The 71,471-nt window shown below is 33.2% G+C and overlaps 7 protein-coding genes and 1 long non-coding RNA gene across 10 annotated transcripts; 3 read left to right on the forward strand and 5 right to left on the reverse strand.

Moving 5' to 3' along the window:
- Positions 1-6,732: 6,732 nt before the first annotated feature.
- Positions 6,733-7,822, reverse strand: LOC135134109 (adenine phosphoribosyltransferase-like). Its single transcript, XM_064062715.1, has 4 exons — positions 7,723-7,822; positions 7,393-7,672; positions 7,117-7,354; positions 6,733-7,069 (listed from the first exon to the last, which is right to left on the reverse strand). The coding sequence occupies exons 2-4, from the start codon at positions 7,485-7,487 to the stop codon at positions 6,854-6,856; spliced, it is 549 nt and encodes a 182-aa protein (XP_063918785.1). The 5' UTR covers positions 7,488-7,672; positions 7,723-7,822; the 3' UTR covers positions 6,733-6,853.
- Positions 7,823-11,560: 3,738 nt separating this feature from the next.
- On the reverse strand, positions 11,561-12,251 carry LOC135134110 (cytochrome c oxidase subunit 5B, mitochondrial-like). The gene is made up of 2 exons (XM_064062716.1): positions 12,021-12,251; positions 11,561-11,910 (listed from the first exon to the last, which is right to left on the reverse strand). Exons 1-2 carry the CDS (start codon positions 12,100-12,102, stop codon positions 11,627-11,629), a joined length of 366 nt encoding a protein of 121 aa, XP_063918786.1. The 5' UTR covers positions 12,103-12,251; the 3' UTR covers positions 11,561-11,626.
- A 1,980-nt stretch (positions 12,252-14,231) lies between these two features.
- Positions 14,232-15,686, forward strand: LOC135134731 (small ribosomal subunit protein eS7). Of its 2 annotated transcripts, none has more exons than XM_064063517.1 (4): positions 14,232-14,316; positions 14,718-14,879; positions 15,046-15,378; positions 15,544-15,686. In XM_064063517.1, exons 2-4 carry the CDS (start codon positions 14,718-14,720, stop codon positions 15,619-15,621), a joined length of 573 nt encoding a protein of 190 aa, XP_063919587.1. In that variant the 5' UTR covers positions 14,232-14,316; the 3' UTR covers positions 15,622-15,686. The 2 variants fall into 2 exon arrangements, with proteins under 2 accessions (XP_063919587.1, XP_063919588.1); XM_064063518.1 differs by lacking the exon at positions 14,232-14,316 and adding an exon at positions 14,329-14,412.
- Positions 15,687-16,403: 717 nt separating this feature from the next.
- LOC135134728 (peroxisomal membrane protein PEX13) lies at positions 16,404-24,771 on the reverse strand. The gene is made up of 3 exons (XM_064063515.1): positions 24,446-24,771; positions 22,706-23,278; positions 16,404-17,078 (listed from the first exon to the last, which is right to left on the reverse strand). Exons 1-3 carry the CDS (start codon positions 24,633-24,635, stop codon positions 16,567-16,569), a joined length of 1,275 nt encoding a protein of 424 aa, XP_063919585.1. The 5' UTR covers positions 24,636-24,771; the 3' UTR covers positions 16,404-16,566.
- On the reverse strand, positions 18,510-19,435 carry LOC135134732 (uncharacterized). Its single transcript, XR_010281370.1, has 2 exons — positions 18,751-19,435; positions 18,510-18,696 (listed from the first exon to the last, which is right to left on the reverse strand). It is a non-coding gene; the product is annotated as an uncharacterized LOC135134732 (long non-coding RNA).
- An 84-nt stretch (positions 24,772-24,855) lies between the features above and the next one.
- On the forward strand, positions 24,856-27,819 carry LOC135134730 (sister chromatid cohesion protein DCC1). The gene is made up of 3 exons (XM_064063516.1): positions 24,856-24,945; positions 26,547-27,605; positions 27,657-27,819. The coding sequence occupies exons 1-3, from the start codon at positions 24,929-24,931 to the stop codon at positions 27,760-27,762; spliced, it is 1,182 nt and encodes a 393-aa protein (XP_063919586.1). The 5' UTR covers positions 24,856-24,928; the 3' UTR covers positions 27,763-27,819.
- Positions 27,820-27,887: 68 nt separating this feature from the next.
- Positions 27,888-28,502, forward strand: LOC135134302 (guanine nucleotide exchange factor MSS4). The gene is made up of 2 exons (XM_064062939.1): positions 27,888-28,096; positions 28,146-28,502. Exons 1-2 carry the CDS (start codon positions 27,971-27,973, stop codon positions 28,380-28,382), a joined length of 363 nt encoding a protein of 120 aa, XP_063919009.1. The 5' UTR covers positions 27,888-27,970; the 3' UTR covers positions 28,383-28,502.
- Positions 28,503-29,733: 1,231 nt separating this feature from the next.
- Positions 29,734-49,760, reverse strand: LOC135134183 (uncharacterized). Of its 2 annotated transcripts, none has more exons than XM_064062808.1 (5): positions 49,695-49,760; positions 33,639-33,736; positions 33,468-33,560; positions 32,856-33,032; positions 29,734-31,467 (listed from the first exon to the last, which is right to left on the reverse strand). In XM_064062808.1, the coding sequence occupies exons 2-5, from the start codon at positions 33,733-33,735 to the stop codon at positions 29,873-29,875; spliced, it is 1,962 nt and encodes a 653-aa protein (XP_063918878.1). In that variant the 5' UTR covers position 33,736; positions 49,695-49,760; the 3' UTR covers positions 29,734-29,872. The 2 variants fall into 2 exon arrangements, with proteins under 2 accessions (XP_063918878.1, XP_063918879.1); XM_064062809.1 differs by lacking the exon at positions 49,695-49,760 and adding an exon at positions 49,613-49,687.
- Positions 49,761-71,471: the final 21,711 nt, after the last annotated feature.

Genomic DNA, 71,471 nt, shown 5'->3' on the forward strand with positions numbered 1-71,471 from the left:
TATTTTTACAGCCGCTTCAATGCAACCATAAATTTTTAGACTGAGGAAAGTAAGGACTACTAGTAATGTGATGGAAATCATAATCATAAGCAAATTTTTTAAATTCACTTTGGAATTGTGGACCATTATCTGACCTTACAATTTCAGGAATGCCAAAGCGACTGAATAATGTCTTCAGTTTAGCAATAATGATGTATTCTGTCATTTTATTTAATTTGAATATTCCAAAGAATCTTGAGTAATAATCAGTCACTATTAAGTACCAACTATCAATTTTAAACAAATCTAGTGCAATTTTTTGCCACGGACGTTCGGGAAATGAATCCTTTAAGAAAGGTTCTTTAAGATTAATTTTATGTTCCATACATTGAGGGCAATTTCTAATTAAATTTTCAATCTGTGAAGAAAGACCTAACCACCACACAGACGTTTTCGCTCGTGCGCGACATTTAACAATCCCCTGATGTCCGCGATGTAAAAATTCTAAACACCTCAACTGCAAAGAACTAGGAATAATTATTCTATTATTTCGCAACAATATATCGTGGACAAAAGAAATTTCAAATCGATATTGGTAGTAAGGACGTATATTCTCCTCTAATTTAGTCTTAGCAGGCCACCCAGTTATAGAATAATCCTTTAACGTTTGACATATAGAGTCTTTGGCCTGTTCTTGTTTAATTTCCTCAATAAAGTATGATTTTACTTGAACAGATTGTACTATCAAATTAACATGTGCCTCCGTTTCATGAGCCAACTCGTCATCCTCTGGACTACGCGAATCTCCTGAAAAATTTCTTGATAACGCATCAGCTACTATTAGATTTTTTCCTGGTACATAATAAATTTCATAATCAAATCTCATTAATCTAATTCTGAAACGCTGTAAACGAGGTGTTAAATCATCTATGGGTTTTGTTTGTAAAACTTGAGTTAATGGTTTGTGATCCGTTTCAAAAGTTATTCGTATTCCGGTGATATATTCTCGAAATTTTTCTGCTGCCCAAGTTAATGCAAGTGCTTCGCGTTCAATCTGAGCATATCTTTTTTCAGTAGTTGAGAGTAATCTAGAAGCATAGGCAATAATTTCTTTTACTTCCTCTTGTCTTGTTAAAGCTCGTTTACTGTCGTCTGAACTAACTCGTTAAATTAGCCTTTACACGCACCCTGCCTGTAAAGCGTTACCGTGGCAGCTTTACAGGCACCGTGCCTGTAAAACGTTATCATGACAGCACCGGAATCAAACACACATTCGCTGCGTCGGCCTTTTTCTTAATCTCACTAATACTGTGTGCTAATACTAACGTTAAAATCACCTTCAAACTCTTCATCTTCATCGAATTCCACAATTAACAGAGCTCAGAAACAAAATTAAACTATTTAAATTATTAATCGAATTTACAAATTGACAGTCCCGTTATTTTCAAACAATTCAATTTTCCATAGTTACCGGAGCAAACTATGAAAAATAACTACAATTTCTACGACTGTAATTTCAAGTAAAATTTCTAGAGATGCCAAAGTTGTTCATTTTCAGGATTTTCAGCAAGAGGAAGTAAAACGTTGTACGCGGCTCGCTTGCAACTAGCCTTTACTGGGGCTCACCGGATTACAGAGCTCGCTCCTACGTCGCTCGCCCTGCAAACATTCCGGCTCGCCCGTAAAGGCTAATTTACTAAGCTTGCCACGTAAATAACTATTTTGTTTTCATTACATTGCATGAGACATGCACCCAAACCATACGACGAAGCATCTGCAGAAATAAAAATCTTCTTAGAAGGATCAAAATACGCTAAACAAGGACTAATTTGTAATAAGTGTTTAACTGTCTCAAACGATTCTTTTTGAGAAACACCCCACATAAAAGTTACATTTTTTTTTAACAACGAAGTTAGTGGCTCTAAAATCTCTGAACGATTAGAAATAAAGCGACTAGAAAAATTAATAATTCCCAAAAATTGTAACAATTCTTTTTTGTTTGTGGGTTCTGGATACTTATTGATTGAAGAAATTCTGTCTGGATCAATAGAAATACCTTTGTCAGAAATTTGATGACCTAAAAACTGCAAGGATTTAACTCTAAATACACATTTATCTTTATTTAATGTAATCTCTTCAGCAGCTATTCGAGAAAGAACTTCGTTTAATATTTTATCATGTTCTTCAATAGTCGCAGCAAAAATCAAAATATCATCAATATGACTAATTACACCTTCTATTCCAATTAGAATTTTAGTTAACAAGATCGAAAAATATTCTGGGGCACAAGAAATCCCAAACGGAAGTCTCTTAAATAAAAATCGACCAAAAGGGGTTATAAAAGTGGTTAAAACTTGACAATTTTTACTTAATTTGATTTGATGGAAGCCTGATGTAGTGTCCAGCTTACTAAAATAAACTGCCCCTTTTAACCTAGCTAAGATTAATTCTACCTTATTGTTTATTGGGAAATAAGAACGCAGAACAGCTGTATTTAAACGGGTGTAATCCACACACAATCTAATTTTTTCACCTTTCTTCACAACTACAATTGGACTGACCCAAGGAGTATAATAATCAACAGGTTCTATTATATTTAATTTTTGTAATCGTTCTAATTCCAATTTTAGTGAATCTAATAAGGCGAGGGGTACTATACGCGGTACAGATTGTACATAAGGTTGAACACCTTCTTTTACTTTTATCTCCATTTCAGTTTTAAACGTTCCGATATTACTAAAGATTCCTGGAAACTTTTCCGAAACAATTTCTTTTAATGAGCTATTATTAACTACAGTATTTAAATTTAATAAGCCATGATTATTTTTAAACTGAATAATATTTAAATTAATAATCCCAGTCCTCCCTAGAATAGGTTTTGTCAAATTTTTAATAATAAACAACACTGTCTTAAACAGTTTGTCCCCTTGGATCAAATTAACAGGCATAGTACCGACAGCCCCCAGCTTAATCCCAGACGGGCCAGAAATAATTTTATTTGACTTACGTACTTTATACAATAGATTCTCGGGCACATAATGAAATGGTAGGCAAGAAACGTCAGCACCAGTATCTACCATAAACTCAATAACTATGTTTAACCCTGAAACAAATAAGGAGGCGATCCATTCTTGAGTATTAATTTGGTTTAAATAAATCGTCCCTACAAGATCTACGTCTTCCTCTTCAGAAAGTAACTCCAAAGATTTAATCCTAACACTCCTACATACTCTAGCAAAATGTCCCTTTTTCTTGCATTTTCGACAAACTACTCCATTAGCAGGACACTTATCTCTGGAATGAGGTTGCAGACCACAAAAAGGACAGCGCTTATCACACTGATACTTCAAAGACTTATTCTGAAACGAGTTTTGTTTCTTCATATCACCCGTACTGCTACCACTGTTAGCATTTCTTGTCTCAACTGACAGTTTTGCAACTTGACGCTGACGCATGTCATTTTGAAGTTCTCTGTTCTGCTCAGCCTGAATTTCAGCTTGTTTTGCAGCCAATACGCAATCAGATAAAGTTAAATTTGTTTGCAATTGTAAACGCTCACTAGTCCGGGAGTCCAGCATTCCAACCACTATGCGATCTCTTATCAATTCTTCCTTTAGTGCTCCGTAGTCACAACTTTCAGGCAGAGAATGAAGACTAGTAATGAAACTCTCCACTGACTCCCCCGGTTTCTGAACTTTGGAATTAAGTTTGTAACGCTCAAAAATTATATTTCTTCTTGGAACAAAATGATTTTCAAAACACTGTAATGTCTCAGCATAACTCTTAGGTGTAACTGCAGCTTGCAATAAAATATCTTCAGATTCTTCTCTCATGATATACACCAATAAATTTATTTTCTCCTCTTCCAGCTTATCATTCTGTCCCGATATGGACATATATCGCTCAAACCGCTTTCTCCATTGGGGCCATGTATTAGGCATAGAAAATGTAAATTTTTCTGGTGGACTAACATGAGCTTGCATACCCATCGCCGGACTATGCGTTACCTTTACCGGATTAGGTGTTCTTTCCGGTCCAGTCATGATCTATGTAATTTCAAATTACTATTTATATCTTCTCTGCTATTTCTTCGTATGATTTTAACGAATATACGATCTTTTTACCGCTGCCACCATGTTTTATCAGTAAAAGATCTTGTTAATAGGAAAAGTGTATTTATTGACAACTCTCACAATTCGTCTTGTTATTCTATTCACTTATTTTTCCCCCCAGCCTGCTAACACAACACTAGTGACTGCTGATTTTCTCATGAACAAGTGTTCGCGCCCGACGTATTTAGCGCGTTAATTACTTGCTCTCTTTTAGAATGTTTTTAATTTTATAATTAGCGTAAATTTAGGCGCATGTTTTATTAATACGGTTAGTTGTAGTTTTAATTATTTTGTTTTTCATTTTTAGTAGCAATTATAGCTAGCCTATAAATATCCTTAATAGTGTATTTCAGAACTCCGTTCGTCTAAGCCATAAACCGTTCCAAAGATTGACAAATTCCAGGGTTTCTCAACCGTCGGTCGGTTGAGAGATGATAATTCTCCAAAATTACTGCTACAATCGAGCAAACGATTCGTTTTGTTTCATTAATTGTAAATGGTAAAGAAATAGGTTTCTTTTAAAAAAATTGCTATCTCGATTCCTCTTGTACATGTAAATACAGTACTTCAACAATTTTAACGTCACTACGTTAACCGCTAAGTGAATCGCTATATCATACAACCATGCTGAAAGTGCGCTATAGTTTTCTTGCTTCAACTCGTTTACCCTATACTAAAAGATAAGGACACCCTTAGATTCAACGCTTACCTACCTGCGAAAAAAAGGGAACAGCTTGTTCTTTAACAAAAGAAGCGCGGTAAAGCCTACTTACTGGGTGATAATTGTTGATTTACAATCACCCCGGTTTATGGCTTAGGCGAACGGAGTTCTGAAATACACTATAGCAGTTTATTAAATAGCGAAGTGCAGTGCTCGAATTCACGTTGTGTAGTTAGTGAATTTTTAGAATTAGTTTTATTAGGTTTCATGGGTTATTATTTCCTGAGGGTAAGCTAAGGAAGTATAAATAATCGAGTCCATCGAACGAACGGCTACTTTTATGTTTTCTCGACGTTTCATGACCCCTACAGTACGAAAAAGTAATATCCCGTTTTTGTCTGTCTGTCTGGCGTCTGTATCCAGTTTTATTAGACACGTATTTTCCGAAACTGTTGGATTGTTGTCAAATTTTGTATATATGTTAGAAATATTATGTAAATGATTAAACGCTAACCCTAATTTGGCTAATCAATTTAAAATGATTTGAATGTTATACAACAATATATTGTAGTCCTATACTTACTTGGAGTGTACGAATCCGCTTTCAGTTTGTTCGTTAAACGTTCAGATTTTCGCAAAAACATTTGCAATTGACCCATGCGAAAGGAGTAATGGACAACATTTTGAACATCTTCTTAACTGATTTGTTCATTTTTATGTTCTGTTCTTTATTAAAGCAACTTTTCCGTTAGAATTTCACTTATTTGAGTTTTTATAATGTTAATGTCAAAACTGACAAACTTTATATAGGTGCTATGTGTACATATTTATTAAAAGTAGAATTTTAAATCCACGTAAGCTGCGGAATGTAATATTGATTGCATTTTAAATTTTTTCAAGCTCATTATTACTCATGCATCACCCTGTATATAACGACATAAAACCATTGAGCTGTTATATGTATTACAGCTCATGCTTAATGGATAAAACACGTGGACGTATGAATAATTTTATCATTTATGAAAAGCATAAATATATAATAAGTATTTATATTGTTCCCTCCCCGGACATAACTTATTGAAGATATATGTAATTATGGAATATCAAACTCCGTACTAGTGGAATAAATGGAGTCTTCTCGTCTTTTGAGTACAGTTGCAAATCATGGGCGCTCCAATAACAAAAATTCTCAAATTTGACATTTTGTTTGTTCAAAAATGCTGCGCCACTGGTAAATAGCCAGACATACATTAATTTAAAAATTTTAAAAATTCCATGACAACGAAAAATCGTGCACTTTTGGGAGACCGCAACTGTACATGTTTTTATTTATTCGAGATGATGTCATAATTTTCATAATAAATAAATAGTCTCGAAATATCAGGTCAAAATGTCATTTTGGAATTAATGCCACAATTAATGGTGTAGGTAAGCGAAGAAAAATGTTGTTACCTCGGTGGGAATTGAGCTCACGCCTCTCGCTTTCCGGGCAAGCATCCAGACCACTAGATCACGAGGCGACGTGTTATTGTGCCGCCACAGTACTCCCTCCCCCCAGCGACACAGCGCGCGGAGGTGCTGGGGTGCGAAGGAGATAGATGCTGGCGTTGCCTCTGCTACTCTTACGTTCGTTGTTCGAACCTTGGCGATACTGCGGACCCTGAAAACAGGGAGCACAGGGCGGTGGCAGAAGGATGTTGCGTGCGTACGTGCTCTGTCGGGGGTCACCAATGTAGGTAAGTGAAGAAAAATGTTGTTATCTCGGTGGGAACCTACGCCTCTCGCTTTCCGGGCAAGCATGCAGACCACTAGACCACGAGGTGACTTATCTGTCTTCGCTTACGGACGTGTTATTGTGCCGCTATAAATTGTACAAATTGTTGTGCAATCACAACCAACTTAAATCAAAATTTTTTAACAGTACTTTTCTGCTGTGAATGTACTCGTTTATCTTAGAACTTAAATTAAAAAAGGCGCAGAATGAGTCGTGCACATTTAATGTATAAATTATGTATAACAATATCTTATTTATAAAAATACACAAATCCTTGGGAATGTTTTCATGGAATTTGCACCAAAATCTTAGATGTGCTATTTATCCTCAGTACTTGATTATCGAAATCACATTTGTTGGAACATTCAGCCTCCCCTTTAGTTCTGTAAGCTCCATCAGAACCAAACAGGCCTCAACCACCCCTCCTAACTTCTTAACTAACGTACAAGCAGCCCCCAGACTCCCACCTGTTGCCAATAAATCATCAACAATCAAAACCCTCTGTCCCTCCTTTATGCTACTTTCTTGAATTTCCATGTTCGCCTTAAAGCACAAAATAAACACGTTGTCCCTATCGCATCACACCATACCTCTCCATATTCCAGAGCATACGAAACCAAAGCCACTTTCCCTGGCAGTTTACCCTTTTTACGAACAGGCACGAAAGGCACTTCTAATTCCAAAGCAATGAACGGTGCCAGCAGGAAACCCCGGGCGTCTATGCCAACGACACATTCGACAGGCGGTTGGATTTGCGTAGCGAATGCGATGAGAACTTCCCGGAGCATCGCTACGAGTTCTGCGTTTTGGAACACTGAGAATACGTCTCTAAACTACGTGTAGTAGTAGATCTGGGGGTTGCTTACCTGAAGAGGACGCCAGGTTTGGGGAAATCGGGGTACTCGTTCACGTGGTCCCTGATTTTTCGGATCTTTTTCTCGAGGTCGAGGGGGTTCGACATGATGAAGGAGAGTGGTTGTAAAGTGATTTAATGGTAATTAGAAGATGGAAGAGCGAGTTCTAACAGGGTAATTGGTCCCTTCTTTGTATGACGTGTAAACGTTAAAAATAATGCGTAACATGACCTGTCAAAGTCATGAGTAGATGTTCAACTGCTGTGCTGATAATGATAAGTTGTAAAACGTTCTAAAAATGTTGGGTTAGGGAACAGCAACAAAATTTTAGGTTATATTTACGTCAATGTCAATACTTTTATTATTTACTGTAAATTGGCAGCGTAAACACCGCAGAGTAGTGGGAAGCAAATTTACGTAATATTGTCATTACAGGTCACATGTCATGTACTTCTGAAATTAATTAATTGTCAACAAAAGGTGGAATAGGATGTAAGATAGGCAACACAGTATACACTAGTCAAGAGTGTCGAAAGTTCGAAACAGTAACGCAGAAGCATGAAGCACAGTATAGCATGAAGTAACTAATAAGAAATAAACATTAATTCTTATTTGGCAGATTATATTCTATTTTTTTTTGTATGTTTTAGAAGAAAAGAAATAAAAGTTCATGTCAAAATAAAAATAAATAATTGACAACGAGAGCACAGACGTGAGTAACAACTTATGTAAATACTATTTTATTCAGAAAATATTAGACACTGTCATTCTATCATTTATGACAAATTATATGTGATTCAAGCTTTACTGTCATTTTGACACTTTTCAAAAATCTATTTTGTCAAACGATGCCTTTGATATTATTATTAATATCCGACACATATGACACTACTGCCAGTAAATTAGTGTTATCTAAATAAAGCACATTTTACAAGTTATGACATTAGTAAAATAAATGACAACTGCCCAATATTTTTTGAATAAAACTGTAATTATTAAAATAAGTATGTGAGACTTCAAGAAAAAACATCTATAAATGTCTTGTTAAAAGCGACATAAATATGCTTGGAGGAGTTTTAAAACCTGATCGTGTGTTCAGTGTTCACACACCCAAATTGTATTTTTATAGTATAATTTCCCAGCAGAGGAAGTTAAACAGAAATAAATAGAAAATAGTTATATACAGTTAAATCCATAAGCTTGTAACCACTCGTTAAATTGTAAGGTTGGCATTACAGCCAATGGTGTTTTTTACATGAACAGATTGGTAACGGCGCATGTGTCAAAATTTGACAATCACGAGCGAGCGAGTTTTATTTAAATATCTCATAGTTTGTTATTAAACCATATCATTGAAAAATGGTACCAACACGGCATATTGTGATAAATAAGCAGATGAAAATGGCACTTGCCAAATGCCACAATGAATTGAAACTTGCTTATCCGCAAGCATCCTCCCGAGAACTTGAATTCAAGCTTGCAAAAATCTTTTCAGTATGTGGTTATTTTTATCCCATGGACAGAGAGTACTATACTATGAGAGTAACGTATCGACATTCGGACCTTTTTTCATGTTATTACAACATGGTGGTCTGTCGAAAGACTTTTAGTTTTAACTACCTCAAGTTGAAAGTGTATATCTCGCTTTTTAGTATAACATTGTCTTTTCAAGTTTTATACCCACTCTTTATATCCTACACAATACAACTAAATGTCCGTCATTAAATTCAAACACTGCATAAACTTTACCTGTAAACTTATTACTTCCTATCCTTTCCATAATGTTTAAGTCCACAAAATTATAACCCAACACCAATCTGGAGAACCTTTACAAGAAGCAAAGTGGAAACCAAAACAAAAATCGCAGTGGTATTCAAATTTGGAATTTAAAGAAGATCTAACCTATCGTATATTTGACAAAAACAAAAAAAGTTTTTTACTATTCGGGATTTATTTATTTTTGCGAAAGAACATCTGGGATATACAGCAAGTTTAAATACTTTACATCGAGTATTAAATTCCATGGGATTCAGATTTAAGAAAGTTAATAACAGAAAAATGTTTGCTTTTTGGTTATTTGGTCTGTGTTCCCAATGTTTCTAACCACTCCTGTAACAGTAAGTTTAAATAAGCTGTCAAATTATTTTCAACATACCTATTATTTTAGCCTCTGAATTTTGTGAAGTTACATTTTGTTCATTATTACCACTGAAATCCTCAGGATGGAGGAGTATAGCCAGGCCTATCACCTTCAACCAAATTCTTTGTATACTTTGTAAATAATTAGTAGTACCAAATTAGAGTTATTAAACATAACATTAAAGACTTCTTGGTGTCTCATTTTTTTGATGAAAAATTGGTCATTTGTTGCGACTAATTAAGGTGAACAGTTATCTACCCATTATAGACAATTTTGGTGTTGCTCGCGAGATTGATTATTTCAGTTGGGAGAGCTGGTCCTTCGAGTCAAATCATATCATGGTTAGCCACACATATATCACGTACACTCATGTACAATAATTTAAACAAATTCTGATGTAGGTATTCAGTTATTCCCCATCTGTAAAGCGATTTTTATGAAGCAGCAACAATAAATAAATCAATTCACCTTGTTTTTTTACCAGCCCAATATCTGATTTCATTCGTGACCACAATATTTTTGGGTTCGTTTATCGTCATTCGTAAACGTATAGACTGCAAGTCTAAATTACAGCAGGTGGCATTCTTCTTTCTGCAGATGAAAGATAAAACACGTCTCTATTTATCGTTGCTCTTGTATTATAATTACCATGAAGACTCAGGTTATCGTGCTTTTATTGAAAATTGTTTATCAATTTTTACAATATTGCGACAAGTTACAATGATAATTATGAAATAACTTGTGCAGGACTGCAATAATTGCAATGAAATCGAACGTGATAACGAGCGCGAATACATGAATGAACTGACATTATATTGACAGGTCACCAGGCATGTCACTAGGTTACTAAAGACAGATTTACACTGAATAATTTTTTAAAATTTACACTAGGGAGTGGTTACAACCTTATGGATTTGAGTTTATGTACATATATACTTACATACATACTACACAAAGAACAAAGAGGGTCAAATAAAGACATTTAGAAGACATCCTTGGCACCTAATCAATTTAATAATTTTTGGGGGTGATGTCATCACTTATTTCAAAGATGAAAAAAAAAAAACAATAGAAAATAGGTAACAAAGATAAAATAGGTACCTAAAGGTCGTACACATTCAGGCCGAATCACAAGAAGCGTGCTCCTCTGCATGTTAATTTATTACAAATAGTAAAAAGTCAAAAAGTAAAGTGTGCACTTTTTTGAGCATTATATATTAAAATTATTTTTAACTACAAACGTTCTATAACGCACAATGTACTCTGTTTTTATGGACCAACCTATACTTTGCATAAAATGATTGGTCTTTTATTAGGTTTTATAACAATTGTTTATTTCAGCACTACAGGAGCAAGGTGTTAGGTATTAATTTTAGGGAATTTAGGAACCCCATATGCGACGTAATGAATGGCACCAAGTTATCTTTAACTTATTATTATGAATGTATGTGTCCATATTGTAGAAATTTCGAAATTAATTTTAGAAGTTTAATAAAACTCTTCCATCTTTATGACTTGCAAAAAACATTTTTTTTTTAATTATTTAACTTCAACAGAAATGTTCGTTCTTTTAATTTTGAATTTTGTTCCCAGAGTTTTTTCTTTGGGAAGTTTTTGTTTCATATTATTATTTTTGAAAAATACTTAATATTCATTTTTGTAAAGTCTGTTACAAGTTTTGTACCATTCTGTTCATTATTTTCAGTGTGCATATTAATTAAAACTTTATAGATTTTCCTCACTGAGAAAGGTACACTGACATCTAAAAAAAAAAAAAAATAAATAAATAAATAAAAAACCATATTTTATAAAACCACAACATATACATTATTAATGCATCTGCTATTTCCAATCACCATTGCACAACCATAACCTCTGTTTACAAAGAAGCCTTTATTTTTAGAAATGACGACAAACAACAAACACCGTTTCTGCGTTGGCACCTGAAACCTCAAACAGTAAACCCATCAAAAACACACGACTTCTATCTCTTCACAATTTAATGGAACTGAACTATTTACAAGAAATGATGCGAACCCATAAAAGAACATAAATTTATTACATAAACTTGTCTATCATTACTCTAGTGGGAACTAGCTTTACAGATTATACAGGAGCCTTGTGAACCAAGTTGAACCAGTGTCCGCATTCGCATCTTCTGGCCTGGCCCTTATGCAGCCACATCCAGTTAACACTAGTGGACTCCTCCTCGCAGATGCACCCCACAAGACGAGCCTCAAAAGCCGAGGGAATCTCGTTGGGCTTATCTTTGGTGCCGGGACCCCTCTTGATTACTTTGAGGTCGAAAGGGTTCTCGTTACCGGCTACTTTTGCCAAAAGCTCGCGCTTTTCCAGCCCAGTGGCGTGCTCAAGGGGGTCACCCATGGTCACTGTGACGAGATGCGGCTTTATTTTGGGGGGCTATGTTGTTACGTAATGGGAGATTGAGAGAATGGGAGGAGGACACACGAAGGTGAGTGGGACGCTCGGAGGGACTTACCCTTGGTGGCGAATCTGTAGCTGGTGCACAGCACATTTTTTCTAGCGCTGGAGACGGCAATTCGGGTGCAAAGTGAAGCCATTTTGGGAACTTTTCCCAAAAACTGACAGCTGATAAGTACTTCCGTTCGTTCGGTCGATTTTTTACTGCACGTAGAGGGCGCTGCGGCACCAGGTTCGAAACCGAAAAAAATTAAAACAATGGTTAGTTTAAAAACAATAAGAGGCGCTTTATGGTGTCTAGTGTGGAATTTGGATCAACGGAGGGACGTATTATTTGTTACACTCGAGATTTTGATTTTTAATTTGATAGTTTGGGAAATCGTAGCGCGATTGGTAGCACTGAACGTTCACTCAGACAGTGACGGCGCTATTTAGAAATAGTGCGATGACTGGCGGGGGCTTTGTTTAAATAAATTCATCATTTATTATATCAAAATAATGCATTAAGAAAAACTATAAGTGCAATATGTTTTAACGTAAATGACAAATATGTTTACCTCAGAGGCCAATTAAGATCTATTCACATTTTCAAAGGTTTGAAGACAAAAGTTCTTTACTGTGGCAGACTGTGGTACAGTTTCGGCCAGAAAACCTTGGGCAGTATTTTTCTGTCATTAAAAAAAAATACCATGTAGTCTATGCTTTATTGTCATAATGATTGACACTTTTAAAAAATAAATTTTGACATACGTCATCATCCATATTCCAGTCTACGTCAAAATGACAAACATGGCAAATTTGAGGTTATAAGTACGTAAAGCCTGTTTTAGAGCTTATGTCACAGGAATGACAGAACTGCCCAAGATTTTGTGGCCGAAACTGTAGATTATTTATGGATTACTTGATCCGTTACCTGATTTACAATCGCGGCCAGAAAATCTTCGACATCATTCTCATTCCACTGTCACAAAGTTTTGTCATTATTGACACTAACCACATGCCAACACTGCACGTGACGTGACAAATTTTTTAAACATCAAAGTCAAAATGCCAATAAAGTCTAGACAACTTTGAAATTTTTGAAATGACAGAAAAATGATGCCCGAAATAATTTGTCCACCACTGTATATTTTTTCTAATCTATTCGTTGTCATCTACAGGTATACTACAAAACAAGTTATTTACAATAGGCAAAACTCATTTCGCCTTTGAGATACAGTCGGTGGACATATAAAATTGGTACAAAACTGTCAAAAGAACATACAAAATTTGTTTTTTTACACCAAGGTTATATACCACGACAGATGGATAACACATGACTCGCATGAGCAAAATAAACGTTAAGAGACTATGGAACGAGTGGACGATTTTCATCCTCTGTGGTAATTTTTGTTTTTTTGGTATCTGGTTTCCGTATTATGGGCCCAAAATTTTCAGTTTTACTCTTCGCTGATAAAACTGTACTTTTACTGACCTGTAATTCATCAACAATAGCTTTTAGAGACACTCCCTCGTCAATTAAAGGCATTTTTAGATTTGAGCAAAACTTGAAACTGTCAAGAAGACGATCAAATCCAACTGCCATAAAAATTTTGAAATAACGTCATCAAGTTTTTGAAGATCAACAAACAAATTTTGATTAGCCATCCTTATGACAACCACTTTTGACCCTTCGCAAGATTTTAGAGCAGTCAGCTTTATCGCTTTTAAGTTAAATTGTACAATGTAATTTTACAATTTTGCTTTTTTGCCAAAATTCTAAATGTCTAAAATAAAAATAAGGAGAGAATACTACACTGTAGGTACAGAGACATGGGATTTTACAAAATTTAAGAGGGATTAATTAGTTTGCTAAATTTTCAGATGACGTCATCAGTTGTCCACAACGGATAATCAGACTAATTTTGGATAGCTTGAATAGATCTAAGGCTTACACTCGGGAAGTAAAAATTGAAGCTATTGCAGTAAATGTAAATAATTCAATTTCTTTCTCAAGAAATTTTGCAGGTTAGAATAACCTCTGAGAATAACATTTTATAAACTAATTCCGTTTTTTCTCCTTGAACGCCGGCACTGGCGTAAACAACGGCTCTTGATCTAAAATTAAATTTTTTTTTCTTCTGTTGTTAAAATAAATATTTAAAACCAGTTCAGAATTCAGAACGAAGTATAAAAATTTACTCATAAATTATAATTTGTATGTTAATAATAATTAATTAAACATAAAAATTTTGCTCGAAATTTTGCATTTACCGTTTAGGGAAACTGAGTTGCTCATGTTGGTGAGCCTGAATTTTCTAATCTGGCCATGCGCACAAGAATCACCACTTCCTTTCTCGTAAACGATTGACAAGGTACACGTTTTGTTGGATTTCTACGACCTTCTTTTAATTTTTGGTGACATAAATACATCACATTTGGTAATAATTCGTGCAAAATATAATTCCTGGGTATGTTAGCTGTGTTTAGTTTTTTTCACAAGGGCTGATGGTGTGAGGAATTTGTGATATTCGGTGATTAGAATGAAGACAACCGATGAATTCAAATTCCAAAATAGTAGTGTTTTGGGTTTTTTTGGTCAAAAACAGCACTCGTTATAGCATAACAAGGGTTGATGTATTTATCTTACTCAAAATTAATCTCGGTTATAAATTGTTTTTAGCAAGTTTGTGATTTTGAGGTTAAGTGTATCATATGCTTACAGAGTGGAAGAGTGAAGAAATATTTAATTAATAAGTGTGTTTTATGTTTCTAGATGTCATCGAAGATCGTAAAGTCAGGGGGCGGCGATCCCGATGCGTTTGAAACGCAAGTAGCTCAAGCTCTTCTGGAGCTTGAAATGAACTCGGACTTGAAGGCTCAATTGAGGGAGCTGCATATAACAAAAGCTAAGGAGATTGAGCTAAACAATAAAAAGGTGAGTAACAACACAAAAAATATCATTGTGGTCAAACTTGCATGATGAGTAAACTTAGGACACCTAACGAAATATAATGATTAGAAATGTTTCTCTGATCTATGTTTGAACTCCTCTTTTAAACTATACACCAAGAACGACAACTAATTTGTTCCATTTGTTTTAGTCGGTGATAATCTACGTGCCCATGCCCAAACTCAAACAGTTCCAGAAAATCCAAACTCGCTTGGTACGAGAACTGGAGAAGAAATTCAGTGGCAAGCATGTAGTTTTTGTGGGTGAGCGTAAAATTTTGCCTAAGCCCACTCGTAAGACGCGTACTAAAAACAAGCAGAAGCGTCCAAGGTCGCGCACTCTGACGGCCGTTTATGATGCGATCCTCGAAGATCTTGTATACCCTGCAGAAATTGTGGGGAAGAGGATTCGGGTTAGGTTGGACGGATCACAGCTCATTAAGGTCCACCTTGACAAAAATCAGCAAACTACAATTGAACACAAGGTAAAATTGTGACGCTTTTTTTTTTCATTTTGTTTTTTCATTGTGATGAGTATACTTAGGACACCTAAAGATGTGCCATGATTAGAATTTAATTGGTCTGAAAATGCATTGTCTCTTGTTATGAGGCGATTGTGAGGGAGAGGTTTTAACTTGTTTTCATTTCAGGTGGATACATTCGCTTCCGTTTACAAAAAACTGACAGGGAGGGAAGTCACTTTCGAGTTTCCAGAGCCCTATTTGTAATATGTGGACAGTTATTTAATAAATAATTGAAAAAATGTATTTTTTATTAAATCGAAATTGTTAAAGAGGTGTTTTTTTAGACTTAGCTTTGAAGCGAAACTTGCTAGCAAAAGTATGTTTGAGGTTGACCACGTGATTGTAAACAGATTTAACCTTAAAAGCTTCAAAAATCCATGGCTGCCTCTGATTGTATTTTCATTGCTTTCCATGATGGTAGATGGCGCTTGAAATGGTAGATAAGTAAAGTCACTAGATCTACTATTACTTTTAGAAAGTACGGCAAACTGCCTGTGGTCGGAATTCGACAGAGAGGAACCTAACCTATGTGTTAAACAAAGATAGCGCGAGGCTAGTAATTTTCGCTATCTGTCAACGAAAGTTTGATGTGTTTACGATTTGAGGTTACGACAGACTGTACTAGAATTATTGAGTTAACGGACCGGAAAGAACACTATTCCAGTCCCAAAGTAACTCCAGCCCTATTCAACGAGAAAGTGTCACCGGTAACCAGCAAAAAGTCGTGGAAGACGTGTTACCACCAAGGCAATTGACGGCCAATTGACAGTAACAGGATCGCCATACTGGAAGCAAAAAATACCTGCTGTCGAAAAGACGGAGCATAACAAGAACACAGATATATTTCTATTTCATAAAAGTTACTAATTGCCACACATTTCAAGATCGAGTCACATTATAGATAAGCGTGGTAAACTTTGAAAAAATTCATGTTTCACAATGAACTTCCCCCGTCTCCGCCTACAGGCGCTTTTAACAACACACAGTGGAGCAATAAAAACTTTAATGAAACACATCCCGATACAAAATAAATCACATAATCTAAGTAGACAAGCTTAACTGTATAAAATAAAATACAAAATCAGTACACTCACTTCCGTGATTATGGTACATACAAACTATACAACAAGTAAAATAACAAAGAATCCATCAATTTGTCTCAGAATTTTTGGTTTCCGTCGTCTCTAATACTTCCACAACCTCATCTTCTTTCTTATCTATGACCATCTTCTTCTCTTCTTGGCTTTTAACCCCATTTTTCGTCTCCTTAATCTCTTTCTTTCCAGTCACGTAATCCTCCAGGTCGACGTTTTCAAAAATCTGGTTCTCTCCAAAGCTCACTCGCTTTGTATGCGTTTTGTGGTTTGTGTTATTATTGAAAACTCTCGGTACTGGCATCTGTTCAATCACCGGGCTTTCTCTATTTTTGAGTGACTTATTTATGACAAGGTAATTTAATGGTACAACTCCTGAACGTCCGCTCGATAAAGCAAACGCCCAGCCAGAGTTCTTCAAGTTCATTTCTTCTTGAACGTATGTTGGCGCCAGAGTGACTTCGTCGTTTGTTTGAACGCTCAGCTCGTTAGAACTTCGTGCGATGAAGTCGAAGGCGGCTTTTGCTCTTATTCCGGGGGATTTCCAGTTGGTCGGGTCGCTTTTATCTGAAAAGGAGACGAGTTTGAGAAATCTTTTGTGTCTGATGGTATGTGGTAGATGTGTCGTACATCAAAGAAAAAAATCATGTCACGTTTATATGAAAATCTATAGTTCCAGGCTTTATTAAGCTTATGTCATACACTAAGTACAATTTATGAACATTTTTTGCCCAAATAAGAGTCGTCTCATTTGCAATGAAAATGTGAATTTGACGCATCAATAGATGACCTTTCAGTTAAATCAATGAAGTTTAGGGTTAATTGAAGATTGAGTTATTCAAGGCTGTTTGACTCTTTACTGTTTTATTTGGGTCTGCTTACTAAATGTTGACCATCGTAATACGACCACGTCATGCGGAAGCCAGTCAAAGTTTGTTCGATTATTTCATGAAAAATTAAAACGTATTCTAAACTGTTTCAACCGATAAAATATGAATTGGATTATGTGATACGTATTCAAACAGTAGTAAATATCTTCGATGGAGCAATTTTTTTTTGTAATTCGCCACACATGTTATTCAGATGCCTCTACATTCCCAGAAAGTTGAAGCATGTTTATTATTTTCTCGAAACAAGAGTCTATGGATCTGCATTTTTTCAAGGTTCAGTAGCTAGGGAACGATACAGACAAAATTTTTGCAACCGTTTATACACCTCTCGGAAGATAAACTTCATTTAGCTTATTTCTAGCAGCATAAAGCAACAGCACACACAGGAGGTTTAGCTTATTTGCAACAATTATAATCGAGTTAGAAGCCTGAAGCTTTATCCAGAATTTTCACCATGTTCTTCTGATCTTAAAGATCAAGTAATTAAATAGTTAGTAATTTTGACGAAATACATGAGTGAAATTTTACATTGTTGCTATAATATACATGAAGAAACTTACGTTTCTTAATAGAATGTATTTTTTTTATATACCTATGAATAAAAATAGTGTGTCAACTTACACAAAGAATTTATGATATTATTAGAACATAGGCTAATGTTCGGTTAAAAAAAATGCCCGGTATATTTTTTACCGTCTATGAACAAAATTGTCAGTTTTCAACTTAATGTTCTGCAGTGTATGCAACCAATTAAACACTTAGCAACAACAAATTAGGCAGTTACAAAATTCGAAAGAGGCGGAACAAATTAGTGTCCACTTGGATTTACGGAAGCCTGTCAAATTGAAATTTTGAGCACCAACTCAATAGAGGCCATCTTCTTATTACGTTTATAACGAGTCTTCATGTCAAAATTGACAACTATTGACTGGCATGGTACCACTGCTGCCAATTATTGAGTACTGCCAATACAAAAATTTGATTCAATTATTAATAATTAACCTGTATTATGAATGTTAAATACATCTACGTGATGTTACAGGTCTTGAAATGAGATAGCTTATTCCATTGAATTTAATCTTATAACAACAGCTGAGGTCAACAACTGTACTAAATATTCTTTTATTTGAAGTTAAACTACAGATTACACGTTATATAGCTGTACGCATCTTGGTGTTGCCTTTGTTTGTGGTAATCATGGTATGAAGATGAATTTCCATTGAGGTGGGAAAAAAACATTACACAGTCCCACATTTTTTCAAAAAATCAAACTTCAATCATTCCGGAAAAAGTCGCTGTAAAAGTTTCACAAACTCTGGATATTGCAAACAATTTGAAAACGTTCTTACCATTTTTGCGGCACTATGAGTCTGTGCACAAGGTCAGTCAAAGTTAACAAAGCGCCAAGCACCAATGAATTGTCCTATGGTAATTAGACTTTTACCTCATTACTTCATGTTATTCGCAAAATATATTTTTTTAATAACGAAAAAGACTTATCGGGCGATAAAAATTACGGTTTCTATTTTAAGAACCTGAATCGGCGATTTGATGAATCATTTTAGAAGGTTATATGTTATATTACAACAACACAACATAGATATGGAAAACAATCAAACGAGTATACAGTGATTAATCAACGGCACAGTTTTATACGTCTTCATTAAATAACTTGAAAACGCTTCACAACAAAATGAACACAAGCCTTGTTGTGGGCGGAAACAATAAAATGTTAACAAAAAGAGGACGTACTTGACTATACATTGCCGAAAAGTAGCGAACGTCACTGTTTGTTATCAGAAGGTTAAGTCCAAAACTCAACATACACAAAATTGTTGATGTTAGTCTAGTGAATAAGCTATTTTTCTACTACATATTTAAATTGTAATAATTTTAGAATCGAACGATTTTTTTAAGTGGAAACAACGTCATTGCGTTTAAACTGACTAATGTTAAAATTCATTGTGATATAACAACTGTGAAGATAAAAACTTAAACTGGTTTTCATTAACATACAAGCGCTTTAATGTTAACGAAAATAGGCATTTATTTATTTAATGAGGTCTAATTAAGTTTTTTGAAGCATCCGTCTCTGTTTGGAATTGAATGCTATAACTCTGATGTAAAAATAAAATAAAATATAATAAAATAAGTTAGCCTAATAAAGTCCTTGAAGACACGAACATGTTTAATTTTCAGTTAACATATTTATGCGTATTTTGTGTGTGGTGTTTTATCTTATCATAAGCAATCTTCACAAACATTGAATCTCAGTTTTTTATCTTTGTAGTTAATACAAATAAATGTTCGGATTCTCAAATTTTTTGAATATTTGTAAGCCCTAGTTCAAACATGTTCGAAATGTTTTTAGGGTTTACGATTTTTCGGTAAAATGGGAGTCTGTGCAGAACCAACACTGATTTCAGACAAAACCGTGTGTAATTTATGGTATACAACAAAAAGCCTAATATTCGAAAATCTTAAATTTTGTTGTTTTTGTTGTGTACGAGGTGAAACATACTGAGTGTTGTTAAAAACATTAATATTTTCAAAATATTTTTGTAATCTGCTGTTTGTTTTAGAAACATATCAAATTTTTGGGGTGCTATCGCGCTCAAAAAATTTTAAGACGCCATGTTTCCGTAACTTAATACGTAATATTTTATGTTTCTGATGGGGTTTAAATCGGGATTGCTCGACGTCTAATTTATTGATATGGTGTTCTTTAAAATGGCAAGCATTCATCCAGTAGTCGGCGATATACAAGGGCATTTAATCTTTCTTCTGTCCCGGCAGTAGTAATCTATTGTTGAGGAAGTTAACTTTTACGCAGTGGGGTACTATCATAAAGCAGAATTAAAACTGTTATTTTAAATATTTATTAGATTATTAAAAAATTATACCACGAAGTACATACCGAAACATTGCAAGTTCCCCCTAATGCACCATCACTGATAAAAATTAAGCTACAAGATTTAGGTAGAGAATGGGGATTAGCACGGAGTTTATGAGAAAAAGAATATCTTGACCAAAACGATATTTCGATTTGGATGAGCATTTTCGAAAACAGTCCATGTTTTGGACCTAATCAGAATCGTTAAACTTTTACGTTGTGTCCTCAGATGTTTTGAATAATGCTTCTGACTGAGAATTATATCAAATGGGTAGAGACTTGAACATAAAACATTCTCAAAATATTTCGGACACGATATCGTCTCAACTACAAAATTTTTATTAGTGTTTTAAAAACGGTATTTTAAAAATTATTCCTATAATGGAATTAGCGGAATATACGTAGGTACATACATATAAATAAAAAAATTCTTCCTGCACTAGCTTTAGCGAAATTATTATCTACAGTATATTTAATTTTTATCAGTATACCTGTTTCGGTGGCTGTGACAAGGTCTTCTCAAAATTAAAAATAAAGAAAAAAATTTTAAGTAACACAAAATCCGGCCACAAATTAATTTTTCTAATTTTTTCGATTGAAAATGAAATTTTCGCAAGCACAAATATTTTAACTGGGCACTGCATCAATTTTGCATTTCGAGGTTAAAAAAAAAACATTTTCGCGTACGTAGAAGCGAATTAAGTCAACTGAAAGTCGCGCAATTATACTACAAAACTCAACATCATTATAATAACGTGACAACATGCTAATTCTAAAACGCAGTATGTCGTACTAATGATACTTGATAATTGTTTTTCCTCAATAACACCGCACGCACACACAATACATCATTAACTTTCCGACTTTTTTGATAATGTTAGGAAACCCTATGATGCCGCAGATCCATTTAAACAAAGAACCGCACGCCAATATAAAAAGATGAATAGCATATTGTACAATCCTAGCAAATCCTCTACTCATTATTATCGTTAATCGTAAATTCCACTTATCGATACATCTGCGACCTACAGTAGCTTATATCTTATCACCCGTACTCAATACTGAAAACGATTTAAACAATTCTTTAAATATAAACCACCTTTATGTAACTTTTTTATTTCTATGATAAAAAAGTTATTAAAAAAATTGTCTAGTCAGAATTCAGAAAGTCAGTCAAATAAGTCCAGTTATATTATTATTATTATTATTACTCTCAGGTATGGCCATGGATCTTTACTCTGGATATCGGCATAGTTAATAAATTATCTACTTGTCTAATCACCTTATGTAATCAAGCGAAAAGTTTTGTACAATATCTTATACTAGATTAAGTTGATTGTAAACTTTTATGTCTCTATAGTATAGAGTATAGACTTTTCTAATGGAAAGATGTATAGTGGAGTGGTATGCGAAGGTATCTATCTACTGATCCTAGTTTATACACTCATATCCGCAAAGTGCGGATTCAGAACTGTAGAAAATATATATTACATATTTTTTTTTACAAAGTCAAATTGCAAAAATAATTTAAAAAATTTAAATTTACGCAAAGGTCAAAATTTTAGAAATTGTACTGGATACATTATGGGCTTTTTTTTGTTTGAAATGAGATACACTAAAAAGAAATTTCTAGCAGAAGATTCATTTTTTTGTAACTCATTTCTAACAAGAAAGCTGACAATATATCCGATACGGTTTCTAAGCTGAAAACAGTGTTGAAAACCCCGTTCCAAAATTGACATAAACAATTAGATGCTGATTTTTAGAAGATACGTGATTCAAAAATTTAACTTACAATTTATCTTGAAACTTTTAACATGCGTTGCATATTCCTTTTTTTCAGTTTGTAGATCCTATAAGTTGACAATTATTATTTTAGGCTAGTAAATACGTATTTCTTACATCTACTGACTTGTGAAATTTAAAAATGTTGCAGATTTGCCATTTCTTAGTAATGGTGGACACTTTTAAATTTTTAATTAACACGATTAATATGTCACCTGTCAGAATACTGATGACATTTGAACTTTCGTTGCAATTATAATTACACACTCCAAAAGTGGGGGAACAAATCAGAGGTCACTGGATGTTAGAATCATTATGAAAGCCTTATGTAAATCACCAAAATTTTCTTGATTCCATCATCAACTCTTTAGATATCCATTTATGAGACCATTTTTTTTTAATATTGTGCAATTTAAATATAAACAGTTTTGAGACGGGTGATCGTCGTTGTATAAATTTAATTTTAATAAAAAAAAAATTTTTAAAAATATGAGTTGACTGATAAACCACGTGTAAAAAAAAACCATATTTCACACCTTTTAAACATAAGTAAACTTTTGAATGACGTCATCAAAATTTCGGTGGGGATAGATTCACAAACTTTGCTAAGCCATTCACTCACTCACCTTCGTATTTCGGCAGAAACTTGCTGATGATGTACGGCGCCGACACCAGCACCCCCAAGAAGGCCAGCGTAGGCCAGCTCGAGCCCGGGGCCGCCGCCGAGGGTGGCGCCCCATTCGCCGCCTGCTTCCACGCGATGGAAACATCCGTGCTGGGTACTTTCCTGCCCATCAGCCACATGAGCTTCCGGTATAACCAGCTGAACAACCTGAAGATGTTAATCGAGTACCAGATGTGGCCGAACATCGAGCGCAACCTCCCAAAGTTCTCGGCGACGCTGAGTACGGCCCTAAACGAGCTCGTCATCGCGAAAAACGTGTTGTCCAGCATCATCGAAATGCTGTTGACAGCCCTGACGATGCTCTCGACGCTCGCGAAAGTGTTTCTAGAGCTCTCCTCTGCGTACTGGACGAAGCGCCTTTCGGCGTCGTCGTTGGGGGCGTATGTCGGGTAGCCCCCCATTCCGTACATGTTGTAGTTGTTGTAGCCCCCATACGAACCGTACGAGTTGTACATGGAGCTGCGGTACGGCATGCCGTATGTGCTGTAGCCGCCATAGCCGAGGCTGTTGTACCCTGGAGAGAATGGCAAGGGTTAAAGATGGTTTTGTAATTGTGTAAATCTAGGAAACACTTGAGGTTTTCGCACTCTCGGGTATAAATAAAATGCAACTTTAGCCCCTCAGAAAGAGCGTGAAGTGGCACTTTTGCGCCATAAGGAGCAGTGTACGCCCTCAAAATGTTCTAGTTATCATCTATTGTGTGAACATTTGAGTGAAAATTTAAGGTAATGTTTGATTAGCATGATTTGATCGAAAGTTTGGGAATATTGCACTATCAATAGTTCCATGAAATGAATAATTTCTTTTTCTTTTCTAACTTTCGCGGTGCTTGGTAAATGCGCATAATTACCAAATTTATTTCCAGTAGCATATACATATGCAAGTGCTGATGATAAACTGGCTTATACAGAACCAGTGTTAATTAAAAGTAACCTTGACGCTAAAAAGTGTATCAACTACAAGATTTATAAATAGTGCCAAACAATTTTTTCTAACGTCATTTACAATTAATTGATTACATTTTTATTGTATTTAATTTTAAACAACTGTTCATTAAAAACGTTCAAACAAGTTTCTTAATTGTGCTTGTTTCCAATTATTCATTTCTGCCTTTGTTTTTTTAACATTATTTTCTAAACATTTTCAAAAATAACTTTCCTGTATTTTTCAAATACTGACATAGGTAACATTAATTGAACTTTTTATTTATTTATTCTTCATTAAAAATTAATAAATCGATTGTTTGAAAAACTTAACTTTAATGGACCTTGCATAAAATTTAGTCTTATACACGCGTGGGGTCATAAACTGAATATATATGAGTATATAACAGTCGTTCTGAACTTCTTTCTATTAATATTAATTTAATGTTCCCAAAAATACGAGGCGTTGTAGTAAATCTTTCGGTACTTCATATTAACTAAAAACAAGCAATATTACCAAATTTTACAACCGCAACTTCATAACGTTATTTTAGTTTTTTAATAAGTTCACAAAAAACAAACGTTTCTCTTCAATTTTATTAATACGACTTAACAATGGGCTCCATTGTAAAAAGTTATTGCCAATTTTGCACGGTAATTTTATAAAAATCCACACATTCTTTCAGGGCCTACAGCTTTGTTGAAACTTCCCAGGTTTGACCATTAAGGACAACCGGTTTTCGCGTTTTTTTGCTTACCACTGGAGTATGGAGGGTACGAGCTGTACGTGGAGTTTGTCACCATGGGCGAGTTACGCGGCAACGGGGGCAAGATGGGGGCACTTCGGGTGTTCGTGGGGATGTCGCGCAAGCTGTTGTTTGTGTATTTCCTAATTTGGGTCGAGTTTTGCAGAGAGTTGCTCTCCCAAGGTTTAATTGGCGAAGTCATTGTGTTTGCTTAAGATTTGCTGTATCACATTTTTTCTAAGCTTGTTTCAACACTGTTGCCTCTAAAATATTTACACATAATAACAATACAAAAACTGAGCAGATTCGAAAGTCTTATCACTTATCAGCATGAACTTTGACACTGTCGAATGACATTTGGAATTGACAGTTGTACGTCAGGTCCCCCGCCTAGGGAGTTTGTTGTGAACGCACCAAAAATCACTAAATCAAAAAAGGAAGCGCGGCAAAAGTGATTTCGGGGTGGTGGTTTAAAAGAGGGTTGTTTTTAGAAAAATGGAGGAGGCTAAAACGTAAGTAGGATTACATTTTGATGTGTTGTTATTGTTAGTTGGAAAGGGTTGCGCTTTGTATTTCTTGGTGAGAGTTTTTATTGACGTAAATTTATTTTGTAGGTTATGTTGACCGAGACTAGTAAATAAATATGTATAAAGTTGCGTCTACATAGTGTGTGACTGGTTGCATAATTTACTTAGTAAAAATTGTGGTTTTAAAATAAAAAGTTTGATGTGACTTGTCGTCCAAAATGATTTCTAGCAAAATAAATCGCAAAAAAGTAAATGTAAACATTATTAAGAAGAAAAATTCCAACAAGGCTTAAAAAGTTGCAGACAAAACTTAGTGCCAAAGTGAATTTGTAATAAAACCTACACTTAATTAGTCAAAATTTTGAAATTTGATTTGATTGTGAATTTACAAACAGTGAAGGAGTAATTACAACTAGACGTGTTGATGGACTCGTTTAATTTTAGAACACTTCAGATTGAAAAAATTGTTACTAAACTGATTATACGTTAATTACACTTGAGGGGGGGTCCATGGCGTTTACGCGATTTATTTTTTATGTGTAATAATTATCCTTTAGTAAAATTTAACAAACAAAATTTAACATACCGTTTCGTCACATGGCTATACTGTCACGTTCCTAACAGAAGTGAACGAGGCTGTAGAAAACCTTTCAAGTGGGAGTATTGTTTTGAACTTCTAGAAGAGGCCCTCAAATTCTATCTGCAGTCCTGCACTACATTCCAACCCTATGCTTTACTGACCTAAAGGCAAGAACAACCTAAAGAGGGAATTTTAATATTGCTTTAAACACACGAAAGCATCTATGGTTGCCTATATTATTGAAATGATTTTTGTTTTTCAGAAGCAATTTCCTGACACTTTTTTTAGTACTGAATTTGATTTTCAAATCAGAACACCTCAACATAAGTAACACTATGGTGTTGACTTATACATATTATTTCTACAACTACATTGAATTGACGTGTCTGAGTATAGCTTATAGTTATGTAATATACAAATCTCCTGAAAATTTTGACGCAAGTTATATTTCTCTGTTACGAAGTTTATCTCCGGCTTAATTTAGAGTGAGGCAAATTTGTTATACTGAAAATTTTCTAACTGGAAAGGTTAAACCCTGCTTTGGTCTCATCAGTACCCTACATTTTTATTGTGCCATATTTCAGTGGTTGTTTAGGATTCCAAACTATTTACACTAAGTGCTTTTAATAAACAGGGTAAAGGCATACATATAAGGGATTTCGGTAGTGACCCATTAGGTTACATTTTTGTCGCAAGTCTTTCCCCACTTTAATCGAACTAACCAATGGATGAAAATAGATAAATGTATAAAAAACATATAAACGGACTGGACCTTTCTCTCGTATAGATGATGTGACTGTAGTAACGATAGGCATAATTCAGCGTCCGGCGGGGCTTGCTTTTGTTCCAAAGGTAGCTACTTCCAGCCACTGGTTGGTTCGCTTAAAAAAGTGCGCAAAGGTTTGCGACAAAAGTTTAATCACTACCGAAATCCTTTATATTTTACTAATTTATTAATTTGATATGACGTCATCAGCATCTTAGATGGGATGAATTATTGTTTTAGACGCAGTTTAAACAACATAAACGAAATGCTCCACCTAGCGAAACTCAACGAAAATGACATCCTTCCAACTTCACAGACAATTTATTTCACAAAAAATAACCTTTACAACAATGATTACAAAATCTTGGAGCTTGACCAACACTTACTGGAAGTACTGAAAGAAGGTCAAACGCTATACATCAAAGGCGACGACGACGAAAATGTAGTTCTGTGTACAGATAATCAAACTTACGACGTCACAGGTGCCGAAACTTCAAATAGTTTGCTTGTGGTCAACAATTTAAATTTTTACGATAATTTAAAACTCGAAACAGAGAGAAAATTCAAGACAGTTACGGTTGCGGGAATATTTTATGAGTATTTGGCTGTGACTCCTGGTAAACCTCATATAGGAAAACTGATGGAACTCCTAAACAAGTCGCTGTATAAAGGACCAGAACATGAGTATGAAGTAAAAGAAGATGATTTGTATAGTTTCGACGATCTAAATAATAAAATACAAGCTTCTGAGAAAGAACTGAAAGATATATTAAATAATTTGACGATAGTGACTATCAATAATAAAATCAGGCTTCTAGACGTTGAGTTTCACTTTAGAGCGTTATCTTACATGTTAAAATTAATTGATGAGAACTCATGGGGCTTGGATGAAATCGACTATGAAGAAACTTTAACGTCTCTCAAAGATATCATTCCAGAAGAGATTTTAATCAGTTTGTTTGACAAATACGCCGAAGAATCTCAAATAATCGATGGTTTGCAGCTATATCAGTACAAAGAATCTGATATATGTAAATTTTTCGCGCAAATTCTCTTATACGCCGCTGATAAATTCAATTTGAACGAGTTCCTACAAGCATGGAAGGACTCAGTGCCTGAAGGCATGATACCTCACGAGGATTTGCTATATGGAATTGCGATAATAGACCGTAAGTCAACTCCGAACATCATTTCGGCATTTCCGGAGGACAGTTTACCAGAAGATATTAATGCAAGATTTGGGGTTTTGTTCAGGGTGAAGGATAAGTGGACGGTGCCTGAAATTACTCCGTACATTCAGTGAGTTTTATGTTTTTTTTTGTTTTTCTTTATTTTTATGGGTGATTGTAGGAGACTGGCTACTCCAAAAATGGACGTCAACGCGCTTTTGGCGAAGTTCGCGCGCGCTTCTACTGTAGACGGTGTTAAGTATTATTCTGCGAAACATGCAAAGTGAAGTTACATTTCGTGTATTTTTTAAATTAAGTAAAATAAAAAAGAATTGTAGTAGTAATGTTGGTTGCATACTCATGTACGTGTAGACCTACCTTTACCCTGAAGCTACCCATTGTGAACCAGCCTTTCCGGCGAACGCATGCCCATAGGCGTATCCTGTGGGTGAATGTAGGTGTAAATAATAATTTTTAAATTAGAAAAACACAAAAATGCCTGACTGCAGCGAAAACTACGAGAACGAAATTCTCGACGGCCGCAATTTTCGGAGTGTGAAGTGCAAATTCTGTGATTCAGTGATCTTAAGTCCATCCTCGGCCACATTCACAAGTTTTGAGGTTAGTTTTGCTTTTTTTGTTTATTTATTGAAAAGCTTGTAATTTCCAGTTCCAGTTGCCCCTTATCAGACAAAGCAAACTCAATGAATCAAATCCCGAGACCGAGACCGTGTCGCTATTTTGGAGCGTCAATGATATGTTTGAATTTCAGAATGTAGGTTTTTCGTGTTCGGTGGGAAACAACAAGTATTTAGCTTGTGCTGACTGTGAGGCTGGACCGATAGGGTATCATGATTTGACCAATAAGAAGAGCTATGTTGCATTGAGTAGGGTGCAACATTCTTAGTAGGTACGGGAGGGGTTGGGAGCTTAGTTCGAAGGACATAGGTTTTTTTTTACATAAACTGTACTGATAAGTTTTCTATTTATGTAATATATGAATGTGAAAATATATATTTACATTAGTTGAGCGTTTTTTATTGAGTTAGAGTGTAAAAAAAAAAACAAGGTGTGGTGTTACTGTTGTAGTGATTCAATTGTGTCAAAAAAAGAACTCAATTTTTACCATTGTAAGCCATATTGGAGCTACTTATTTATGATTGTTTATTAATAGTTGGTTTTCTTTCAAATTTTTATGTATACCTACAGGTGTTCCAACATATTGCGCCATGTTGTTTTTCATAACATCTTCAGAGAGTGATCTCCAGTTCTTAGATAACCCCCTAAATTTATAATATTTATTACGGAAACCTACTTTACAAATAATGATTACATGACATTCAGAAACACAATAATTTTTCACCTTACTGTTGTTTCTAAACTTTGTAGCATATGAATGTTGTAAAAAATGTTGATAAGTTTATATTTTGGAGAAATAAAAGATTTTTCTAATCTTGTTATTATGTTATATTACGAACATAATTGGTACCCAAGTATCCCTAAATTTTCGGCTGTTATTTTTTCAAACTGATTTTTTTCATGCTGAATGCTTACATTGATATCTGTAGGATTACGTTTGAAGGCATTGTAAATACCATAATTACGTTTATAATTATATTCAACCCTGATATATTTATATCTTGCCTTAAGTACTAGACGGTGTATCGCCTCGTTAAAATTTCTTCGTAATGTGATAAATTTTAACGTTGATTGCACTGATCTTCTTGGTAAGATATTCATCTTGGTACCTAGAATGTCATCTCGATCTAATCAATGTTTTTATCTTCCAACTCCTCGTCTAAATATCGAAAAACACTCTCCAGTCTATGAAATGTGTCACCAGTATAACTTAGATCCGTATGTCTTTGATATCTTTAGATAACTTTGTCTAGTATTAGTTTCAGTTTTGATATCGCCTTGGCATGCTGAACTCTTATCAAAGAACTCCAGTAATTATAGCTGCAGTATTTCTTCCTTTCTTCATGTTAAGGCGTATTATAGTTGACCTGTAATTGGGCTTTGACCTGTTGGTCAACTTACTACTTAATAATAATAATAATAATAATAATATCTAATAACTTCTTGACTTGTTCTTAAGATTTTTAACTAAGTAAATTATTTAACTGGAATTTTACATTTTACAAAAAAGTACTTTGGCAATATAATTTAATTTGAATCTGAAAGTAAACTTTGGATTACCTGAATTGTTTTAAAAGTCATTTGAGCTATTATAGTGCATTTAGGCAAAGAAACGTCCCTTAAAAAATTACTTATTTTATTAATCAAATATTTACATAAATATTCAGACCCTACATAAAATTACAAAACTTAAATAAAAATACTGCGCTTAAATAACTTAAATCTCTTCGGAACTACATTGGCAGGATTGGTGACACCTTAATTCTTATACGTTAATCTCTGATTCTTCAACCAAAGACAAGCACTAACAATACTACTGGCAGTGAGAAGCGAGATCACAATGACCGAAGACAAAACGAAATTCTGCACGGTCATGCAAACCCCATCCATTTCGTTCATGTTGACGACGGCATAGCCACTCTCGTTCAACTCCTCGGGCAAAATCACCCTCAAGTGTTTGCCCATGGTGACGCCATCACCTATAGTGTTGTTGGAGTAGCTCACGTCTCGCTTTCTGCGTCTACCAGGCTCGATTTGCTGGTTGGATTCTGGACACACCTGGCAGTCGGTCTTGCAGAGCTCTATGTTGCACTGGATCATCAAGTCCATGATGTCTGGGAATTTGAAGGCGTTAAAGAAGGCGTAAGCTATAATGGAAGCCCCACTGCTTCCAGTGTTCCTGGTCTTCTGGAAGGCCCCGAAGAGCTTGGGTTTGAGGATGCAGCCGTTTTCGTCGGTGAGGGGGTAAACCTTATCCCCGGAGGAGTCCGTGGCCTTACAGTCTTTCACTTGGATGTCGAAACCGGGGTCACCGCTGACGGAAATCACCAGGGTCATTTGTTCGCCGATTTTGACCAGGCCGTTCGCTGGAGGAGCGAAGGGACCTCGTCCTAGCTGAATATCGAGTTTAGCCATAGCCGTGTCCCCGCTAAAGGTGACGGTTTCTTGGCTTAACATCCCCACGGTTAATCCCACGCTCAAAGAATCCTTCAAATTTCCCTCCCAAAGGCATCTGACTGCTCGAATCGTGTCCCAGACCTCTTGGATCCCTTGCTCGTTCTGAATCACCAGGACGTTCTCCAGATAAGATTGTCCCTGGGTCTCGAACGCGTTGACAAACTCCGTTCCACAAGAATTCAGACTCACGGTGAAGCGGTACTTCGTCTGCTCGGAGTTCTCGTTCACATACCTACATTCAGGCGTGTCGTAGTACCCCTTGGAGTAAATCACCCCATTGAACTCCCTGTTGAACTCAATACTGATGGTCATCATGTCCTTGGCACATTCTACTTCTATCGCGTGGATATGCGGAGGATGCTTCGAATCATCGTCGCCAGATGGGCCCAAGGTCGGCTCAGTTGTCACTCCAGGACCTTCCGTTGGTGTTACGTCACCGGATGAAATCGTGGTGGTGTCGCCTTCAGTCGTTTGGGAGGTGATGGCAGGGGAGGTGAAGTGTGTAGTGGGGGCGGAAGTGATGGGCGAGCCGGTGGAGGGACTGGGAGTCTGGGGGGCTTCAGTAGTCACGGGAGGACCGTAGGTGGAGGAGGGGTAACCGGTCGAGAATGGGGGCTGGGTGGGATAGCCGGTGGAGAATGGGGGCTGGGTGGGGTAGCCAGTGGAGAACGGGGGTTGGGTGGGGTAGCCGGTCGACACTGGTGGCGAAGTTGGGAAAGTGGGACGCTGACTGGGGTACCCAGTTGGAGGATTGGTGGGGAAGCCGGGGCGTTGGGTGGGGTACCCAGTTGGAGAACTGGTGGGGAAACCGGGACGCTGGGTAGGGTACCCAGTTGGAGGACCGGTGGGGAAACCGGGGCGCTGGGTGGGGAAACCGGGACGTTGAGTGGGGTATCCTGAAAGAAGGTAATAGTTGAGTGAGGGTTGACGTACTTTTTGAACTAAAAGCTACATTTTTTGAAAGAAATGTGTGAATTTTGGGAATTTAGATACTTACTAATGTTGCACAAGGGTTGTGTAACTTTAAGTACAACGTTCTAGTTATAGTCTGTCAGTAACTATACAAGTAACTTGGAGATGAACAAAATGGATTAAAAAAAAATAAACTAAGATAAAAATGTGTTCAAAATGAAATGATGTTAAAAGTTAACGAAAGGTAGAAAGAATTCTTTGTAAAATATAGAAAAACTGTTGATGATTTTTGGAACGTTTTATGATGAATAAAACTGAGATAGATACAGTTATATGAAGAAAAAATGTATACTTACATGTATAAAAAGAAGGAAAAGGATATATGCCTAAGAAACTATGGACATGAATAAGTTAGATTAAGAAAAACAAAAGAAAATAAGATAAAGATGTGTTTAAAATAAATTGTGGCAAAAAAATAAGGAAAAGTTAAAATGAAAAAAAAATAACAATTTGAATTGTACGGAAGAAAATATGTGCCTAATACAAATTTCAGTTGTTTGTAAAGTTAAAAAAATCGACTTTTCGATTGTTTTGATACATGGTGTGATAAATAATATTGAGATAGATATAGTGACATGAAAAAAAATATCTGGAAAAAGCTACATGTAAAAGAAGTGATTTCGCTATGTTGAAAGAAAAAAAAAGGAAGCATATGTTATCAACGTCGGGAAAAACGAGGAGTGAGAATTAAGGCAATAACTGATTAACTGTGAGGATGACTATCAGCTTGTTTATTTAATTTGTGTAGATGTTTTGCTCTTCGTTCTGATGATGAACCTGATTTTTATGGATCAGATCTCAAATTTATAGTTCCAAAACTTGTAAAACGCGTGTAATTTCGAACTTAATAATTTAATGTGAAATTATAACCCATCCGATGAACACATTAGCGTAAAGAATAACGAATCTAGTATACAAAAGATGCATAGATAAGCAGTAAACAAAAAATTAAAGATTCATAAGGAAAAATACAATTATATTTATGACACTGGAGCTAAACACATAACTATTCCCTATCATCGAATTGTGAAACAAATATGAAAGAAGATACTAAAAGTACACCTATAAGAAGTACCGGACCAGAGCACAAATAAAGCAAATGAACACATATCGAAAAAACACTTAAAAACCAAACAGGTGCTGCCACAGTCCCGATTGCTAGAAATCGTAGCTACCTTCAAATCCAGGTCCCTCTGGAAATCCAAATTTTGGAAAATCTACACTTGGAAAATCAATACTTGGAAAACCTGATACTGGGGGAAAACCTACCAATTTATTACAAGAGTTGTACACCACAAAACCTTCCACATACCTGTAAATGGAGGCTGAGAGCTAGGAAATCCCGTATATGGTGGAGTGATATCGTTGTTAGGCGATGGGAATGGAGGTTGAGGGGTGATTCCTGCTGGTGGGTAGCCAACTGGTTCGAAAGGCCTTGGTTTCTGGGTGTTGCTGGGAGGGAGATATTCACGAAGAGTTCCCTGGCGAACTAAACAAAGAAAAATGTTACTTTAATTTTAAGCTGTAAGCCAGTAATAGGAAAAATCGTCTCAAGTGGGAGACTGATTTGCATTTCTACTATTTTTATTGCACATAACTGTATTAATGCTGCTATTAATAGTCAAACGGTGAACGCACGCACCCATGCACTACGTAATTAGTAATTACAATTAGCAATGAATCCCCCATTATGTGTAAATTATACACAAGGATGTGGTTAATGCGACAATTCATTTAGATTAATGTTTCCAGTTTTTCAGCTCCATAACACAATGTAACGACATTCATTCATGAAGCCATTACTGGGTGTAATTAGCCGCGATAATTGCACAAATCTGGCTAATTATGGTAAAGCTGTCTTATCAAGATGTACGTGGGATTTTCATCAGCTTTTGAAACGAGGATTGTTAAAATTTTCACCTACTTTTCCTGGCGTTTTGTGTGTATACCCCTTGCAGCCACTGAAGGATGTTTTGGACCATCTGGTCTGCACTTGTTTGCCTTGTAACGCGTTGGCCTACATTGATGAGAACATAATTATAGGTTTAGGTGTAAGAAATGTAGACAAAAGAATTAAAGGTGATGCATATCATACCTCTTTCTGCAATGTCTTCGGACGGTTGGGTTTCTTCGGCAGTGATGGCGTGAGTCAGAGTCGCCCAGAGGGCGACCAACAGAATGGTCAGTTTCATTCTGCAAGAAAGAAAAAATTTTAAAATAACGAACGAGAAAATATAGGCTTTGTTCATTCCTTAAGAGCAAAAAAAGTTATTGTTATTATTATGTGATTATCGAGAAGAGGTAAAAAACATATTACCTCGACAGATAGAACAAAATACAGCATCTAAAACGATTACTGTTTGTCCCAAGAAACGATTATTTTCGTTGGTGCATTAACAGGAAAAAGGTAGAATTTTTCTTAAAACTGGTTCAGTTCCGAATGAAGTCTGTTCATATCCTGTATTGGTTATTAACTACTTTAATTAATGTCACGGAAATAGACTTTGGACAAATCGCACTATATAAAATGTATATTGCTGGTTTATCATACGATAATTGGTGTTGGTTGTGGTTAGATAATCGGTAAACTATGTATGTTTTTGTGTTAATCAGTAAAATGGATATTTTTATAGTTGGCAACGTTTAAACTGATAAGGTCCATTAACTGCATAAATTGAATATATTATTATGCACAGAAAGTTCCAATGGCCTGATGCAAGACTTTTCTCGTGTTTCACTAATAAGATATTTTTTTATCATAATGTAAGTTCTTATACAAAAAATAAAATTTATTACATTAAAATTTACACATGTGATCATTTAATTTTTTGATTACTCAACACTGAGTAAAATGTATCTATTTAAGTATCCAAAAATAAGTTTTAGTTTACAGCGTAAATTGTAAATTACTATATATTTTTTTACTGAAGGATAATGTTGAGGTGTAAAGTAATGAGAAGAATCTGAAGAAACATGAAACTAGAATGATTCCAAATTTACAATAAAATTTATTCAGTACTCAAATAGCGAATTAGATGTTATATAGAAAATAAGGAAGCAAGGGAATTTAACCTTATAAATACATAGATTCTTTTGAAAATTTGTTTTAAATAACGCTACCATCAGTAAATAGATTTTATTCTTCATTGACAAGCCAAGGTATTCCTAAAAATGATTAAATATAAACACACGTGAAAACTTGGACATATTTTAAAATTAAAACTTAGAAGAAAGACCAGATTTATACTTATGAAATGTTTTATTATTAGTGAAAACTTAAAAAAATTTGAGATTTATACTCGGATAAAAGTTACGTTTGGATCTTGTTTGGTATTATACAACTCCTAGGTTATAACTAGTAGAATACTTTTAATTTTGCCAAGGTGCTATAAAACTGTATCAGTTACGATATCTGGTATGTTTCTATTTATCTGCATTCGTCCAATATATTGCATTTACGTAGGTAAGGGATACCCGCACTTCTTAGCATCTTAGAGGCGGAAAAGTATACCTCTTGCGTAAATTCGGACGAGACAGAAACATTCCGTTTTACAACATCTTGCCAAAATTAAAAGAATTCTACTAAAGCTTGAGATTGTATGCTAAAATGTACTTCAGTAGAGTTGGAACTATTAATTGATTATGAAATAATCATATCTGTTTTTTGAAAAAGAAATTGGAGACATATCTCAATGTAGCAAAAGGAATCTATCCAAAAGCAGATGAGAACACCAAAAGTGTCATTATTGGTGAAATAATTTATATGGGCATTCTCTTTGTCAAAAATTACCACAAAAAACTACTGGGTACGACAACTTCCAAATATTATAGTTACTGTTGCAGTTTTTTGGGTATTTTATCATTAGTTTTTATGGTGTTCAAGGTATTTTTCTAATATCTTTCATATGTACCAAATGCATTGGTCCAAAAATAAAGTAACATTTAGACATCTACTATTAAATAAATAAACTAGATATGGTTAAAGTGATTTTGTTGCAATGTCGAAAAGTAAAAATCACCAAAAAAAGTTTTACTTTATAACATACATATTTAATACCACCTGTGTTACTTCCCGAACCTAAGTTAAGGAAATATTGCAATAGAGTCTATTCGACGAAGAGTATAATACATAGAACATGACAAAGTAGGTCTCACATTTCCATTTATCTGTCACGTCTGTCTGTTTGTCTGTCTGTCTGTCGTCTATGTCAATTTTTATTAGACAAATAATCTCCCAAACTGCTGGGCCAATTTTAAATGTTATTTAAATTTTATAGAGTAACATGCTCCTGCAGTTGTGGTTTATGAATTACACTACACATCCACATTAAAAAAAAACTTTGAATGTATCCGTTTATTCCCTCCCAAAAAATTTATGACATCATCTCAAAATTTTGGCAAATACATCTTATCTAAAATATGTAAAACATTATGAATCTATACTTGTGGTTATAAATACATTCATATTTTTTAGAATTGTTTATACAGGACGACTAAAAAAAAGGCATTCTATTTTATTGATCAAGTCAAGAAGGACCCATCCCGTTTTCTCGAAAATTTGAGTATAGAGTACTGTTGTTATTATATTACACTGCATCTATTCAAATTGATATGCGTCCTTAATAAAGTGTTGATGATGTCATCACAAAATTTTGTTACGGAAAAACTCACTTGAAACATACGCATGGTATTTTATACTCCTTTATCTATATTTTAACAGCCCATCCATATCTTTATTTTAACATATAGGGGTTATAATAAAAAAAAATCGCAATATTAAATTTTATAATTTTTCTAAGAATCTCTACATTTGTTTTGCAAGCATTTCAGGGGTGATGGAAGTTCTGTTTAAATAACCTGAGACCACTTTGTTTTTCTTGTTGTAGAGAATATACATATTTAAGACTAAAAGAATTCGAGTTTGACAAAGACTATAACAACAAATTATCAATTTTCACAAAATAAGCGGGGCATCATGAAGTTGGCTCACAACTTGCAGAAGAAGTTGTGTAAAGAAGAGAACATTTAGCTCCATAAGCAAGAGGAATATGAAAAGGGAGAGGTTGTCATTCTTCAAAAATGAAATTAAAGATAATATTAATCCAAGGAAAGCTGTAGGGTTTGACCTCATAACAGGTCAAATCTTGAAACAACTGACCAGGGTAGGCATAGTCATACTTATATGTTTGATTCAGCATTCATATTAAAATATATCCCAGCTATTTGGAAAATATCTGAAATAATAATCCTACCGAAATCAGGAAAACCTAACAATGTTAACTCTTATCGACCGATTACATGGTTTCTACTAATCTCAAAATTATTCGAGAAGCTCTAAATAAAGAGGTTGAATCCAATTATCGAGTAAAATCAAATGATCCCAAATTACCAGTTTTGGCTTAGACAATAAACCAGGTTGACCGAATTACGAATGCTGTTGGAAGTCCAGTTGAAAAATTAATTTGTTGTACTCTCGTACTTAAACGGCTGATTGTTTAGGGTAAAACAAGAAGGCAAACACTCATACCTGTATGAAATAAATGTAGGGGTGCCCCAAGGTGGCGTCCTTGGCTCGATCTTGTATTTCCTATATACAAACGACATACCACAGTTGGCTGAAACAATGATAGTAACATTCGCGAATGACACTGCACTTCTGGCTTTAGAAAAAGAAATAACAAAATCAGCCGACAGGCTTCAGAACACCAGCAACAAAATTACAGAAAATTGTAGTTTTTGATTTTTTATCATTAGTTTTTAGGGAGTTTTTATTTGTGACACTTCCTTTGACCCAGAAGTAAATTTAGATATCTACCATTAAATAAATAAACATGACATGATTAAAGTTGCAAAGTAAAAATAACCAGAAACCACAAAAATAGAACCCCTAAGACGTTGCAAGAACGAGGTTAAATACGTTTAATTATTTTATGTTTTTTAACATTTCAAATAACATAACAATGAAAGAATGGAATTCGAACCAGTTCTTTATCTCATTGCACCGCCGGATTCCAATAAATCAAATCAAACGCACCCACCGGGTAAAACCCGTCAAACATCCTCTCAATTATTCCCAATTCTGCCAGCACACGAATTCGCTCCGCAACAATTGATCCAGCGATTTCGTAACGAATTAACATTTTAATAATCCCAACAAAAATTCTCATCGCTCATATTAAACCTTGCATAAGAATTCATTACTCCATTTTTCTGTGAGACCAACAGAAGCATCTCGAAACAACGCAAAGAGGTCACAGTTCGTGCCGTACAAATACTTGAATTTATAATTAGCATCGAAATCGAAATCGAACATTCACTCAGTAAGCACCGGAGAAATTGTTCACACATTCTAAAATTCATTGCCAATATCGGTTTCTATTTTTTTCGATAGAGGAAGTGAATTGCGTGAATGACTTTGATCTGCTTCCGGCTGGAGTTTCGGTCCGGTGGCAGCAAAATCGGTATCAAGTTCAAAAAGGACACTTGCATTTGAAAAATAAACGAAGAAACCGAAGAGAAATCCGGTTGGCACCTGTGGTTGTTTGTTTTACGAAGAACAGTTTGAAGATTGTGCAAGAAATTGCACCCACGCGTCTAATAAATCTAGATTAGAATCAAGACAAGTTTGTAATTATAATTATAACATGTGTTGCAATGAGAATATTCGTGTGGTTTTTCTACAGCATCTTTGTTGCAAAACATCCTTTTGAAAAATTCACATATAGCACCTTTCACGGGGGTCATTGGGTTTTTGGGGATTTACATATTTCTCAATTATTGTTTTAATGGACACAAATTTGCTGCTATTAGGCGAAAGTGGGGCAAACGAAGAACACTTACAACATGAAGACTGACCTCCATTGCGCAACTGTATCAGAATAAACAAAAAAGCTGGCTACGACTAGAACCCGATCTTCTGTCTTCGTCTGCTCCATTAATTAATTATCTTCAACTATCTTTCAGATATCCACCCAGAACCCAAATGCCAGTGCAACCAATTACTTGATCAACGATAAGTGCCTAAACCCATTGTGCAAATTTGCTCCAAAGGAGCGAATTAACACCAAGTCATGAAACCTAACTTTCTCCGTATTGTCTATCATTATTTAATTGAGTTTTATCCCGGATTACATCAGGTACTTTCGTACTTAGGAAAATTTATTCGCTCTAATCGCACGACAATTTTCATTAAATACGGCCTCAATTTTCTTGCGACATGACATTGATAAAGGTTGCAACAGGCTTGCGTTGGTCAGGTCGAAAGAAGAAATGGAGAGTCGGTGAATGAAATGTCTATGGCTTTTAGATAAACGGAAGCTGCGAGTCGAAGATTTCGAAATGTGTGGGCGAAGTGTTGCTTAATGATCGTTTTTATTATCGCGATTATTGTGAATGAGTGTGCGGTCGCTCGATATGATGGCTTGATTGTTAATGGAGAAATTACTTTTGTGTGATTTCGATGGATGAAGAAATTTATTAAATTTATTGTTTGTTTTCATGTTGCTTGTCGTAACAAAGGTAATTTGGCTCGTTTTTAGTGTTGATGGTTGGGTAACTGTGCTTAACAATGTTGTTAACTGGTTGACAAGTCAGTTACATTCGTGTGACCGCTCAACCGGGTTCGCGAATAAATATTTAGCCACATTTTCGACGAAAAAACAATTTTAAACTCCAAAAGTCTGAAAAATGGCGATAATTTAAAAAGCTGATCTTAGTTGTGTTCGTACTTTGTAGGTGAAATATTTCTAGAATAGTTCAATTCAATAAATATTGAGGTGTATATAATTTGGACAAAAAATTAGGTGTAGTCAGAAAGCTATGCCCAAATTTTGATTAGACGTTTTTAAAACCAATTTTCAAAAATTTGGTTTAAAGTTATTTCGACAGAACTTACCGTGCTTCTGAAGTACGGTCGAACAAATCGAGGGTATAGAACGAAAATCCTAAAAGTAACAAAAATTCGAAAAACTACCCTTATATACAGTTCATCATAAGCATAAGTATCGACGTATAAGTACTTATATTCGATTTCTTTTGGAAAATATGAAAATCCATCATATTTAATCTAAACACAATCAATTTGGCCTTCGCTATAGACCACAAGCAAAAATTCATAGTTATTTGAGTCTCCTTGATATTAGTGATTTAATTTTTGGATAAAACCTTACTTTGCAAAAATTGGTTAAATAACTGTAGCTGTGTTTTTCGACTTTTCGTCACTTACCGGTTTTCGTTCTACACCTCGAAATACAGCTTCTTGGAAAAAATAAAATTTAATTTTGCGATTTTTTTTAAATGAAAATCCTTGTAACTTAAAATAAAGATACGGTAATGCTCCGATAGATAACCACAGGGAAAAAATATAATTATTATTATCGAATTTATACACCGAAATAATGCGACCATTAAATACACACCAATCTTTGTTTGTATTGATGAGGCTGATACGTGTTTAAACTCCATATTAATTTTAATAATAATGAAAAAACTTTCAGAGTTTAAATAATATATTTGTAGTCACTGCTACACGTGTTTCGGTACACAGTACCGTCTTCAGGCAGAAGAGAAACTACACACCAATCTGGTTGATCAGAACATGCGGAAGAATTTTAATAACTTTTTCTGCACAAAACAGAGGAGGCTACTAAATTTCTCAATTAAGCTACAATATAAAAAAAAATAGTTCTTATTTTATTATTATTAAATATAGGCGGGCCCAACATTACGTTAGTCTCAAATTTTCGAAAAAACCGGGAGAACCATTCTTGATTAAATAAAAAAACTGTAGATAATAAGAGTCACAGTTTAACAAAAAAAACCCACCCTAATCAGCGCTTTGAACGTGGGATCTTCGGGTTACAAATTGGGGACCGTGAGTCGACACGACTGCGACGTGTTTGGCGTACCGCTACTGCTAATATAACACGTGATCATACAATTTGGATTTTTTTGCGAAAATTTGGATGTCTTTGGGAAAAATTCAAACCGGATACGACAAGTGTAGGAATATATTACTGTACAACATTTAAATAATTTTAAATTTCTGAGATGACGTCATCAAATTGTTGGTGGGGATAATTAGCCACATTTTGGTTAGTGTTTTACCATCTACACGATATTTCCAAAATATTTATAAAATATTACAACCGGTGCGGTAGTTTCGGAGATTATCTGTCTAATAAAAATCTGCAGACCACAGACGACATACAGATAGAAATGGGAGACCTATTTTTCCTTACTCTAAGGGCCATAAAAGGTCGAAAATATATATTTAGAAATTTTTTGTACTTTCTAATTTTGATGTTGCTTATTGTGCAGGATCTTCATTTCTTAGACAAAAAAAAAGAAAAACAAAAGTCCTTAAATTATCTGAAAATATCTGAAATTATCGAGTGGAAAAACTTGTGTTTTAAATGTTTAATTATCTTTAATTAAATCTTGAAATAAGCAGTGTTTATTTGAAAACTAGTTTCTACAAATGTTTGAAAATGTTAAATCTAAACACGAAAAATAACGTGTTAGGTCTTCGCCTTCGCGGGGAAGGTTGTGTTTTATTGAAAACTTTTGGACGAATCTAGGTTTAGTGTTGGTTTTGTAAAAAAATAAAAAATATAAAAACAGGAAGCAATCACCAGTAACAAAAGCGTCCTATAGAAAAATCTGTGATGATTTGAAATCTGAATCTACTAGTGTTTCAAATATACAACCCTTATGGAGAAAACTAGTTCCTTCTCCAAATGTTTGAATATTGTAGAATAATTTATCAGTAATTTTATTGAAGAAACTTTACTTTGTGAGATTGTAAATCTACGTTCAAATAGAAAAAATCCAAAAGTATATGAAATTTTAAAAACTAAAGAGACTTATCGTCCAAAAATTACTATGTAGGACATTTTCCAAAGATCTGAAACCTAGATCTATGGTTGAAATAGCTCGACAAATAAACAACCACTGCAAAGAAAATTAGTTCTTCAGAAAAAACAGACGTATTGATAATTGTACGAGAAAAGTATTATTCTGTTAGAGATTTTCTAGTGTTTTCAAAGGTTCTAAATTTAAGGTTTTTCTAAAGATCTGACATCTGCTGCTTTCGCAATAGCTCCTTAAAGAAATTGGTTCTTCAAAAGTATTTGAAATTGTTCTAATTATTAACAATTTCACAGAAAAATGACTATTCTATTATTTAGATTTTCCAGAAATTCGAATTCTAGTGATGTTTTTATGTGGTAGATCTTCAAATGTCTATGAAATCTGAAAAAATATTTTTCAAACATTCTTCAAATTGTTAAAAATAAAAATGATCTGATGAAAGATTTATTTTTGTAAAGAAACCTTGAGATGACGAGAAACCCTGATTTAGAAAAATATTAAGAGTTTTCCGACGATAACCTCAGTGAAAAATTGACTGCCTCAATTTTTCAGAATATTTAAATCTTCTACGTTCTTGCTCTAGATCTGCAAATAACTGGAAGAAAACCTTAACAGTGCGATTTTTGAAAGAAAAATAGGAGACGAAAATGAAAAAATGATTTACAAGAAAGTGAAATTTTTGAAAACAGGGACATAAAATTAATATTTAACTACAAATTTGAAGTTATTTTTCAACAGGTTTTCATATTGCTTTCGTTTGTCACTAACAATTAAATTAAATTTAACTCTAAAATTTAATCAAACAAAAATCTACATTTTGAAAATTTTATCAAAAAATCTACTGAACGATTAATAAATATATTATTGCTGAATACAGTTTTTAAAATTTTTTAATGGCCCCAAGGTAATATCATTTACACGGTTGTGATTCAACAAATTTTATAAGCTAGGGAGTCAAAATTATAATATAACTGGCTTATATTTAATTAAATGAGCATTTATGAAGAATGTTTAGATATAAAAAATAATTGTGGTTAATATGAATGAAATTGTTGCTTTAAGATTTTGTCGATAATGATGGATTAACATTTATTTTAATATTTAACTCGTTAATTGTTATTATTCAATTTAATTACACTCTTATTCTCGCTCTTGGAAGGACAAATGTGTAACGAAAAAACTGTTTAGAAAACGATATAAATACTTATTTACGTAATTTTCGCCCAAACTGAGTTTAACGGAAATTTTTAGGTATTATTATTTCTTAACAATGAACTTGAATCTAAAAAGTACAGACAAACTATCACAATAATTTTTTTATTTAACATTACTAAATTAAAAAAGTACACCAAAAAAAACATCAAAAAATCGCCAGTTTTCAGAACAAATCGCAAATACAAAAATATAGTAAAATCATTATTTTTTCAGATATCCGTTGTAAACGTTATATACTGAAAATTCTGTTGATTGCCGTACTTTAGACGACCAGTGTAGCTACGGCGGAGTTGTGACGTAAATTAACTTGAATTTAGTGTACCGCCTGTAATTTCCGCATTTTCGATAACCATCCTAATCTTTCAAAAAACCACTTAAAAAGAAGTTTTTTTTTATAATTTATTGCAATTTCACCTGAAAAATTTTAATAAGAGTACATATTTCAACCCATCACAACTAATATCCTGGACTTTTTTATTAAAACGTTCTCAGACGCCTGCATAATGCAAGCAGCACTTCCCCTTTCTTCCTAAAAACCCAAATCCTTAGAGCTAAGGGAAAAACCGCCCAGCGTGAACTATTAATCTTGTCAATGCTGAAGATCTTGTGAAAATGATGTTAGCGCAGTAATTAATTTAAAGAGAAACAAAAGTGAATAACCCTGGCATTATCATAAATTACATTACGTTATTTAAGCTTTCGTAATGGATTAGCTCTATTGTTGCCGCTATTTTCATTCAGAATTGAGTAAATTAGCTTTTGGTTTCGTTTCAGATAGTCGCTTTCAGGCTGAAACCAGCAGTGCATTTGTACCAACAATAAGCGCGATTTATTGGCTAAGTGCTTCCGTCTTTCATCTGCAACCTGGAATCTGGGTTCAATGGGTGAATCTTTGGCATATGATGGCTAACAGCGATGATGGTCGTGGCTGCGGTTAGAGAATGTGCATATAAGTACATCGTGGTCTTTAAAATATGCCGTCAAAATTTGGTAACTGTCTGAGTCACGCATACTTGCACTATTATTGTGCAAGTGCATATCTGTTAGGAAATTGCACTTAGCTTATATTAATATGACACTAAAAAGTAATATTTTTTTACTACTGACCTGATTGGGAAGCTTCAGTTCAAGCAATAAATTAAATTCACAGATTATTTATCATGCTTTGAATTTATGAAACGTGAGTAACCTGAAGCGGTGGTCAAGTTTTTGGAATGCGTTTCTTATAAACGGTATTTTTCTCTGCTGGACGAATATCTAAATTAATGACAACTATATTTGTGAAAATATTTTGAGGGTAATAGGCGTTTATTGATTTTAATATTAAAAAAATAATAATATAAAGAAGGGATGAAATGAAAAAAAAATTGGAGGTGTTAAGAATGTGTATGTGTGATGATCACATTTTGTCTTGTTTACTAAGGTAATTTGTGTTTTTTTTTCAGTATGTGAAATTGTGATGTGGTGCGGATTTTTTTTTGTCTGAATATTTTGGAATTTCAAGGTGATAGCATTTACTTAAGATTTGGCAAGCATGACAGCCACGTTATATAATAAAACAATTTTAAAATTAAAAAACTTTATTACCGAAAAGTGTTTTTCAATCTGAAAATGTTGTGAAGCCAGCAATGAGATACATGTTTTCCAAATTTTAATTTCTCTGATTTTTTTTTTTTTTCAACAGTCCATAAATTGAGTAAATAAAATTTTATGTTTAATATAAATGACCTTTTCGTCGCACCATTTGAAAGAGAATGGGTTTTATGCTGGTATTACACACCTTATGGTCGATGCACTTATTAAGAATGTCAAGTCATGTGCATAGGTTTCTGACAAAAACAAATCTGTCGTGATATTTTAATTAAAAGGTTTTGATTTTTGAAGATTTCCGTACTTTTTCAAGAAAATAGTTTCACTGTTTGTCGTTAAAAAATGTACATGTAGTCTACTTTCACAATATCGAAATAAATATTATAAAAAAATATATTATGATAAGGAAACTAAAAACAAAAAAAATAATAAATGATTTTGCCTCTTGAAATTTTAAAAATGCCTAATTTTGGATTTTATGGACGCTGAAAATATGAAAAAGTTTGATTTTAAATAATTTTTAAATTCTCTAAAATTTCCCCTATTTAATTATTAGTTCGGAATCGTAAGCAAGGGAAGTATTCATTCGTTTCATAGCTATTGGAACTTGGAAAAACTGATCCCATGTTTCCGTCTGTCTGTCGTTTGTCTTTTACGATTTGTTAATCTACGTTACTTTTAACCTAAAGTATATAGATTGCTGAGCAAAAAAATCTGCATCTATTATTGTGAGCGTCGTAATTTGATTATTACAATTCATATTCACCTCCTGCCCAAAAATTTGCTGACGTCATTGTCAAAAGTTGTATTGTCTGAATTAAATATTTTGGTTTATTAATAGTTTTAATAATGCGAGGGTTATAAAAAAAAATTGGTCTAAAGAGTTTAGACAGTACTTCCCTCGCTGTCGGAAACTTGACGACTGCATGCCTATTGTGTTTTTTTTCTCATTACATTTTTGTAGTGGGAATTTAAAAAAAAATTGCGATGACGTCATCAACATTTTTGCAAGGGCACGTATATCAGTTGGGATAGATGTAGTGTAATACTAAGAATAAAATTATTCTATTCTCAAATTTTCGGGAAAATGAATTGGGTCGTTTTGAATATTGATTTGTAATAATCAATAAAATAACGAAACAATTTACTCACGTATACGTATCAGAGGCAACTGAAAATCGTGTATGTATAAACATTCTTAATTTAAGATGACAGGCGTAACAGCATACGTGAGAGTCAAACAGAGAAACTGTAAACAAAACGACCATCGGTTTTATTGCTTCGACTTCCGCTTATTATATAAAACATTGGGTTTTATTTTAATTCTTGACGGTGAAATTCACAATTGGTTGATTATAAACATGTCTATTTCACATTCGCGGAACCAAGTGAACGCATAAAACAAATGCAGGTCTGTAAAGTCGATGTAAATAAGCGTGCTACTCTTATGTTTCAACCGAGTTTTTCCTTTAACAAATTTTGTGTCTACCAAATTGGGTTGGTTGGGGTGTAATACTAATAATAAGTGTTGCCTTTAATTTAATCAATAAAATAAATTGACTTCATTAATTTTTTTGAACCACCTCTTAAGAAAATCTAAAAAATATGAATGGAATGATAAATCACAAGTACAAACTCATCATATTTTTTGCATTTTAGATAGGATTTATTCAGCAAAATTTAAGGGTGACGTCATCAATTTTTTTAGGAGGGATGAACAAATACATTTTGAACAAAAGTTTACCATGCTTATAATAACTTTAAAATATTCCCAAGATTTCAAAGCATTCGGTTTTGTAATTCCTGATTAAATCGATAAAATATATTCACGCCTTCATTAATTTTTTTGAGTCACCCTGTATATGCAAATCGAAAAAATTTGAATGGAATGATAAATCACAAGAAGAGACTCACCATATTTTGTACATTTTAGATAGGATTTATTCAGCAAAATTTTGTGGTGACGTCATAAATTTTTTAGGGGGGACGACCAAATACGTTTTGATCAAAAATTTACCATGCTTATGATAATTTTAAAATATCTTCAAGATTTCGAAGCATTCGGTTTTGTAGTTCCTGAGTAAATCAGTAAAATAAATTTACGCTTTCATTTATTTTCTTGAATCACCCTGTATATGCAAATCCAAAAAATATGAATGGAGTGATAGATCACAAGTACAGACTGATCATATTTTGTACATTTTAGATATGATTTAATCGGCACATTTTCGAGCTGACGTCATCAAGTTTTTGGAGGGGATAAGCAAATATATTTTGACTAAACATTTATTATGTTCTTTATAACCTTAAAACATGTGCAAGATGTCAGAGCATTCGGTTTTGTAGTTCCTGATTAAATCAATAAAATATATTTACGCATTCATTAATTTTTTTGAGTCACTCTGTATATGCAAATCCAAAAAATATGAATGGAGTGATAAATGACAAGTACAGGCTCATCATATTTTGTACATTTTAGATATGATTTATTCGGCAAACTTTCGAGCTGACGTCATCAAGTTTTTGGAGGGGATAAGCAAATATATTTTGACTAAACATTTATTATGCTCTTTATGACCTTAAAACATCTGCAAGATTTCAGAGCATTCGGTTTTGTAGTTCCTGATTAAATCAATAAAATATATTTACGCATTCATTAATTTTTTTGAGTCACCCTGTATATGCAAATCCAAAAAATATGAATGGAGTGATAGATCACAAGTACAGACTCATCATATTTTGTACATTTTAGATATGATTTATTCCACAAACTTTTGAGCTGACGTCATCAAGTTTTTGGAGGGGATAAGCAAATATTTTTTGACTAAAGATTTATGATGCTCTTTATAGCCTTAAAACATCTGCAACATTTCAAAGCATTCTGGTTAGCAGATTAAAAATTAAATTTCAAAATGTTGTTTTATAATTTTGATTTTTTTTCCAAAAATCTGGACGTTTCGGGTGAAAAGTCGATTCAGAGTTGTAAACTACATGTGTAGGACTATGTTATTTTATACAATTGAAAACCCATTTACTATGTACAATTTTGAAGTGACGTCATCGCATTAGTGGTGGGGATGATTAGACAAATTTTGGTTAGCGTTTTACCATCTACATGATATTCTTAATATAAGTACAAAATTTCACAACAATCGGTCGAGTACTTTCGGAGATTATCTGTCTAATAAAAATCCGGGACGGCAGACGGACGGACAGACGCACGGACAGACGGACGGACAGACGGACAGACGGACAGACGGACAGACAGACGGAAATGGGAGACCTATTTCTTCGTCTTCTAGGGGTCATGAAAGATCGAGAAAACGTAAAAGTAGAGAGTCGGCCGACGGACTCGATTACAATACTTCCTTTGCTTACGCTCGGGAAGTAAAAACAAAAATTGTGAAACTAAGAAACGATTTTTACTTCTCGAGCGTAAGCTAAGGAAGTATCGTAATCGAGTCCATCGGGCGACTAGCTACTGTCATATTTTCTCGATATTTCATGACCCTATGCGTACCAAAAAATAGATATCTCGTTTCCGTCTGTTGTCTGTCTCTCTGTCATCTGTCTGTCGGTGTCGATTTTTATTAGAGAGATAATATCCGATACTACCGTTTGGTAAAATACTAACTAAAATTTGGCTAATGACCCGCATCTACATTAAAATTATTTAAATGTTATACAGTAATATACTCCTACACTTGTAGTGCATGAATCCACTTTAAGTTTTTCCCTTAGATATCAAAGTTTTCGCAAAAAATTGCATATTGTATGACCTACCTTTTGAACTAGTATAAGCAGCACGCAAATCAGGTCTCGGTAGCAGAGAGGCTTAATAATTAGTTGCCCCCTCTGTTTTTAGGACAGAAAATCATTAAAATTCTTTCGTATATTCTAATCAACCAGCTTGGTGCGTATTTAATGGGTGCATTTTTTCGATTTATGAGCATAAATAGTCGAAGTTAAACATGTACTAATAATACATATTTTCCCGTTGATTACATGCTTTAAATATATTTAATAATGTCCGTAACTGTGCAGACCACGCCCACTATGACTAGAAGCTCATATACCTTCATTTTAAGTTATATGGGTTGTCATAAAAAAGTACATAAAATTCGCAGAATTGATTTTTATTATTTTTCAAAGAAGTTGTATTTGTTCGACTGTACTTCAGAGGAGAGGGAAGCTCTGTTTAAATAACTTTAGACCAATTTTTTTAATATTATGACATGATTTTAATATTGATTTAATAATTACAAAAAAGCAATTAAAATTTATTTATTAATCTCCCCTAGTAAGTAATGACGTCATCCCAAATATATATTTATTCAATAAATTGTTTGTGTTTTAGTAATATATTAAAATTAATGAATCAATCAGTTAATTTCATAGGTTAAATCCACAATGGTTATTCAACTTTCCAAAAATTCTGAGGACTATTTTTTATTTTAACACAAAGGCGTTTTTATAAAAAATATTCAGAATCAATTTTTGCGAAACATGGAATGAAAAAGATATTTTTGAATATACTCATTACACTCTAAGTTACAAAAATAATCAAATTTTCAAACAATTTGAAAGTCTTTTGAAAGTTTGCAAAATGAAACAGTTTCAACATTCATAGAATTACACATTTGACACCTTGAAGGCCACTGCCAAATCTTGCACGCAATAAAACTTGACGAACATTTTTTCTAATTACAAAATTTTTTAAACGCCATTGTTTTTTAAATCAAAATAATGGACCTCTCAAAGGAGTGTAATTCTGTCCAAATTAAACACATTAATACATCGACAAATGTAGAGTACATTAATTATTTAAAACAGAAGACACGCTGTTATCTAAACATCAAGAACCAAATCCATTAAACAAAACCACTACAGTACCGGACAGTAATAATAACAACAAACACCAACCACAAGAAAAAACCGGAAAACTTTCCACAACAATACGAGAAGTGAATACCATTATGCTAATGCATTTTGTATTATTATTAATGTAAAGTATACTCACTTTTCTCTGAAGAAAAGTGTTTTTTTATTATATAACCCAGTCATTGTCACTTAAGCATTTAAGAAGCGGTGTGAAATTCGAATGCTTGTGTACACACTTTCCTTCTCACTTAATATCCCGCTAGATGTTGACAAACCGTTTCAAGAGTTATCATCAATTTCGTGACAATGAAATCTAGCACAAATTTTTGAAAACGCGGGTACTCAACCGTACAGACCACAGAATCGTTATTTGTCTCGAATTTATTTAAATTAATGAATTTTCAAAAAACTAAAAAGAGAAATGATTTTTCAAAAAGGTAATCGTTAAAAGTAATTCGTTAAGAAAATTTGTAAGAACAAAAAAGTGCGAAGACCCAAGGTACTCACCCGTACCTTACAAAGTGTTAGTACTTTTTGAATTTCTCTATCACTTTAGTTAAATCGCACACTTCACACCTTCACTGTCACCGCTTACCTGCGACAATGTTATCCTAAAACACAAAAGACTAAAAACTAACTAAAGCCATCTTCTCATCATTTCCCTTTTATATACACACACTTGTGATGCTCATAAACTCCCCCAATTCGCTATTTCCCACTTAGCTTGCGCATCCCACTCAAAATATTCATCTGGTCGGCTAGGATGGGAGAGAGTACCATGATCCATACTAGAAAAAATTGTACCGGTGGTCTTATTGCGGTGCGCTATTGACATGGTACCTTTGGTACCGTCGAAGCTCTGATGGAGTGCTTGTTGGAAATGTCACCGAGGAATGTATTTGATTGTTGGTCTTTTAAGGAATATGTTTAACGATGACAAGGTGGTCGAGTAATTAATTGCGAAGATGTGGCTCTATTTCGGCGTGTTAGAAATGGTTTTGGGTAAAGGAGGTTTCATAACTCTCCGGTAACAAATACATTCTTTGTGCTATTTTGACTATAATTTGCGATAATTAATGGGATTGTGGGTATCCTGTAATTATTGTGGTGTAAAGTTGTTATTATCACCATATTTGTGGGCGGGTTGGATAATGATGAAAGTGAAATTGAAATTTGACAAATGCGGTTATTCGCGGGATTTATTGTAATTGAAAAATGCGGAAAAAATATTCGGGGATTTTAAAAGAATACAAATTTTAGAATTTTTGTAGTGAGTAATGTAAAAAAAATAATATTATTTTGTGTTTTCAGGTTGAAATTGTGAAAAAATCGAATTTAATAATATATATTTTAAGTTTTGAAGTTATTATTATTGTTTACAACAAATTTAGCAGTCACAAATTTTATTGCTACCCACATTAGATCGATGTCAGGTGAACATTATGAAGGTTTAAGAAATTAAGTGAAATAATATCCTCAATAAAATTTAAATTAAAATTTACAATTAACTTGGTAAAGTGGTAAATTTGTATTGAGGTTGTGGTTCCATTGAACAAATATTTTTCTTAATAAATATAATACTTTCAAAAATCGATAAATACGTATAAGCATATATTCCATTTTCGATGTGAGTTTCTATCCGCTGTCTCTTTTTTCACTATTGTGACAAAAACAAGATCTAAACGTGAAATTAAAATATTTGGAAATTTCTTGTTTATGGAGACAAAAGTTGCTTCGAATAGAACTTCTTTTGCCCCTGAAGTACAGGCCAACAAATTCCTCTTCTTCCAGAAATTATAAAATGTGATTTTGGAATTTTTTATGATTAACCCTATAAGTTAAAAACATAGATAAAAACTTATTATTCAATTTGTTTTTTTTTGCGAAAATCTGGATCCCTAGGGAAAAGTTAAGGCGGATTCATAAAACGCAAGTATAGAAATATGTTATTAATTTCTATCACAGTTATTATATACAATTTTGTCAACGTCATCAAAGTGTTGGTGGGGATGATTAAACAAATTTTGGTTGACGTTCTATCAACCACATGCTATTCTTAACGTCCATATAAAATTTGACAACAATTTATCCAGTAGTTTCGGAGATTATCTGTCTAATAAAAATCGACGCAGATAGACGACAAACAGGCGACAGACAGACACTTGCGCTCGGGAAGTAAAAAATTCCAGAGGTTAAACTTTTTTTTAATTTTGTTCGTCAAAAATCACCCTAATAAAAACAGCAAGCGAAAGCGACAAATTGATACTTCAGATTTTAATTTCATTTTCGTTAAGACCAAAGTAATTCCAGTAATTCAGCTGATCCAGTAATTCTCCTGAATCTGAAATAATTTAATTTTTCAATAAAATCCACAAATTTTAAAATAATACACTCTGTCAAAAAAATAACATTTTGAAAGTTTTGATTCAGTATTTGCGCAGTTTTAAATTGAAAAGCATAAAAATATTATTATAGTATTTCAGAATAATAAAAATTGGTCGAAGGTTATTTCCACAGAACTTCCGTCACCTGTGAAGTAGAGTTCAACAAATCTCGCTTCTTTGGAAAATTATAAAATTTGATTCTGAATATTTTGTATTAGTAATCTCTATAAATTAAAAACTATATAGATAATACCAGTTACAGTGTAAGAAAAAAATCCAAATTCACATTATAAATCCGAAGTCTGGGACTCTAATCACTGTGTAAAAATGTAAATATATGAAAGTAAAAGTATAATAAATACAGCGTGTTATTGAAAGGTACGTACAAAATAAAATCGGCAATAGGTCTCGAAGTATGGGTGCTAAAATTAAAAAAAAGTTCAGGTAAAAGTGTTCTGCTTTTAGAGATAAAAGTTATTAAAATTTATGTCCAAATTCGTTGTACGCTTCTGATAAACAGGTCATCTTTCGTTTCTATAGCAACAAAAGGGTCTCTTATTTTTTTATTATTGTTACAGTTGCTAGGATTTATTAAAATAAATTAATTTTACCTATTCATCCTTCAGTAGCGTCTAAACAGGTTGGATAGGGTTAATTTTCCTCTTATAATTTTGATAACATAAAATAAGTTTTTCAGACTTCTTAGATTTCGCGAAAAACTGCCAATTTTGTTGTACGTACCTGTCAATAACATCCTGTATACAAAAGAAATTTTTTGCAAAAATTTGATTGCCTAGGAGAAAAACTCAAGGCGTTTTCATAAACCACAAATGTAGCAGAATATTATGTTATAAACTTTAAATAATGCATATTTAATGCACAAAATTTGTTTTGTTTTTTGCCATCTAGACGATATTCATAATCACAGTGTATAGCGTCTCAGATACTACAAAGTTATATGGCTCCACTAAACTTAATAATGGGATGTTATAAATTCCTTTGTCTCCATATCTTGTCACCTCTACTGCTGGGTAATCCGCTTAAAAAACAACACAATTTACAACTGTGAGTTTGCCTTATTAATTGCTCCATTGTCGTCTTCACAATACCCTAATTTTAAACAGCCATGTAACCTTGTAGTATCTGAGACACTATACCGCCTGTCTGGAAAATGGCGGATTAACTCTTCGGTACGTTATACACGGGGGTTTCGAGAGTCCCAAAAAAATAATAAAACAATTCTTTATGATGTACATTACGAAAAAAACGTAATTTTATAAAAGTAAAATTGGCAACACTGCACACCCCTAATGCGTGAATACGTCCAGCTTACTTTCTGGTTTCTTAGTAACGATGGTGACTGAAATCCACCTTCGTTTTATATCAGGCATACATTGTTGTCAAATGGAATTTTATCAAATTATTACAAAAACAACACATCCATATCTTTGTGCATTATAACTGAAATGGCAAGTAAACATGGTCATGGGCGAGAAAAATATTAACTAAAAGTTTTATTACTAGTTATTTTGATAATGAATGAGTTGTTTAGTTGGTAAACGTAGCAAAAGAACCAATTTTAAAATCATTATAACTCCACCACAATGTGAGAAGGATTTTTTTTACTATTTTTCCCAGACTCACCAGTTGATTGTTAAGAGCGTAGCGGAGAGTTAATCCGCCATTTTCCAGACACCCGGTACATCTAAAATTTGGCAATAGTCGGTCCAGTAGTTTTGGAGAATATCTGTGTAATAAAAATCGTCACAGATGGCGGATAGATGGTAGACAAGTAGACGGAAATGGGAGACCTATTTTTTTCGTGTTCTAGGTATTATGCAACGTCTTTAGCTGACGCTCGGTTTCTCTTGCGACGATCCAAGAATTTCACCTCTAACGTCACAATAGGAATGCCCCCATCCGTTCCTATTAATCATTACCTCGGGGTTCCGAAAACCAAACTTTTATTAAAAACTTTATGAAGATTCTTTAAAAATATGAAACAATAGTAGAATTATAAGATTTTTTATAAACTGAACTTCTAAAATAAAAAAGATATATATAAAATTACGATTGATGTTAATTTATGAAAATCTAAAACTGTTAATAAAATATTATTTTTACTTAATTCAGTATTCAGTATTCAGTACAATTGTTTTATTTTATTTAAAACGCTAAAAATGTATAAATTGTAGGAAACTTGTGTATTAATGCAATTAAAAATTTGTACAATTTAAAAATCAAAAAGATATGATCATAATTTTGTCGTTTCAGTTTCTCAAGTTTCCAGAATGAAAATAAAGTTTCATCCAGCGAATGAAATAATTTCGAAAAAGTTCTTAAAATAATGCCGTGTTTTTTAATCAACGTTAAAAGCAGCTGAGGATATGCATTTGAATAAAGTTTTACTTCTCAGTTTTTTACAACGACGACATCAACATTTTTTAGTGGATAAATAAATATACAGGGTTAGTATAAAGTCCGTGAACGGTGGAATAACTTTGTTATTTGAAAAGTATTTTTTTTTAAATTTGCTTTGAATATATAGTTAAACATGACGACTTGATTACAATAGTTTTCCTTTTTTTATCGCTCTCGGTTTGACAGACAGGGCAATGAAACATTTTATTGATGGGTTACATTACTGCCAAATTGTAAACGTAGAACACTTTGGACATTTATTGTAGTCCCACGCATAGTTTTTTATTTATTAGTATTTTCAAAGATAACGTGATTTTGACCAAATTTCCAAAAAAAAAAACCATTTCAAATAACAAAATTATTCACTCGTTCCGGGACTTTATGCTAACCCTGTATATTAATTTTTGTAGTTTACAGTGTATAGTCTTCCACAGACTTAAGCGTTAAATAGCAGGATCCCATTGTAATGGAGTCAAATATCTCAACAAAGAAAGTCATAATAGGGTTAACATAAACTCGACCACAGAGGTGTATCTTTAGACTGAGACTGAAATACAAGGGCTAAAGATGCACCCCTGCTGTCGGATTTATTATACCTCTGTTATGACTTCATTGTTGAGGTATTGGGGCCCTGCCATTTAACGTTAGAACCTGTGGAAGACTTTGCTTAGAATTTTCGGGAAACAAGAATTGTTAAATTATATAGTGACGCCAACAATTTTCCAGAAGGGATGATGAACAATTAAATTACAATCAACATTGTCTAAATTTCAAATCAACATTAGTCTTGATAGAGATTTATTTAAAAATATTTTCAAATGACGTCATCATTTTTTGAAGGGAAAGAGTGATTTTTTTCTTCGTAATAATCTTACAGTATACTTAAAATTTCAAGAATCATACAGATAAGATGGGAGATGTACATTTTCGTATTATATACCCTAAATGTAAAATTGTTACCCATTTTATCTTCATGATTAAATATCACCAGGCAGTTATCTTTATAATTAAGAAATAAAATTAACTACGTATTTATTTATTTGCAATAGTTATATGCGTATAAATATCTTAGTTTACTTGGTTTCTTACATTTTTTTTGTAATTAAGTGTTATTTGAGTAATTTGTGTCGTTGTTCTTAATCTTAGTGGCAACATATACTCATATCATAACTCTCTTCTTCCACATAATAATGCTCATCACAGAACATGATAAAATTTACTTTGCCATTCACCACTAATTATGAAATTCTATCCACATTTCTACAAGATTTCTCGGAGAACATGCACATCTGCATTTTATCTGCATAAGCTTAATCTTCTTCATTGTGATACTGAACGAGATACAAAAGCTAGTTATATCATGGTCCTTAACAACACTCTATTTATTTATATTTATTCAACAGTTGTTGGAAGCGATCTTATCGCACTGTGCGGTTGACTTCACTTTCATCAAGATTATTGTATGCGTAAACATTTTTGCTCACGTTGAATTTTAAATACGAGATGCACCTAACTTTGCGGTGTTTAAACAAATCGTGATTGAAAAAAAATGCAACTACTGGTTCGAAAGTGAACATCGGACAGATGTATCACTTTTCAACGTCTGACTCGGAAGGGTATAATTTTCGCGACCACGCGTGTTGCAGGAATGCAGTAGTCGTTTTTTGCGGTGAGATGAGTCACGACATTTTTTTTATAACGAGGAGAACGTGCGTTTAATAAGTAAAGCTATTAAATAAAATAAATACCGTATGATTTTGTAATTCTGTTTGCTGTTTATGGGATGCATTAAATCAAACGCAACCTTGTCAGTGTTGTTCCTTTTATCTACAATTAGCGTTTTACCAGTGTAGCCATTAGTGTTATCCTTTTCACTTCGGGGTTTATCTTACTGATGATCTGAAACGGGAAACGTACAAATTAGTTTATAATCAGTGAATTAAAGTCTGTTAATCTGGACAACACGGGTACATCCTAAATCCCTCACCTTGTAAACAATGCAAGTGAAGGTTTGAGTGTTACACGCAAAATAATGGGTGATTGTTACAATGGTGCGCATCCTTGCGATTTTTTGTTAATCAGGTTTTAGAAGTTTTTAATATTTTTTCATGTTTTCATTTAATGTGTCATTATTTCAGCTGATTTGAACTACATTTGTTTTAACTGCTTACTTGCGTTGGTAGATTCTACAAATGCTTAGTATTTTTTCTTGAACTACCTACAAAAATTTACCTTTTACAATCTAGGTTAATATTCACTGTTTCTGTTATATAATGAAGCAATTACGTCAAAAATTGTAGATCGTTGTTGAAGCAACCATGAGTTTTTTCAGAAATAATACAGATTGTAGAATTACGATAAAATAAACTGTAGTAAATAAAAAAAAATAATTGGGAGTTTTGTAAGAATAACTATATACAGTAGACGCCGCTTAATATGATCACGGTTAATGTTATCAACCGCTTAGTGTGATCAAAATGGCTTGGAACGGGCCCACGCAATACCAATGCATTACAGTTTTTCCGTTTATTGTGATCAATATTTCGCTTATTGTGATCAATCTCCCAATTCTTATACAAGCTTTTTTGAAGAAACGAGACGATTGAAAGTACTATTGTTTTTAATGAACTTTTATTGCTCTCAAAAGATACATTCGCTTATACTACTCACTTTATAGAACCACAATCAGTGACAGACTTTAGTAATCAGCGCGTTTTCGTCTTTTGAATGAACGAATTTTTCCTGTTTTAAATTTGAGTAGTACTTATGTAAAAATGAGCACGTCAAAACGACGAGATCTCAGCTTATCAGAGAAAAAAAATTTTCAGCCCGTTTTTTCTAAAATAACCAAAGGAAATCAAGAGTTCCTTTCTCAGAATGATAACCAAAATTAAAAATAAATTCTAATGTTTATGTACTTTCATTTACCAGCATAATGAACACTCTCTTGTTCATGATTTTGATTTGTTTCAAGTTTTCCTGTCTCTGATGGTGGTTTTCGCTTATTGTTATCAGTCGGTTAGTGTGATCAATTTGTCTGAGTCCCAAAGTGATCACATTAAGCGGCGTCCACTGTATTTGGGATTTTAATGTGCACTCGTTGAATTTTCATTTTGATATTGTTGTGTCTGGTTTTTCCTAACTTTGGTGCTTGCAAGTCAAGTTTCTTAGTTTTTCGTATTTATTTTTATTTTACCGAAAAACTAATGATATTTAACACGTAATTATTCTTAAGCTTAATGCTTTTCTTGTTTTCTAGTATATGTAAGTTGTCCTGTTTTTCCCTTGTACACTCTTTGATATTTTTTGACATCAACTTTTTTAAATTAAATTTCATTTTTTTGATTTTTACTTCCCGAGCGTAAGCAAAGGAAGTATTGTAATCGAGTCCGTCGGCCGACTCTCTACTTTTACGTTTTCTCGATCTTTCATGACCCCTAGAAGACGAAGAAATAGGTCTCCCATTTCCGTCTGTCTGTCCGTCTGTCCGTCTGTCCGTCTGTCCGTCTGTCCGTCTGTCCGTCTGTCCGTCTGTCCGTCTGTTGTCACGGATTTTTATTAGACAGATAATCTCCGAAAGTACTCGACCGATTGTTGTGAAATTTTGTACTTATATTAAGAATATCATGTAGATGGTAAAACGCTAACCAAAATTTGTCGAATCATCCCCACCACTAAAGCGATGACGTCACTTCAAAATTGTACATAGTAAATGGGTTTTCAATTGTATAAAATAACATAGTCCTACACATGTAGTTTACAACTCTGAATCGACTTTTCACCCGAAACGTCCAGATTTTTGGAAAAAAAATCAAAATTATAAAACAACATTTTGAAATTTAATTTTTAATCTGCTAACCAGAATGCTTTGAAATGTTGCAGATGTTTTAAGGCTATAAAGAGCATCATAAATCTTTAGTCAAAAAATATTTGCTTATCCCCTCCAAAAACTTGATGACGTCAGCTCAAAAGTTTGTGGAATAAATCATATCTAAAATGTACAAAATATGATGAGTCTGTACTTGTGAACTATCACTCCATTAATATTTTTTGGATTTGCATATACAGGGTGACTCAAAAAAATTAATGAATGCGTAAATATATTTTATTGATTTAATCAGGAACTACAAAACCGAATGCTCTGAAATCTTGCAGATGTTTTAAGGTCATAAAGAGCATAATAAATGTTTAGTCAAAATATATTTGCTTATCCCCTCCAAAAACTTGATGACGTCAGCTCGAAAGTTTGCCGAATAAATCATATCTAAAATGTACAAAATATGATGAGCCTGTACTTGTCATTTATCACTCCATTCATATTTTTTGGATTTGCATATACAGAGTGACTCAAAAAAATTAATGAATGCGTAAATTTATTTTATTGATTTAATCAGGAACTACAAAACCGAATGCTTTGAAATCTTGCAGATGTTTTAAGGTTATAAAGAGCATAATAAATTTTTAGTCAAAATATATTTGGTTATCTTCTACAAAAAACTGATGACGTCAGCTCAAAAGTTTTCCGAATAAATCGTATCTAAAATGTACAAAATATGATGAGTCTGTACTTGTGATTTATCATTCCATTCATATTTTTGGATTTGCATATGCAGGGTGACTCAAAAAAATTAATGAAGGCGTGAATTTATTTTATCGATTTAATCAGGAATTACAAAACCGAATGCTTTGAAATCTTGGGAATATTTTAAAGTTATTATAAGCATGGTAAACTTTTGTTCAAAATGTATTTGTTCATCCCTCCTAAAAAAATTGATGACGTCACCCTTAAATTTTGCTGAATAAATCCTATCTAAAATGCAAAAAATATGATGAGTTTGTACTTGTGATTTATCATTCCATTCATATTTTTTAGATTTTCTTAAGAGGTGGTTCAAAAAAATTAATGAAGTCAATTTATTTTATTGATTAAATTAAAGGCAACACTTATTATTAGTATTACACCCCAAGCAACCCAATTTGGTAGACACAAAATTTGTCAAAGGAAAAACTCGGTTGAAACATAAGGGTAGCACGCTTATTTACATCGACTTTAACATTACAGACCTGCATTTGTTTTATGCGTTCACTTGATTCCGCGAATGTGAAATAGACATGTTTATAATCAACCAATTGTGAATTTCACCGTCAAGAATTAAAATAAAACCCAATGTTTTATATAATAAGCGGAAGTCGAAGCAATAAAACCGACGGTCGTTTTGTTTACAGTTTCTGTGTTTGGCTCTCACGTATGCTGTTACGCCTGTCATCTTAAATTAACAATGTTTATACATACACGATTTTCAGTTGCCTCTGATACGTAGGTATACGTGAGTAAATTGTTTCGTTATTTTATTGATTATTACAAATCAATATTCAAACGACCCAATTCATTTTCCCGAAAATTTGAGAATATAATAATTTTATTCTTAGTATTACACTACATCTATCCCAACTGATATACGTGTCCTTGCAAAAATGTTGATGACGTCATCGCAATTTTTTTTTAAATTCCCACTACAAAAATGTAATGAGAAAAAAAACACAATAGGCATGCAGTCGTCAAGTTTCCGACAGCGAGGGAAGTACTGTCTAAACTCTTTAGACCAATTTTTTAGAGTTGTAACTGGCTGTGTCTGTCAACAATGCTGAAGATGTCCATTAGACCTAGGTACACCTAATGGTTTAAAAAAAAAATAGTATGCCGCCTCATTAGGCTATCGACGTTTGAAAAATATTTTTTTATACCTAATATATATTTTAATATTTTTAAAATACAGTATGTACAAAATATAGCATATATGTAGTTAAAAATATAATATGTCAGTGGCGTTATAACTCTGACATCATCGACAAAAAAAAACAAAGTTGCCCTTCAAACCTAACAGTTGGCTAAAAATTAAATCGAAAGTTTTGGTTAAATTTCACTCCTGAATATTTTCTTGAATTTATTCCATATGTTACAAAAATAAGCAGTATAAAGAGAGAATATATTCCTCTATAATACATTTTTTATATTTCTGTGACTTTTTTCTAAATTACCACAAAACGTTTCTCTAATTTTCTGTTTTTTTTTTTTGTTCTTTTATCCATGCTTCTATGTGGGTGTTAAGTTTGTTGCATTTTGTTGGTTTATTTTTAGCTAGTTTATATATTTTTATTGTATTAATTTCTGTTAGTATTTTTTCTGTTTTTGGTCGCTTTTTAGCCTTTTTCCAATTCGGTTGCGACTTTGTCCAAAGGCCAGTTTTCTTGATATTTTGTAACAATTTAAAGGTTTATAAAAAATTGCCACATTATTAATGTAGATTTACAAGCAAAGGTACGGGTTTTGTTTAATCAGAATAATAAAACTGAATCTTAGAATACAAAAAACTGAAAATATAGTCTTATCGTAGTTATTACTAGATCTCATTCAATTGTTACTTCCTGGGCGTAAGCTAGGGAATTATTGTAATATGGTTCATTTGGCAAACGGTTACTTTCGTGTTTTCTGGACTTTCATGACTTCTAGAGTACGAAAAAATACGTCGTCCCTTTCCGTCTGATGACCGATTATTATTGTCAAAGTTTAGATATATATGATAGGAATATCGTGTACATGGTAAAACACTAACCACAATTTATCTGATCACCCCCACCAACAATCTAATGACGTCACTTCCTATGTTTGCATAGTAAATGCTCATACTATTTAGATGTTATAAAATAACATACTCCTGTACTTGATTTTTATTACACTCCTTGTACAAAATTTTTGTGTAATATTTTTGTCACTTGTTTCATACAGCCCATAACTGGCTGTTCGGTTTAAAAAGTGTACGTTGCGTCTCAGAAACAGAACACTTATTTAAAAATAATTACTTTCCAAGAGTAATCTAATCTCCGAATCTACTAAACCAATTGTTGTGAAAATTTATATGTATCATGTAGGTGGTATAACACTAAACAAAATTTTTCGCCCAACAATTTGATGACGTCGGTTAAAAAATTTTTACAATCAACGTTACCTATTTAATTTTCATAAAATAATACTCCTACACTTGTGGTTTATGAACTCGCCTTGAGTTTTTTCCTTAGGCATCCAAATTTTTGCATAAAATTTAAACTGGATAACAACATTTTGTAAGCGACGGTGAGGCGAGGGAAATTCTGTTGAAATAATGTTCGACCAGTTTTATTAGTTTGTGTTGCTTAAAGATCAGTACAACTTTCGTTTTTATCTTTAATCTCTAATGCAATAATGAGATATCATATTATTTTGTATATTTTTATTACTTTTATTTTTTTTAAACTGCCCAACAATGCATTTAACGTTCAGAATACTTATTTGTATTCTATTGTGTTTTCCTGTTATACTTAAGAAAAAAAACTACTTTATAATATTATTTATACATATATGTATCTATGTATTAAAATATAGAAAATACAAAAAAACTTACGAAAATCAACTAAAATGTAGTGAGAGAGAGTGTGGACATCGTTGTGAAAGTAAATTGAAAATGATATGAAAGCTTGACTTATGTTTACAATTACCGCGATAAATAATTCTTATTATTATGATAAAGCGAATCAAACACAAACAAACCCAAATTAATAAGGAAAAAAGATAAGAAAACAAAATTGGTCGAGGATTTTATTTTGTGATTTTTATTGTTTTTTATGGCAACCATTATAAGTTAAAATAAAAATATATGTCTAATGTTTGAGTAAAGGTAAAGAAACGTGCTAACCGTTTTTTACACTTGTCTAGATCTAGGGGAGGCTCAACACATCCCCTAGCCTCCCTCTAACTACAGCCTTGTCTAGGGGTTATGAAATATCGAGAAAATATGAAAGTACAAAATTGCCCGATGGACTCCATTACTGTACGTCTTTAGGTTATCCTCAATAAGAAAAACAACTTCAAAGTGCTTATGGTTATGCATCGGAAGAATGTCAATTATAAATTAGTTTGATTTGAATGAGTTTTGAGTTCGTCCCTTCAAAACAGAGGATCAAAACTATTAAGTAGCAAGCTACAATGGACAAAATGTTCTGAATATCATGATTATAATAAATAAAGAATTTCGTTTTTTCACATTTTCGGGAAAATGGAGTGACTCGTTCTTAATTTGACTAATAAAAAATATTAATGCAATGATGCAAGTAAAAGCTCATCATATTTTGCACATTTTGGGTAGAATTTATTCGGCAAAATTTTGAGATAACGTTTATCAATTTTTTTGGGGGAATAAACAGATTTATTTTGATTAACAATGCTTACAATGACTTTAAAACGTCTGCAAGATTTCAAAGCAATCAGTTTTGCAATTCTTGATTCATTCAATAAAATAAATTGACTGATTTATTAATTTTTTTGAGTCATCTTGTATAAGCAAATCTAAAAAATATGAATGCGATGATAAATTACAAGTATAGACTCATTTGAGCTGACGTCATCAATTTTTTGGAGATAAGTAAATATATTTTGATTAAAAATTTATCATGCCTATCATAACCTTAAAACATCTGAAAGATTTCAAAGCATTCGGTTTTGCAGATTCAAAATTAAATAGGAAAATTTTCTTTTACAATTTTGATTTTTTTTCCAAAAATCTGGACGTTTCGGGTAAAAACTCAACACAGAGTCATATACTACATGTATAGGACTATGTTATTTTACACAGTTTAAAACCCATTTACTATATACGATTTTGAAATGACGTCATCACATTATTGGTGGGGATGATTAGATTAATTTTGGTTAGCGTTTTACCATCTACATGATATTCCTAATATAAATACAAAATTTGACAATAATAGCCGGCCCAATATTTTCATGGTTTTTAAAGGTATTTTCATATTTACTTGACTGTTCATACTTGTCATAAAATACTATTTTGCCATTTTTAACATTGGAAGTTATCATTTCCCACAAAAATCGTTTGCCTTGATTTTACAAGAGTGCGAAACATCTAACTGAATTGTAAATTATTTAGATAGAGGACTATTTAATTTGTCAATTGTGGGACGTCACGTTAATTTTTGTGTTTTGAAATGACATCATCGGACTTCAAGGGGGGACAAATAAATTACTTTTAGTGAATATTTTGTATTATTTAATTAATGTAAGTCCCCCGACAAAATTTTTAAAATACAAACAACAGAATATTTAAAGGTACGTCTTCCTCTGAATATTTATATATTTTAGATCATTTTTTGAGAGTCATTAATTTAAAGAAAAAAACAACAATATTTTGTAATTCGTGCATTAATGTTTTACTAAAATTAAAAAAAAAGAAGTTACCTAATATCCAACTTTATTTTTTATATAAACCTATATACCTAAATGAACTTAAAATTAAATATTGTTTTTTATAAGGATGTTGTGCTACAATTATTAAATATTTACTTAGTACTATATTTACATGACGTCACACTTTTTTGAAGGGATGAACAAACATCTTTTGATTATCGTTTAAAAATGTGAAAAGTACAAATTTCAAATGAGTCGACATTCTCGTATTCTACAACTTGTGAGAGGATGTTAAAAATTGTGACTAAACTATAATATTTGTACCTTATACTATTTTGGATGGAACAGAATGGGAGTTTTAACTTACTGATTAAAAATTCAGAATTTTGTGTACATGTATAAAGAAAATTTTCTGTATAGAGCTTACGAAAGTATAAACTTTACAAATAGTAGTTCTAAAACGTAAAAGGACATGTATTAGATAAACTAAAAGACATTTGGAAACCCAAACGAGTCGAAGAAACCTATGCATCACTCAGCGACCTTCGCCAGCCTCAAAATTGCGACATGGTCCAGTTCAACGAAATAATTATTATAATCCAGTTCAACAAAACCAAAGAACCCCTTTCTAACACTCCGCACATTTTTAATTGATTCGTTCTAAATTAGGGGTTCCATGGATTTCACTTTTTAAACGTCACGGCCACCTCCGAAAGAACACACAGAAGCCAAACATTACCAATTAAAGTGTAACCAACAGGAAAAAATAATAAAACGGATGAAAGTACCATAAAATGATAATAAAAAAATTCATTGTTACATATATAAAAAATGTGAAGGACTGGGAACATCGTTTCACGGAACGCTCAAGAATGCACAAATTATATAATTGAACTAGTTCTCACAAAGTTCATTCAAAATTATAGTTACATTTTGTGCGGTAGGTACAAATCGGTGTCATAATATTGGCCTCATTAATTTTAGAGTGTGCCTCACCAACACCGACTGTTTTCTTCTTCTGGTCAAAACAAAGAAAAATCCTTGGAGAAGATATATTATAAAGAATTCTTGACATTTCATGTGGGTTTTAATTTTTAATTGATACACAAGCGTTTCATAGCAATGCTCATTGATTTCATCAAACTTAATTGAATGATGAAAAGCCGTAAAAGACACAATAAGATTTTAAATGTTAATGGTATACTTATAACTTTTTTAGATTTTATTTCTTAAACAAGAACGTGTTTAGAATGGGAGATTAACAGTTTAATCACTCGTGGTGGTTTACGGGTTTTATTGACATGCAAATTTTAGTAGAAAGTGCAGATGACGACAGTTTCTTTGCAGGACTAAACATGGCGGGTTTGTAAAGTATAGCAACGAAAAATATAACATGATTGTATGCAGAAAATATTAAAGACTGATGCTCTATGGTTGATTAAGGCGAAAGTATCGGTGACTATAGCATTTATTCTTAACAAACAAGAAGAAACTGTCCTTTTTGTTTTGTCTTTCACAATGTTTGAAAGAGTTGTATGGATATCTAATGTCTTTATTAAAAGAATATGAAACCATCTTCGAAATCTCTTGTCTTAAAATGAACTGCAAAAGTCTCGCCGACCCCTGGTGCTTTGTTTTTGAAAGAGTTTGAAAGAATTTTGAAAACGATTGGTCCCTTTTTTAAGAGTATCAAAGAATTTTAGCGCCTAATATTTTTTTAAGAATAGGAAAAAAAATGGATCCATTTATGTTGTGTTTATGAAAGAGTTTGGAAAGATCTTGGAGATTCCTGTTGTTTTGTTTTTGAGAGAGTTTCAAAGAATCTGGTATTAGCATTAACACTGTTGTGATTACTTAAAGCAGCATTTAGAATAATTGTTGTTTTGTTTGATACAATTGTTATTAAACTATATTCTTTGTAATTGCCTTTATCTCTAAATATATATGTTTTTCAATTTTCTGCTTTCATTCAAAAGGTGTAAATGATGACACATTTGTTTGAAATCATGAATAAACAACGAATTTTGTTACTACCAGTGTAGTTTATTTTTAAATTGTCTGATCGTTTCCACAAACAGTTCTCAAAATTTTACGTGGTAAATGCTACTTAAATTTTATAAAATAACGTACTTCTGTATCTGTGAATTATGAATACCGTTTAATTTTGTATCTTTCACAACCAGATTTTTGGAAAAAAATAAAAATTTTAGGTATAACATTGTACAATTTAATACAGAAACCGCCAATCCGAATGCTTATAGGGTATTATAAGCATGGTAAATCGTTAATCAAAATGTAACTGTTTGTCCCCTAAAAAGTTGATTTATATTTTTTAAAATTACTTAAATAAAGTACTTAAAAAAAAAGTAAATGAAGCAGGTTATTTTATTGATCACATCAAAAATGGTTTACCCAATTTTCTATAAATTTTGGAAATTCATCACTACATTGTAACTACGCAAATAGAAATATGTATTCTTGATAAAAAGTTGTTGACCTGATATCCTTATTTGAACTTACAGTGGTCATAAAAAATAAAATCTAATTTTAAAATTTCTAGAACTATCTAAATAATTTTAGCTCAATTAAGTGAAAAATTTTGGTAACTTTTTACCAGCTAGTCCTAATGTGTATATTTCACGCTAATTTGTTCAGTAGTTTAACAAAATGACCAACAGTTAAGCAAATAGACAAAAGACACTTATTCTCGGGAAGTAAAAATCAAGCGAAGAAAAATCTATAAAACACTTTGTCATTGGAAAGTGAAGAACTAAAGATATTATGTGATGTGATCGATGCTTATCAGGGTTATTGCAACTATTGAATTAATAACCCGTGAAATGTTAAGAACTTCCTGGTTGTTCTCACAAATATCCCATAAAGGGAGTAACTAAACTGAAAAATGAAAAATAATCAAACTTTTTATTATTATTTTTTTATGTTAATACCTAAATCCACATAAAATTTTGAGATACCAATATATGAATTATATATTTCCTAAATCTAAAATCACGCGAAATTGTGCTTAGTGCAGATTCTTCTTTTCGACACAACTTAACCTGAAAGTATGCTTACGAACATATTTCACATACCACCAGTTTCTGCAATATACGTATGCAAACGATTGCCAGATCTCCATGTTACTTCACATTTTACTCCTACGCTAATCGTCTGCAAAGTCAAGTTTAAATATTTAGAGAGACCGTAATATTTGACTAAAATTTCACTTTTAAGTGGCAGCAGTTGTTCATTTTGCTGGAATCAATCGAACATCAAACATTACAGAAGCCAAAGTGAATAATCGTGTACGTGATAGTAGAAACAATTTTTCAGCAAAATTGTTAGAATTTTTATTTTTGTTCAGCAACAGCGCGGAAGGCAGAAGCTTGCCTAATTAAATGAGTGTTAATGCACTGATTGTATGCCGCAGTGCACATGTGTAAATTGATTTTCTTACCGCTTAATCTTAATCTTCGCCCAGATGTTATTTATTATGATTACCAGCGTACATTTTTACAAGTTTGTTAATACACTAGTGAAAGTAGAACAGCGGCGGCACACACAAAAAGATGATGCACTTTTTAAACTTAGGTATTACATTTTATGATTTATTGCAGTTGCATAGTTCTGCGGACCTTCAGCCTGACCTAATTCATTTTCTTTTTGTTTTTGTGACTAGAAATGTCAAAATTGTACAATTGGCCGTAAAGTTTGCAATAGTAGGTTTGTTATTTTTCTCAAAAAAAAAGCTTCTTTTTAATACCCCTAGCTACTTGACTTGATTTCAACCCTTTTCTATCCTTATTAAGTCAAAATGAAATCTTGCAAGCGATCAGGAGAAACACTCCTCTGATTTTTAGAATTTTCAAGCTGAAAGCATTGGTGAAAATTGCATTTCGAAATTCCCATTAATATTGTTAGCCATTTTGAAAAAGGATCCAAAATTTTTAGGAAATAATAGACGTCAAAAGGTCAGCTACGTCAGTGTGGATTCTTTGTCATGGATTTTCAGGTAAAAAGACGATGAAAGAGAGATTGGTGGGACATTTTGCTCTTCTAACAAAATCTTCAATGCCTTCATTAATACTCTTTCAATAAACAAAAGACTTCATTTTTTCCTTGTCCGGATATCTTGCACATATTTATTATAAATTCTGTCTTTAAAAATTCCTCTTGCCAAATAACAACCAACCACTGACCTTTGCTTTTTAAATCTGGTTATCCACTCTGCATAAATTTATTGCTTCAAGAAAAAAATCATTTCTGTTATATTCTCTTCCATTCATGTATCATGTTCAATGTTACCGCACAGCTTTAATTCCACATTTCAAAATTTCATTGAAGCTTTTACAGAATATTCTTGTCTATGTTGCAGAATTATCTACTTTGGTGTATTTCACTTGAAAATCATACATATGCAGTATTAATACCCAACGTTGAACCCGATTTATAGCATAGATCGGGATACCCTTCTTAGAACCAAAAATTAACAACAATAGTTTATGATCTCTGTGTGGAATGAATCTTCAGCCATACAACATTCTGTGAAATTTTGTCACTCCAAAATTTATTACTGCTGTTTCTTTTTTAATTTTACTATAATTTCGTTCAGCTTCTGTTAGTGTTCATGATGCATGAAAATTGCCTTCGTGTGATCATTTTTACCTAAACCAGGATTCTAAGCATTTGCTGCCACAATGATTTCATTTTCAGAGTTGTAGTAATGTGTTAAAAATAATTCAATTATAGAATTTTCTTGAATTCTGCAACTGATTCTTAGTTTCAGTGCAATGGGAGAGATTAAAAAGAACCAACAGTTATAGAGTTTGGTGATAATGGATCTGGAACTAGGAGTGGATGTTGATTAAGATGTAGAACCTTTTTCAAATCAGCTGAATGATGACCACATGCTTTCTAGACGAAAATAATAGACGCAGGTCCAGTCAGAAAACTCTATGGTGTGATTCTATCAAACGCTTGAAGTTGCTCCAAACCTCTTTCAAAATTACTAACAAGGGAATAAGTCGGTCTTGGACCACAAAAAACGGTTTCACCGTCTTGATGATAAAGTTTTGTTCGAGTTTTAGTTCAAAGGTCAAATGATTTTCGAAAAACCTGAGATTTTTTTTTCTTCCTTGAACATCTTTGATAAACACGGCTTAATGTTTACATACAGAGTTGAGAAACATTAATTTCGATTCCGGAAAGAACACTGTATTTCCAAGAAACCATAACTTATATGTGAAACATAATTTGTGGAATTTTCTACGCTATTCTAGAGACTTAAAACAGATATAATTTACCACATCAGTACTATCAAAATGAACATGTTGCAAAAACAAATTATATTACCTTTATTTTTGTTTTAATCGTTTTTTGACATACTGAACTGAAGAATTGGTCTAGAAAACGACAAAAAGGAGTCGTAAAGCGACCTCAGAATAATATTATACCCCCCCATCCCTTCAAAAACACGCTTACGTAAATTAATCAAACCGCAAACTCACATGTAAACTATAACGTCAACGAAGTGGACTAATTATGTAATAAAATGGTGAACTAGACTCAGTGTAGATAACGAAAAAGGATACCATTACATAGAACTCTCTTAGTACAAGTAAAAGGAGGCAAATCCTTCAGTCTGTAACTTTTTTCATGTAAGAATTCTTAAGGACAAAATTAAAAAAATGGTTATTAGTTCATTTGTATGTAGAGTCGCGTGATACAGTAATGTAACCATAGACTATGATCATCTTATTTAATTTGTATTGTACTTATTGTCTTAAATAAATTATAAACCTAAAACCAAAATTAGAACTTGCAACCTAAACTAAATATTTATAATTCTCCAGCTTGAAATTGCCATTTTGTAAAAAAACCATTTGGAAATTCGGCATTTAAGCTAGTGCTATTTTTGTGACTTCAAATTTGTATATAGTTATTTATTTGTGCTAATAAATGAAAAGTCTCATTGGGTGTGCTCGAAATGTGCTACACATTGATCTAATAAAGGAGTGGATGGAGCCTTGTATACGTTTCCATACGCGAGTGAGTGTAATCAACATAAGAAAGAAATAGCTAGAGCGGTTATGCATCAGTGAGCAAAGGACGGCTGACGATGTATCACGTGCTGGGTGGCAAGAAACGCTTCATTTGAACGGGAATTAATCCGTTTTCTTACGAATTTGTTCAAACAATCAATTATAACAAACGTCTGTTAATGAGAACTATATTTTTACAGTTTACATTAAAATTATGTGTAATGTGAAACCACAAAAATCATGTTAAGTGGTGGAGATAATCTATTAATAAAATGAAATGTATACAGAATCTACAATATATTACGAATTCAGTTAGTCCAATAATCTTCTACAAGTTAACTAATCTTGTAGTGTATGTTCATTGGTAATTCTGAATTGTTTAGGATAAAAGTAATTAAACTTTCGATAAAAGTGACAGGGTGCCTAATTAAATTACACATATTAAATTGTATGTAATTTTCTAGTAAAATCTATTTTCTAAATCTACGTACAAATAGCTAAAAGAATAATCATAGATATAAAATTCCTTCTTTTTGTAGCAATAATCCGTTTTTTTCGTAACTCGAAATGTTTAGGGAAACTAACAAAATTTTTAAATTATTTACGAAATCCTTCGTCTGTATATGTGATTATTACCTATGAAATGAAACAGGATTGCTTTCTTTGCACGTTCTATGCAATTATACGCACAACACGATTTCACGATGTTTAACAAATAGTCCGATAAAATACAACTTAAGAAGACTGTAGACATTTAAATAAGGTAACTTGAGCCTATAAAACGTAAATTTGCAAAAATACACCTTCAAACACCATGCGACAGCACGAAAGAAACCTCCAGAAACACAGAGCTCTGCAGTTTCGCGTCAATGTTTTGCCACCCAGAGAGCCCTATCTCTGTCCCACTGTGTTGACAACGCGCGTCTCTCTCTAAGTTACTTCCATATAATATTATTTCTATGGTGCTACAGCTTCTAGTTCGAGTAGTGCACCTATTACTGCTGAAAAGTTAGAGGAAATTATTAGATCACAATTGATGACTATTAAGCTTGAGATTAAACAAACCATTGAAGATAATTTTAAAATAATTAAGGACAGATTATTATCTGCAGTTGAAGAAAATGTACGCTTGATTCAAGACGAATGGACAGAATTTAAAAAATCTAACGTAAAAATGGATAATCCTTTGGACTTCAATACTGTTGTATCAGAAATTGAAGAGCGTAAGTCGCGGAGTACTAACGTTTTGCTGTTCAATATAAGTGAATCTATTTCATCCAATTCAAAAGAAAAGTTTCATGATGATCTTTTGCAAGTAAATTCTATTCTTGCGCCTTTAGGTTCTTTTCCGCAACCTAAGAAAATCATTCGTGTTGGTATGTGTAAGCCTAATGTAGTTCGCCCTTTAAAGATCGTCTATGAAAACGACGATATAGCTAAAGATGTCCTACGATCAAATAAGAATAATAATAATCGTAATCACCACTTCCGGCCTGATTTGACAAAAATACAACGAGATTATAATAATTCAATACGGAAAGAATTTAAGGATAAGGTTGCACAAGGGAATACTAACGTTATGTTGAGATATAAAAACAATATGCCATATATTGTGGAAAAAAATATTTCTCGGGGTACTCATCCAAAAAAGTAATTCATTTTTATTACCAAAACGCTGGTGGCTTAAGGTCTAAATTAAAGGATTTCGCAATTAAGGTTAGCTCTTGTGTTTATGACGTTATTATTATTTCTGAAACTTGGCTTAGTGATAACTAGAGCTGTGCGGTCGAAATTTATTTATCCCCGCTACCCGTCCACAGTGCAGGAGGCTACAGCCTTGCCTTACTCTCTTCTCGCTTTCCAATTATTGTGCATTATTTTTGATAATGTACACAAATAGTTTTATTTTCAACGAGACCGACACTTGAAAATTATTAAAACTATTATTATTACTATTTCGTGGATATGGATTTCGAAATCATCAATTGACGTTCACTTCACATTAGTTTTCTCATAATTTTCTTCGCGATACGTAACATGGGCTACAAGCTATTGGTCGGCCGTAGTGGGAGGCAATACGGAGCATTTAAATTTCAACCGCCTAGCCCTAGCTGATAACATTACTAGTTCTGAAATAAATTTAAACTATAATGTATTTAGGGCCGATCGAAATGTTAATACTAGTAATAAAATACGTGGAGGTGGAATACTGATAGCTGTTAAAAAGGAATTCGAATCTGCGGCAATTCTTCTTGGAAACTTTATCGAAAGTATTTACATCCATGTAAAAT

Source organism: Zophobas morio, unplaced genomic scaffold (assembly GCF_036711695.1).
Source record: "Zophobas morio isolate AGI-343-1 ecotype UQ-CSIRO unplaced genomic scaffold, CSIRO_AGI_Zmor_V1 ptg000023l, whole genome shotgun sequence".
NCBI classification, from domain to species: domain Eukaryota; kingdom Metazoa; phylum Arthropoda; class Insecta; order Coleoptera; family Tenebrionidae; genus Zophobas; species Zophobas morio.

Bases quoted from the DNA above. Each gene is read 5' to 3' on its own strand.
- LOC135134109 (XM_064062715.1), bottom strand. From the start codon at position 7,487: ATGTCGAACCCCCTCGACCTCGAGAAAAAGATCCGAAAAATCAGGGAC. The intron at 7,355-7,392 runs GTAAGCAACCCC...CACGTAGTTTAG, and splicing joins AAACCTGGCGTCCTCTTCAG to AGACGTATTCTCAGTGTTCC. The intron at 7,070-7,116 runs GTATGGTGTGAT...TTGTGCTTTAAG, and splicing joins ATGCTCTGGAATATGGAGAG to GCGAACATGGAAATTCAAGA.
- LOC135134110 (XM_064062716.1), bottom strand. From the start codon at position 12,102: ATGGCTTCACTTTGCACCCGAATTGCCGTCTCCAGCGCTAGAAAAAAT. The intron at 11,911-12,020 runs GTAAGTCCCTCC...ATCTCGTCACAG, and splicing joins CTACAGATTCGCCACCAAGG to TGACCATGGGTGACCCCCTT.
- LOC135134731 (XM_064063517.1), top strand. From the start codon at position 14,718: ATGTCATCGAAGATCGTAAAGTCAGGGGGCGGCGATCCCGATGCGTTT. The intron at 14,880-15,045 runs GTGAGTAACAAC...CATTTGTTTTAG, and splicing joins TTGAGCTAAACAATAAAAAG to TCGGTGATAATCTACGTGCC. The intron at 15,379-15,543 runs GTAAAATTGTGA...TTTTCATTTCAG, and splicing joins AAACTACAATTGAACACAAG to GTGGATACATTCGCTTCCGT.
- LOC135134728 (XM_064063515.1), bottom strand. From the start codon at position 24,635: ATGACTTCGCCAATTAAACCTTGGGAGAGCAACTCTCTGCAAAACTCG. The intron at 23,279-24,445 runs GTAAGCAAAAAA...CATTCTCTCCAG, and splicing joins GTACCCTCCATACTCCAGTG to GGTACAACAGCCTCGGCTAT. The intron at 17,079-22,705 runs GTGAGTGAGTGA...TCTCCTTTTCAG, and splicing joins GTTTCTGCCGAAATACGAAG to ATAAAAGCGACCCGACCAAC.
- LOC135134730 (XM_064063516.1), top strand. The intron at 27,606-27,656 runs GTGAGTTTTATG...GGGTGATTGTAG, and splicing joins GAAATTACTCCGTACATTCA to GAGACTGGCTACTCCAAAAA.
- LOC135134302 (XM_064062939.1), top strand. From the start codon at position 27,971: ATGCCTGACTGCAGCGAAAACTACGAGAACGAAATTCTCGACGGCCGC. The intron at 28,097-28,145 runs GTTAGTTTTGCT...TGTAATTTCCAG, and splicing joins CCACATTCACAAGTTTTGAG to TTCCAGTTGCCCCTTATCAG.
- LOC135134183 (XM_064062808.1), bottom strand. From the start codon at position 33,735: ATGAAACTGACCATTCTGTTGGTCGCCCTCTGGGCGACTCTGACTCAC. The intron at 33,561-33,638 runs GTATGATATGCA...TCATCAATGTAG, and splicing joins CGAAGACATTGCAGAAAGAG to GCCAACGCGTTACAAGGCAA. The intron at 31,468-32,855 runs GTATGTGGAAGG...ACCTTCTTTCAG, and splicing joins CTCTCAGCCTCCATTTACAG to GATACCCCACTCAACGTCCC.